This window comes from Phaseolus vulgaris, chromosome 6 (assembly GCF_000499845.2).
Source record: "Phaseolus vulgaris cultivar G19833 chromosome 6, P. vulgaris v2.0, whole genome shotgun sequence".
NCBI classification, from domain to species: domain Eukaryota; kingdom Viridiplantae; phylum Streptophyta; class Magnoliopsida; order Fabales; family Fabaceae; genus Phaseolus; species Phaseolus vulgaris.
Window position 1 is genome coordinate 16,930,112 of NC_023754.2, and position 60,948 is coordinate 16,991,059.

A 60,948-nucleotide genomic window follows, 5' to 3' on the forward strand; every position below is an offset into this window, starting at 1 on the left:
AATCTTGGAAAATACTGTTGGGAAGAAAGTGCTATGAGACAGCATTGGTCAATGATTCTAGTGAAGTGTATATGATTTCTATTGTTTTTGTCACAGATGGGTACTCCAAATGGAAGAGCAATGCACAAGGCCGATGAGGAAATTCCTTTTGACTCCGAAATAAATTTTCACCTGTCAGAATCTAGTCTGGTGGAGGTACGTGGATCAGATTCTGGAGAATCTCGGACTGTTCATCATGAAACGTTGGCGGGTATTGTTTACAGGAGCATAAAAGTTGTGATTTTCTCTAACAAACTCAACTTGCTTATGCCTTTTGGGCCTCTTGCAATTCTTGTGCAGAAGTTGACTGCTCATCTTGTGAGTTGGAGTTCACACAATTCTTAATTTCCCTTCACTTTTGATTGAATATCTGTATTAATTTGTGAAGGTGAACTACAGGGTTGGGTCTTTGCTATGAGTTTGTTGGGTATCATGCCTCTGGCGGAGCGGTTAGGTTATGCTACCGAGTAATATTACATGTACTCTTAAAGGTTTTTTGCGTAAGGTTTTCACATTTTATGGTATCTGATGTTACCCTTTTCTTGGTCTTATATAGGCAGCTGGCATTTTACAGTGGAGATACTGGTAAAGTAATAATAGCAGTCTACTGAATCTGTCTTCTTTTAAATCAATCTACAACAGACACTGAAATAAGTTAAAGGACAACTATTGAATGTAATATAATGTGTATATGTGTGTCTTTGTCTAACCAGTTAATTATTCAAACAAGTATCTCTTAAAATTTAACTATCTTTTTTATGTGCTTTATTTCATTGGAAAGATGATCCAGTTACTAACTTCAGCCTTACATGGTTTTAATATCTAATTGCCAAATCAGTTACCTATCTAAGTGTTTCACTCTTCTGCTTTGGTTATCATTCATGTGCTTGTGGTGGTTTATATCTAATACTATTATATTGTATGTTGCAGTTGGGGGTCTTTTAAACGCTACATTTGGAAATGCAACAGAATTTATCATCTCAGTATATGCACTGAAAAGTGGAATGACAAGGGTTGTCCAGCTATCTTTGCTGGGATCAATTTTGTCCAATATGTTATTGGTGCTTGGATGTGCATTCTTATGCGGTGGGATTGTGAATCATAAGAAGGAGCAAGTGTTTAACAAGGTAGACATGTTAGTTTCTGTCTTTTTTTCTTATATCCCTTAGTTTCATTATGTATCACATGTGGCTGATTCAATTTAGCATGTAGGCAACTGCTTCTGTGAATTCAGGATTATTGCTGATGGCGGTCATGGGCATACTTTTTCCAGCTGTTCTACACTACACGCACACTGAGGTTCGTGTTGGGAAGTCAGAGTTGTCCCTTTCAAGATTCAGCAGCTGTGTCATGCTTGTGGCCTATGCTGCATACATATTTTTTCAGTTAAAAAGTCAAAGAAGTCTCTATGTCTCAGTGAACGAGGTTGGCAGTCTTACTAAGTTTCCCTTTTGTTTCTCACTTGTTCTTTTGTTCGTGGATATGTGGAATGCCAAGTGATATCATTGATTTGCTTGCTCTTTAGTGTATGTAATTGTAATCATAACTTTGTCATGAATAGGAACTGTGACGCATGGACTTTAAGATTGCTCATATTTGTATACCTGTAAGTTAATAGTAAAAGGATTCATTGCCCTTACCTGAAAATTATAGCCTGAAATGTGGACAAGAGCAAGTGATATTTAAGTAAGTGGAGAAGTTTGTTTTTCCCTTTGAAGTAAACAGAGTTATTATTTGTTGATTGTATAAGTTACAACCTCTATATGTTCTTTTTAACTCTTGCAACTCAAAATGATTTTTCTAGTATGATTTGATGTTCATTATTAGGATAAAGCAAGGCTTGTTTGTTGCTGTTTGACATTCAATATTTATCTTATTTCCTGTAAAGGACTATCATAACATTTTAGCTCACCAAGCTGTGGTAACATGGTGTGAATTCAGGAAGAGGGTCAGAGTGGAAACAACTCAAATGATGACGAATCACCAGATATTTCTAAATGGGAATCAATAATATGGCTTTCCCTTTTGACTGCTTGGATATCAATCTTGTCCGAATATTTGGTTGGCGCTATAGAGGTGGATAATATTCATATTTTCACTTTTAATTTATTGAAGCTTATGGGAGCATGAAAATACTTGGTGAAGTAGCAGACAGCTGTGGTTTTATCAGTTATTAAATTTTTTCTCCACAACCATTTATCTAGTCACTGAAACATATCACATAGTCCGAGTCTTAAGATGTTGAAAGAATCTAGGCCTTCCAAATTGTATCTGTCTCTGGTTGTCTCCTAACATGTTATTCCTTCATCTCTGCCTTTGTGCTTATCTATGTGATATCATTAAATTTTTTGTTTTGCTTGTCCTTTTGGATATTAGCAAGAAATGTGATTTTCTAATATATCATTATTTTTTAATTATAAAAAAAAATGAGATAGTGGTCATTCTTCCTTCATCTACCCTCTTAGAACTCCTCATCTGAATACATGGAATGTATTTCTAAATGAAATTTCAGTATGTTCTTATTTGGACATTTTTAGAGGGAATAAATTTTGTATTTGATAAACTGTTTTCCAGGGAGCATCTACTGCATGGGAAATTCCAGTAGCATTTATCAGTGTCATATTGCTTCCGTTAGTGGGGAATGCAGCTGAGCATGCCAGTGCTATAATGTTTGCCATGAAAGATAAACTTGTGAGTTCCATTACTTGTACTCACAGACATGGGTGTGCACACATATTCATTGGTTTTATTCCTTGCAGGACATTTCCTTAGGGGTTGCAATAGGCTCATCCACACAGATATCTATGTTTGTGGTAAGTTTTATATTGTATGGATGGTCTTAACCATGTGCATAAATATAGCTAATTTTTGCTCCCCAGTGGTCAAAAGTGAATATAAGCACTTCTAGCAGAGAAAAATAAGATTTTTTTTATTTAACTATAAATTAAAAATTAGTTTATGCACAGGTTAAAAGAAAAAATTTAAAGAAACTGTAAGAGAATTTCTACAAATTAGCTTAAGCATAAACTAGTTTTAACTTGTGAAGAAACTAGTTTGATTTTTCTTCTTATTTTTTCTTTCTTGAGAGTACCTATAGAGAACTTCGTCTACACGTCTACACAGACTCATAGTTATTGACCTTCTACTTTTAACCCAAATATGCCTTACAAGTTGTTAATAGTACCATGAGGTTATTCAGATGTTAATATTGATCAATTTTGTTCTGAGAGTGGTTAACTTGTCAAGTAGATGTTTATCACTGGGATGAATATAATTTTTAGAGATTAAGTTGCTACATAGATTTACTTTTGTTTGGGTAAATAAAGAATGCCTTTTTCATGCAAGTGTATGTGGCTGTCTCTACTTTCTTTATATATCTATAACCAAGCATGCATTGGGCAGAGAATTTTAGTGATGCATATATTGCTGATGCAGAAAGATTGCCATGATGTCTAAATAATAGAAAGCAAAACTTAGGAGTAACATGTAAAATAGAAGTAGGATTGAAACTAAGTAATGAAACAAAACAACTGAATGTATTCAGCTTCTTCCTTTATCTAGTGGCTCATGGCTTGATGTAGCATTAAGGGGGGGTTTTGCATTCATAAGTGCCTCCTCATAACGTAAGTCTAGCCTGTGAAATTTCATTTCCTTCACATTTTCTTTTTCATTATGCAGATACCATTTTGTGTTGTTATTGGCTGGATAATGGGGCATCCTATGGACTTAAACTTTCAGCTTTTTGAAACTGCAGCACTATTTCTTACTGTTATAGTTGTAGCCTTCATGTTACAGGTTTGTATTCAAAGATTACATAAGAATGAAAATTAAAAGTATGGTAAAATTGTCTTGATCTTTAGTGAGGTAAAAAGAAAAGATTGTGACATGTTTACTATGCATTTGCAGGAAGGAACTGCTAATTACTTCAAAGGACTAATGCTTATTCTTTGCTATCTTATTGTGGCAGCCAGTTTTTATGTACATGTAGATTCCTCTGAATAGGTTACATGTTGGCTTTGTTTGGTGTTACATTGTATATTTATTTTCTGAAATGAGGTTGTGAAGATTTTGTTGTTCCCCTGACTCAATTGTATGAAATTATCTTTCCACTTCTTATCCCCATCTTGTAATTGTGTTTCACAAATCTCATTGTCTTGCGTCCTGCTTGTTGCACAAGCTCCACTTATATTGAATATATAACTGCAGTCTCCGATTACTCAGAATATATGGATTAATGTAATTATTGTCAGTATTTGTATGAATGGGGAGTTTAAAAATTCTAAAGAACTTCAATGTTGCTTGAAATTTCATCATTATTAAATTTTAGTCAAAAAAATCTAAAGTTCCCTTGAAAATTTAAAACAATTTAAATATTTAACTCAATCTAGTACGAGACTTAAATTTTAAAATACATAGTTTTTAAATTTTATCTCAGTATTACATTTTTTATAGTGGGTCAAAATGACTAATTGACTTAATACAGAGTCAATTTGAGCCAAGAAAATTGTAGCTGAACTAAAATAGAGGTCGGATTGACAAAAAAATGGGTTTGTTTTTTACATCTTTATATTTTTTTGAAATATTGAAATTAACATTGACAGTTTTTGGTGATTTTGGAGTAAGGGATGTTTTGTAAGCAAAAGTTATTTTCCAATAAAAAATTTGGAAAACAAAAAATTATTCTGGAATATTTTTGATGCAACACATTTTTTTACTTTTAGAATTTTGGAATAGTAAATCCAGAATTCATAAAATGTGTTTGGTGGGAGAGGGTATTTCGAAAAGGTTCTGGCCTATTTTTTTTGTAACCATGTCAAGAATATAATATGCTATTCCCCAGTTTCATTCTGGATTTGTCATTTATGCAAAGCAAATATTATGGATTACTAATTCTGGAAGAAAAAAAAAAACCTTACCTTTTTTTCTCCAACAAATAGCACTTCCAAAACCACACTCACTAATCACCACAATGCCACCAAAAAGCACTAAAATCACTCAAATTACCCAGAATACTCATTGTGGCTTGTTATGGATAGTGACAACGAAAATGGTCGAGAAGAAGGAGACGTTGTTTTTGGGTTCTTAAAACCTCCCAGGAATAATTTTGTCAATTTACATTTATGATGGGATGCAGGAAGCAAAATGTAGGGGTGAAGAAAGAAATAGCCCGAAAAATTATTAGGTGACCCATTGGATCACACCACCAATTTTGATACTTTTACTAACAATTGTCTAACAAGAAGAGATATTAATGAAACTTGTTTGTTGTTGTCTAATAAGCCCCCTCAAGATAGTCATGGTTTGTGACTTCTATCTTATCGCAAATTCTTGACAACATGCACTTGTTAAGGCTTTGGTTAGAAAATTTTAACAATTTGGTCTTTAGAAGACACGTGAGATACAATTAACTTTCCTATTTGAACTTGATCATGAACAAAGTGATAGCAGTGAGTATAATAACACTAAATTTAAGCATAAATTACATTGATGTTGTAAAAAAGATGAGATGGCACTATATGGATACTTTCAATTTCATAAGCATGTAAATGTTTGTCAACCACAGCTCAAATGTTGCATCAGTTGCGACAGTGCGTTTTGTTTTTATGGAAGATCTCAACTATTTCTTCGACAACCATGGTTGAGATTGCCACCATACAATATGATATAGGTTGGTGTGGATGTTCTATCATCAAAATTTGCACTCGTCTACCTCGGTGTATGCCAACAAGTCGAAGGAGGAAGATCGTTAAAAGATAATACAACAGTTAATGGTGTGTTTAACAAAACAAAGCAGACACTTGGGATGTTGTAGATGAAGAATAGTTATAGATGTAGAGAGTGGTGATGTAAAAGTCTCTTCGAAATCCCACACATGTAGATTGAATGAACCTTTTTGCAATACGGCACCTCTTTTGAAAATTTGAGTAGTGTCACTAGGTCAATTATCTTTAGTTCTCTTTAGTAAGGCAAAGATATGGAAAATAATTAATAAAATGAAATGAAAGATGTAATTCAATAATTGATAATACAAACCAAAACCAATTTTGATAAAAACAAATATAGTAACTAAAACACATTCTCTTATTTTTTTAATTATTGTTCTGAATTTTTAGTGTTTGATTCAACACAATCAAATACTTGTTTCAAAAACATTTTCTTCGCAAATCATCCTCTCTTCTAAGATTCACGAGCTAAAGAAAAAAAAATCCTAAACCCTGTATAAAATAGTAGAAAATTATGACAAAAGAGAAGATTCTAAATTCCAATCAAGATATTTCAGCCTTTAGTCGTGGGAAAAGGATGAACTCAGTGAATGAAGGTAAACTATATGATAAAAAACTGATAAGCAAGGAAAATAAGAAAATTCATACATCAATTCACTCTAAGATACACTACCAACACATGAGAATCCATCTGGAACAAACAGTACAGATACATGTGTGCTTGTTTCAAAAAAGTGAAGCTGTAAGCTCATTAACTTCCGATACAACTTGATCATAATCAGATTTTAGTTTCTCTTGTTCCCCTTGCTCTAATTCACCCTTTGTAGGTTTCGTCTGTACCAAAACACAGCAAGTAGGCCTCTTAGTTGCACCTGCACCAGCAAGGTCCTGGAAAACGATATAAACAACAAAAGTTAAATGAAACTGGGCAGTAATTGGAATTTCATCAACACAGAAGAAAACTAATCAACAATACCAGAAAAATATACATATTTCTCCTACAATTACACCCTCGCTTTAGGAGAAAAAAATGTGTAGATTGCAGAAGAAAAACTCAAAGTAAGTACTATATAAGTATAACTATGTGATTTAAACCTTTACTAGAAGGCTCAGATCAGTAAACAGGCAGGGGGCAACTAACAAGATCTTTATAATTCATAAACTGAGCTAAAGCAGATTCTTCTTATCATGCAGTTAAATATTTACTTGTTCAATTCATATTCTTCCAAAAAAAAAAGTTGAGTTGAGTCTATTTCACTATGGATAAAATAGGATTAGTGTCATAATATATACATGAAGAAACATGCAATTGAATTTCCTGCAAAAAAAAACAAGGTAAAGAAGAGTGATGATGACATACTTCTTTAGATGGGACATATACGTATGGAATGTCAGACTCTTCACAGAGAACGGGAACATGGGTGATGACATCGATGGGTGAAATGTTGCCAGCGATAACACAAAATCTGAAATGATGAAAAAAGGAGAAAATTAGGGAAAGGAATTTTGCAAGAGATGAGTTGGGTAAGAGAGAAGGAGAAAACAGACCCTTTTTGGCCTCTGCGAATGCTTTTAACGACCTCCTTGACTCCTCTCTTTAAGCATTTGTGTTCAGCGGCTGAAAGAAAAGAATATGAAGTGATAGTTAAAGCGATGAAGCATGGAAAAAGAGGATTTAGAATGCTAATGGCGGAAGAAAAAGTGACCTCTGCGAACAAGTTTTAGGGTACGCTTGCAAAGCTTCTTCCCAGCAAGGGGCTTAGCGATGGGAGCGAGAGCCTGCATCTTCTTCTTCTCCTTCTCCTTCTGCGCCGATTTCTCTACCTCGCTGTCGCTTCCCCCCATCTCTGTCTCTGTCTCTCTCTCTGCGCTCTCAATTGGAAAATGATGAAGAACCCTTAAACCCTGTAGCTAGGGTTTATTTACTCAGTTCAGGTTTGGGTCAGGCCAGTCTCCTAGTTGGGTTTACCTAGGCCCAGTCTTCAAGTCTCATAGGCTATTTCTTCCTTCACCCCTGTATTTTTCTTCCTGCACCCCAGATTCTTCGAAATACCCAAATTACCCTTGACAGTTTTGGGTGATTTAAAATAGGGTGTTCCTTAAGCAAAATTTGTTTCTAAAATAGAAAATCTGAAAAAAAAAACCATTAGAATTCATAAAAAGTGTTCCAGAAACATTCTGAAAAGAGTAATTTGAAAATCATTTTTAAAAGGATTAAAATAGTCTTTTCTGAAAAAGATGAGGTGCAGAGAGAAAACTGTTGGGGTGCAGAAAAAAACACCCAGTCTCATGTTAGGTAGTTTCATTCTTCCTACCCTGTTGTTTCAGGCAATTACTTTCTGCACCATTAACTGTACCCAATTTCAGTAGAAAAAAATGAAAAATATCCTTAAATAAAAATACTTTCCAAATTCTTTTTTTTAGAATATGTTTTTGGATTATTTTTTTTCTAGAATGATTTTTATTTTCAGAACATAATAATCTTTTTTTATCTACTTTGTCAGAATGTATTATTTATAAATTTGAATTTTTATTTTCGAAATGAAGGCATTTTTCAGAAAATTTGAAACTATATAGGGTGTAGGTTCAAAAAGACTGGGTGTAGGAAGAATTTGTTGTGGTTTCATCTGCAACCATAGGGTTTGTGAAATTACCATCTTAACCTTAATAAAATAAATAACTAACATAGGGTTGCAGGAAGAATTTGCCTATTACGCGTTATGAATAAGGTTTTTAATCTGAACTTGTTAATATAATATATAACATACTTATAATTTTAGTTTATCAAGAGTGGAGATCTTCCTGATAGCATTTGACCATTATGTTTTGAATATAAAGTTTTTTCACATTTTTTAAGGAGTGTTCTTGGAAGCATAAGATATAAAAAAGAAGAGCAAAAGATAAGTAGGGATGAATAATTTGTTTATTGGTGTAGTTAGAGGTTGGCACATAAAAACTACATAATGGTAGAAATGGAAACATAGGAAGCACGCAAGGAGCCAGAGTAGAGTGTCCCATTATGTTCATGAACCTCACTCACTCCCTCACTTCCAAACTCTCGACCAAGAGACCTTATCTGTAAAACTACACCGTTCACTCCTATTCTCACTCCTCCGGGTAAAATAGTTGGCCTTGAAGGTGGATTTCGACCTAAAACACCATTCACTGCAACCCAGAATTGACCCCTTGAGTTCCTTCTGATGTTATCTGGTCTTCCTGTGAGTTGCATGAATATTTCAGAAGAGTTTGCTCTTGGCCCTTTCACCCAAAATCTTTGGATTCTATTTCCCAAGTATTCACTCACAAGGACAAATGATCCATCTCTGCTCACTGCCACCCCAGATGCCAAAGCAAGACCCCTCATCAAAACTCTTGTTTCGTTCGTTTTTGGGTCCAGTGAGAATAAGCTCCCAGATTTATCTCTACTGTTTTCTAGTGCCTGACCATCCCTGCAAAAAATATGTCTCACATTTGTTACTTGAGTTATGATATGTAACATTTTTCTTATTGATTTACTATCCAAGTGATGAAAAAATGTGCAGTGTAAGGGAATTGAGATTACTTGAAATGGAAGTTAGTGCTAGCTTGAGTGAAATAAACGATTCCAGTGTCGACATCTATGTCAATTCCATCCAGAAACTCAAGAGTAGAGTTGTCACTATGCTCTTGTGGTTGAAGAGCTTTAAAAGATTGAATCGGTGCCCCTCCATTGGGTCCTATCTTTACAAGCCCAAAATAAGCATCTGCTACATATAGTTCGTTTGTTTGATGGTTGAAACGTAATCCTAAAGGTCTTCCACATTCTGATTGGAGTTCTGAGAAATCAGCAAGCCCATTACACAATGTTTTGTTCCTGAATTCGACCACCAAACCAACATCAAATAATGCATCTAAGAAAATATATATATAAGGATAATCTTCACGTAATGTGAGAATGTTTTTAATTGTGTGGTCATTGAGTTGAGTTAATGTCTGAGGTTCACCTGTTTGGTGAAGTGTAGCCATATTCCTCGAATCCCTTTGGACCAACATATTTGAGAATTCTTCCATCGGAAACACCTACATATGGCCCTCCACCGTTTCGATCAAATTCTAGAGAGTCAGGGCCTGTAGTTGGTGACGGTAGTGGCAACCTTGTCAGTAGTATAGCCACTGATGGTGAACACAAAAGGAATGTCATAAAAATTGCAGAGAAAGTGATGAGCATTGTGATCTTAGACAACATGTTGTTAATGATGTTTTATCAATGTAAGACACAAAACTTGAGGATTCAGTGGCTGTATTTATAGGCTTATGTGTATGTGTGCAATGTAGTGTATGCAATAAGAGCAAGGTGAAGAGCCCAACTTTGTAACAACCCTGGTCAAAACACAGAATTTAGGAAGATCAGTCTGTGAGAAACTTTAGTGGTTTTCTGTGGGAATGGATTTAGTATTGGGAAAAGGAACATGTCTTATGTGTAGTTTTTGCATGAAAAATGTGAATTTGAAGCATGGGTGGGAAATAAAGATGATTGTTAGTTTTGTAGTTTTATTGCATTTCTATGAAGCCTCTAAACTTTCTTCTCTACGAGCTTTTTCTCGTGTTGTGACTCATGAAAAGTGCCTTTCTTGTTAAACTAATTATATCTCAGTGTTCTTAAAGTTTACCAAAATGGTGAGTTTGAGATGGGCAAATGAAAAAAAATAAAAAATAGAAATTTGTCATTTATGAGCGAAAGTTGTCACGTAGACGATATTAATTAAATCCATTAATTCATTATTTTTTTAATTAAAATTATCAACTAGGTTCAGTGTAGATAAGTTGTGAAGAAATTGGATACTAAATTGACAATTTCAGAGGATTTTATCTAAATTAAACTTGTCAATTTCTCAGTTGATTTTTTTTAAAAAAAATAATTAATATTTTTTAAAATTAAAAAATGTATATAATAATAATTTAAAAATTGTTTAAAATTATATGAAGTAGATAAGAATATTGTGAAAATTTGTATTTTATAGATAAATAATATTAAAAAAATTAAAACTAAATTTTATTTTGAAAAAAAACACAATTATCTTAATTTAAGTTGGATTAAAAATAGGTTGTGTAATAAATGTAAAATATTTAGTACTTTTTAAATAATTTTAAAATTAAAAATATTTTTGTTGTTTTAAAAAAAAATTGAAATTATGTTCATGAAGTAGTTTATAAATAATACCATTATAAATAAAAATGGTAATGTTTAAACAATATTTATAAAATAATAAATAAATACAATTTATACATAATTGTTAGACTAGCAGAAAATTACTTACCAATTAAAATGTTTCATAATATTAAATGTTAGACTCTTGATATCATTACGGGATAAAATAACATTAACACTTTGTGATGATGCTCATGTTCAAGAGCTCATTGGATGTAAATTACAAATATTGTTATAGATACTATACTCTTCTAGTGCATTTAACATTTATTGGTAAAAAAATAAATTATTATCTAATTAGAAAATATTTAACGAAACTTGAAAAAAATGTAAAATATTTTTAAACACAGCTCAATTTGTGTTTTTCCTCTTTCACAATATAAGTACAAGAATGGAGGGACAAAATTTTATAAAAGACAATTTTTAACTATATTATTAGTCCAAAATCTCTACCACTTTCCAGATAACTAATCTCTTTAAGAAAACTTAATTAATCACGTGGAATTTTTCTTTATAATTATTTTTTACATTTACAATACTCATATAAAACTTCATGTTTCATAATTAATATGATTGTCATACAACTTCTTTAGTCATAAATCTTCAATAATTTTCAGAACATCGTCATGAGAAATCAGAATAGATATTGAATATCGCCTTTGTCATCTTCTGTGTAATAAAAAATTTCAAACAGTAATATTTATTATTTCTCATAACCAGGCTCGTGATTCTTCCACAATTTAGTTGTCCAGGTTTTAATCTTTCTGCTCAAATGACTAAATAAATTTTTCAAATTAAAAATTAAAATTAAACTAATTTTAAAAAATATTTTTTTATATTATATTATTATTTATGGATGTAAATATATAGGATAATTGTAACAATTACTAATTATAATAGATTCATTTAACATTAGATAATAATTATTTAAATTTACTTAATTAAAATATTAATTAATAAATTCAATATTTATATGATTCCTTTTAAAAAATATGTATACATATATATTAAAATAAAAAAGCAAAATTACAAAAATTTGGTGGGCTAATTGTGAGTCCGCCCTAAACACGGTGAACTAGCCCAACCCGTTCTATTTTGATAACTATTTTCTGCACCCAACAAATTTATATCTGCACCAAACCATTGATCTGAAATAACTAAAATACGCCCGGTAGTTTTATAAAATTTCTTTTCCAAAATATTTCGAGATTTTATTTTTCAGAATATATTTTTTACATTTCGGAATTGTTTTTTTGGAATGAGATTTTAGTTTTCCTAAAAAAAATTTAATCTAGAATTCTTTTTCTATAATATATTTTTTGATTTTAGATTTTCGATTTTATAATGAGGAGTAATTTTGGAATTCCAAAAATTGATTGGGTGTAGGTCTAAAATCATTAGGTGTAGGAAGCAAAAGTCTCCTATTTTTAGAAGGTTAATAAGAGATTAAACTAAAATGGGTTTATCACTTATGGGGAGAAAATAATGTCTTTTGTGATTTGAATGCAAGTACCCAGACAATTTATTTTTGTTTTATAAAATCAGAAATATGTTAGATCTTAAGAAACGTGTAAGTATCCAAGAAAATCAAGTGATTTGTAAAAAACACTTTACACTCAAAATTATGAGATATAGATGAGAGAATCAATGCATAAAATCAAAAATATTTTTTTAGTTTTTTACTTCATTCTTGCATTTTGCGAATTTTTTTTCCTAGATTTTGTGTTATTATTGACTGGATAACTGGGCACACTAATTCAAATTGAGATTATGAATTTAATCATTGCAAACTTTATTATACATGAAAATACAACATACATTAATATTAAACAAAAATAACTTTAAAAATAAAAAATACTTAATTACTATATTCAATAAATTAAATATTATTTTAAATACTCAATAAATTATTAATATCTAAATTAATTATTTATTAATAATATAAACTAATTATAATAATTTTTTTTATATTTTTTTAAATAATATTTAATTTAATTAATATATTATTTATTTTTTAAAATTAATTTTTTATTTAAAGTAAAATTAGTGATACGCCAAAAATTAAAAAATATATTAAAGAATTTTAGTAAGTTATCTTATATATAAACTAAGTTTAACTTTTTTAAAAAATTCATTCGCGTTTTCATTATATTTTTTAAAAATATTTATGAAGAAATTAACCCAAATACATCCTGAATTCCAATCCTACTGCGTAAGTATCAACCAAATAGTGCATAGAAAATTATATTCAAATTTTGAAAAAATAGTCAAAAGTTGAATTTTTTTTTCTTCGTTGATTTTAACACTCTTTTTTTCTACTTTGAATTTAGTCTATGTCTTTGAAATTTTGGCATGAATTAATCGAAGTTACTTTTGACATTCCTTTTCTTTTTTTCATTTTCTAAAGAAGATTCTCATTTTTTTGTCTTTTTTTTTCATTGTCTCAAAAAGCTTGTCACTTGCTAATTATTTTAATAAAAATGTGTTACACTTTCAAAGGCACTCAGAATTTTTTCTTGACTTGAAAAACTAAGATCCAAACCCATTTTGTCTTTATTTTTTTCAAACACAAGTGTGAAAGTTTGGTAATCATAATTCCCAAAAAATGAGTAATGAACACTTCCATTTTGGGCAATAGAATATTGTACAAATTTTTCAGTTTGGTAATCATAATGACTTCACAAGATTTTAATAAAATCTCTTGAAATGGAACCCTATATGCAATGGAACCCTAATAATATACTTGGATTAAAGTCTGAAAATTACTTTTATGAATTCTTATGCATAGTAATAAAGAAAATAATGCACCAAATAAAGAGAAAAAAAATGTTAATTCTCCATAAGTATAACTTAAATCTTTCATCAAGGTAAATTAATTGTGTTGTTTGGGTATGTCTGGAACAAAATTAAACATGGTTTCACAATCTACAAGCTAGAACTACTTTAAATAATTTACATTTTCATATTGAAAACCTAAATTCAATACTATAAACACCAAACCAACACACTTTATCTTATTCAACTTTTCATTCCTATCCAAATCCAAGAACCCTAGGTGAACATGAACAGCATTAAAAGCTTGAAGTCAATATTGAGCTACACCATTAGAATTTGTGATTTAAAGTTCCCAAACATGACATCATTAAAGTCACAACATTGACCCATTGAGTCAAAAACAATGTTATGTCCAACCTAATATTTTTTTTTTCTTTTCTCTCTTGAAGGTCATTTAACCTAAAAAAAAGGTTTAATCTTTTTCATCATACAAATAATATTTTATATATATATATATATATATGTTAAATAATAATGACATTAAAGAGAGTGTAAGGTCATGTTCTCATGTGGTGTGAAGAAGCATGGTTTTTAGGACAATTATAGAAGGAGCAAAGGACTTAATGAAAAGATTGGGGTGAATAATGATAACAGAAAACAATTTAGTTAGTACTATTGGGCCCTAGTTATTTTTGTCATCTTCCAAAAAGACTATGCATTATTTAACCCAAACCCACACTCCATAGATTCCACAAAGACATTGGGCCCAACAATTATTTCAGTGTCAAAGGTCAAGTTTAGCACACTTCATAATTATTAAAGAAATTCTCTTAAGTCAACCAGGTTTGGCCTCTTACTTATATTGTATTGTCAGTCAAAAAATTGTTCTCATACCTTTTTGTTGTTTGACCTAAGAGTAAAGCTTGTTTCTTAAAATATTGTTTTGGTTAGGTTGTTGTTGACATTGTTGTGTGAAATGTAAGTTTCATTTTTTTTATTTAACAATTTTTTGTAAAATTCATCAAGAGTTGTTGGAAATAATATTTTTTAGACTCAACCACCTACAACACGATTTTTGAATTTAATAATGTCCTAATGTCTAGTAAAATTTTAAATGTAACATTACATATATTGAATGATCTCAGTCTAAAAAAAATTAACATCTTGATTGATAATATGATTATAATTATTCTATGATATCATATTTAAATTATTAATCATATGATAGGATAATTAAAACACTCAAATTTTTAGATATTAAAAGATTATAATTACGGTAAATTTATGTTAAGTATCGTCCATCCATTCTTGTAACATAGATTGACTTGCTCTTCATCATCTTCTAGGATTTTGTGTCTCTCATTCAAAATGTCTTCGACCACAACTAACATACATTAAAAATGTCTTTTCCTACATTAATTTTGCCTTTATCTAAAATAATCTTGTGTAAGATAATTTTTTTTTCCAATAGTCTTATTGAAGTGTTCCTCTGTTGGCTAAGAATGTATCTCTTAAACTTGTCAATATTTTTCTCCACCTTGTCTCGAGCTATCAACTCCTCGTGATGCATCAAAGTCAATAAGTTAGGTTTACATTAAATTGCTTAACTCAATTTTTTTTTCTTATATCTTTCTTTTTCTTTTTTATTGCAAGCATCAAGTCTTCCATGAAGACACCTATATAACATTCTTTGTTTGGAGTTTTCTTTTTTTTGTTTCCCATAGAGGAGTTTGCCTCCAAATATTCTTTTAATGAATTAATGAACTCCTAAAGTCAATCAACCCTTGTTTTCAATTTCTCCAATGCATTTGACTGCTCTCATGCACACCACACTAGTGCTTGAGATTGCAACTCCATGAAGGAACTTAGCATGTAATTACCTCTTTCATAAAAGAATTCAACAAAATGTTCAACCTAGATCCAATGTAGAAGTCACAACCAATAAAGGACTCATATGAATTCATACTAGTCTAAAAAAAATTGGTTGGCGCATCATTATAAACTATTGGACGACAACCTCTTCGTTTAATGTCTTCAAAATGATTTATCCTTCTTTTTGTGTTTCTTAGTTAAGTTAACGAGCAACAATCAAAGATTCAGTTTACCACATCGAGATTCTTTTTAGCCTTTTTTTTATTGGTAATAGTCAATTATCCAGTCCACAAATACTTGAAAAGTTCTTACCAGAGGAGTTTATGACATGCATAATATCTAAATGAAAAAGAAACAGTAAGCAAATTTAGTATCAAACAAATAAAGTAATAATAAGGAAAAGACACATACCTTCAAAATCCTCACTACAATAGGGAGAAAGATGGATTTCGAGGATTTTGCGGGTGGGAAGCTTTTGAGGAACCTTATCAAGTGTGTATAATATCCAATTGTCATTCAAGGTCAACCAAGATCTCAACTATGAAATAATAGAATGAAATTTTGGTTGATTTTCATCATGAAAATATTGATGACCACTAATATGTACTTCTTTAAAATTCTTGTATGAAGTAGTATAAGGGACCAAAAATGATGTCATAGGTTACCCTACTAAGAAAAGTCATCCTATTACATCCATGATCGAGTACTATAAAAATAAAGAATTACTTTAAGAGAAAGATTTAGACAAAATGTTTTGCAAGTTACCTAAAATGCCTGAAGATAAACCCAATTATTTAGATGAAGTTGGGTGGATGTCAGGTTCAGAACTCTTAACACACTTTAAAATCTAAATAATTGGTAGCTAATTAGATACCACTTTAAAAATTATTTATCAATAATAAAAACTATTTTAGATATCAATTTTTTTTATCTATACACTATTAGAAAATCATTAAATATAAATTAATTTTAGAGACAACAAATTATTAGTTTCTATAGTGAATAAATTAAATACTATTCTAGAGACTACAAAATTATTGGTGTCTAAATTAGTTTATATTATTGATAAATAGTTTATAAATTGGTATCAAATTAGCTACCTAAATTTTAACTACCAATTATTTATATTCTAAAATTGGTATCTAAAACCTTGATATATAATTAGATACCAATTTAGAAATTATTTATCAATAATATAAACTAATTTAGATACCAATAGTTTTTTTAGTCTCTAAAATACTATATAATTTTGTCAATATAACAACTAATTATTTTTTTACTCTAAAATTGATTTTTATTTAATGATTTTCTTGTAGTGATAAAATAATATATAATTTACTCAATACAACAACTAATTATTGATAATATTTAAAATTAGTTTTTATTTAATAATTTTATAATAATTTATTATACCAAAACCCAAAAAATTTGGATTCTCATCACACAATGTTCATGTCTATTTTCTATTTAAAGATTTTACAATAAACTAACAACAAACACCACACAATGTTCATGTCAACAGTTTTTTATAGTCCGCAAACATAATTTAATATTTTAATAATAATGATAATATTATGTTCTGATCATAACCATGCTATATTTTAAATGATTATTTAATTGACTAAAATGTATATAAATTATATTATACTTATTTATACCTTTCTGATTAATATGGCTACCAATTAATAAAAAATAATTTCGCTATGTTTTATTGATCAATAATTTTTTTTTCATTAATATTGATAATAATTAATAAAATAAAATTTGTCATTAATTATTGTAATGCTAAAATATGAATTTGTATTATTTTTTATTATTGATTCTTAAATCAAATTATGTGCATTAAAAAATTAATTGAATTCATGATATTTATTCATATTTAATCACTAGTAATAATAATTATGAGTAATATTTTAATATGATTAAAATTATAGTCAATTGTTAAATTAATCTAGCTTCATCCAAGACTTTAAGGATATATAGTATTTATAAAAATAATATATACTTAATTTTTCTAATTAATAATATATCATAAAATTATTTATTTAATAATATAATAAATAACTAGTGGTAATAAAAATAAAATTTTCATCAATGATTATAATAATTCATGTTTTTTTCTCACGAACAATTAGTATTCCAAAGTTTTATATTAGACTAATATATCTAAACAGAAGGTAAATAAAATAATTTTGTATATGACTAATTATTTATAAATTAGGTAAGTGATTATTATAATTTGACATTTTTTTTAGAAAAATTACAGCACATTTTTTTAATATAATATATTTTAATTTTTAAAATAGTTTAATTCATAGTTTTTGTACTGATTAATATTATTAATTATTATTATTATTAATTTAAGAAGTAATATTATAATAAACTCTTAAAATGTGTATTCGTTTGACATCTTTCTTCTCTTGGATAATATTTGTAAAATAATATATATATATATATATATATATATAGTCATTCTTTTTGTTTTAATTAATAATATATCATAAATATTTTATTTAATAATATACTTAATAGTTTTCATTAACAAAAAGAATATGTCCATCAATAACTGTTGTAAATAAATTTATACTTTATAACAAATTAAGAAATATTTTAATTATTTTGCTAAAGATTTATATCACACGACCAATTATTTATAAATTAGATAAATAAAAAATAATACTTGAAGTCACAAACCTTTTTTTATTTATATTTTTTCTACATTCAAATAGTTTAATTTTTATAACTTTACTCGCTATTATTATTAATATTTGCTATTCCATCTTAAATTTCCGTAAGTAATTAATTTAATACTATAAATAATCAAAACTAGTAAGAAATTGAAATATATTTTTTGAAAGTTGTCTATTTAAAGGTTTGGATACCATGGAGGTAAATGAATATTTGTGTGTGAAAATCATGTCCTATTTTTTTATTTGTTTCCTTAACAGTATTTCTTAAAAATTTATAACTGAACAAATTTCAAATATATATAATTTTTTAGATTTTTTAATTACTATGCTATTATTTTTTTTTATAAAGTTTTCGTCATCACTATACTATGCTATTATTTAATTATAACTGAAATTTATATAATATACACTTAATAATATTTTTTCTTATTAATAAATAATAATAAAACATTCAACTTTTTAATGATATCTTTTGCACATTAATATTGTTAATAATTAATAAAAATACAATTTTTGTCATTAATTATTGTAATAATAATATATCAATTTTCACTATTTTTATTTATTTCTGAATTCATTAGCAAAAACAGATTGTATTAGTTAACTAATTTATTTATTTTATGATACTCCTTCATATTTACTCATTAATAATAATTGATCTACTTTCAACTTAAATTTGCATTGTACTGTGACACTAATGTTTCCAAAAACTGATAACAGTTTACATAATAATATAAAATTAGAGTTTTTATTTTTACTAAGTAAGTTTCGTATAAATTTTTATGATAGATTTTTTTAAAATTATTTTAATATTTATAAAAAATATTTAATTTACTTATATAAACTAATATATTTACGATTCAACATTATTGATTAAATAACGCATTATATGGAGCAATTTGACTTCTCATCTATTTTTTTTTTATAAAAGTAGGATTAAAAGTTCTATATTTAATAAATTCATATTTTAATTATTAATTTTAATAAATATTATATTTAATAACACTCAAATCAATATTGAATACAAATATTTATTTCTATATTTATAAGCATTTTAAATTAAAAAAAAATCAAAACAACATTAATTTTCTATTATAAATATTATTAGTCTGAATATTGATTCAATTATTAAATGTAATATATTTATATAATAAATATTATAAATTGTCTAGTTTTGTATTGAATAATATTAAATTTGATCCTTACAAAGTTAAAGCATTAATGGATAGGTTTTTGACTAAAACTGAAACATTAGTGGAAATGGTTTTGACTAAAATTGAAACACTAATAAAAAGGTTTTTGAATAATCATTTTTTGTCAAAAGTAATTAATAATATATCATTTTATATATAAGTTTTCTATTGGTGAGATTCTTAATGCATAACAGTCAAGATTTTAATTTTATTAAATCATCTGTTACACTCAATATTTGAGAATCACTTTTTATTATTATTATCTACTTTCTTTTCACTTGTCCTTGCCATTCAAAGGTAAATAAAATATTAAGAAGTTTGCAGCATCTTGAAATTTTTTTCTTGGAATTAACCATAGGGTCCATGTGTCAGAGCACCATGACCAACCTGTTTCATCACAAGCCACAATTTTTGTGACATTTTCTTGGCTCACATTACAAGGTTTTACTGAAAATTATAAAAAAAAAAAGACATAGTTCCAATAATTTCTTGGCGGTCCAAATTGTCATGTTATGAGCTTGCATAGTAGCCATAGCATAGAGACAGACTCATCCTGATCCTTAAGTCTGGGATGGTTATAAAAGGGACTGATCTTGTTCTATCTTGTGAACTCTCTTACACAAAAGGGCACCATCTGTCAAAAATTGCTTCAATTCATCAGAATCATGCTGCAAATAGAGTAACATGTTTGCTTCTGTGGCTTCTCATTGTGTCTCATCAGATATCAGCTTGGTAAGTCCTGAACTTGTAGAAAGTAGTAGCATTCATTAGTTGTTAGGATGATGAAACAAATAATGATATTCCATTCATTCACACTAAGGGAAACTTCAACACTAGATGTGACTCAACTGAAAAAAGATGTTGCTTTTACTCCAATGATTCTATGGACTCTGCAATGAGAAATCTAAAACTGTATGTGTTGTTCCTTGAGGTGAAAGATGCTGGACGTAAGTGGCCTAAATTAAGATAGAGAAGTTGAAATGAACTTCCATTACAGCATGGGACAAATTTGATGTGTGACCATGATCTGAAACTAATGGTGTGCTTTCATTTCAAAAGTCAGCAAAAACATGGTTTTCAACTTTTCACTACCACTTGGTCTTTTTGAAGAACACCCCACAACCTTCCCACTTGACTCCTCTGGTCCACAGATTCTGAATCTTTTTTACAATCTAGATCACAATGTAAGACTAAAAGTAAGAAAGAAAAAAGGGTTCATAAAAAATTCCTTGGTGAGTATGACTTCTGATTCCTCAATTATTATGTTTATATAAGGTTACCATACCAAAAACCTTATTTAATAATTGGCTCCTAATCACACATCATGAGGCATCTAAGAAGCTACGTAAGCCTTGGCATCTTTTCCTCATCTTTTCTCCAAGCCTATAACTACATTCAACCCAATCTGCATTGGACCAAGTGTAGAAAGACATTTTCCCAAGCTTCCTCTTTGCCTAGAAAGCAGGTAATGTAATTTGTTTTACACAAGCTAGTTAGGTAACACGTCCTCAAGAGTTTAAGTCTAATTTTGCGCTATTCATTACTCTGCCTAGACTGACACACTGGCAAAACACAAGCCATACAGGCACATGTTCATTAGCAGAATCAAGACTAATTTAAACTATTTCAGCAACTTATCATGTGCTCGATGCTCTTTAGGGCAACTAACTTTGGTAAATTTGGCTAATCACTTCACATAAAGGAAAAACTATGTAGTTTCCCAACATATATACTCACTTTGATTTCAACTAGCAGCAGCATTTTTGTCTTTATTTATGTTAGTTTAAGCCTTTACACGGGATTAACATGCAGGAATCTCCATAAGTTTGCATTGAATTGGATGCTTTGATAAATATGGATGGGAAAAACTCTCTACAAATCACTAGAAGTGGCACTGGTGATTATGATGACGATGGACATGCCAAAAGGACTGGTAAAGTTCTCTAGGACCAAAACTAATCCTTTTTTTATGTATACTTGAATTTGAATCTTAAATTTTAGTCCTTCAATGTTCTGCCAGGGAATTTGAAGAGTGCTGTAGCTCATATCATTACTGCTGTTATTGGTTCTGGTGTTCTTTCTCTTGCATGGAGCACTTCCCAATTAGGATGGATTGGAGGGCCAGTTGCCCTGCTTTGTTGTGCAATTGTCACCTATATTTCTTCATTCCTCCTGTCTGATTGCTACAGAACTCCTGATCCTGTAACTGGGAAAAGAAACTACTCTTACATGGATGCTGTTAGAATTTATCTTGGTAATAACACATTGAACTATTTCTCACATGCTTCTACAATGATTCTAGTTAAACATAGATACACTTCAAATGAACTAAAATAATGTATAATCGTGTTTATTGTTATTCAGGTATTAAAAGAACATGGATAGCTGGATTCCTTCAATTTTTGACTTTATATGGGACTGGTATTGCATATGTTCTAACCACAGCAACATGTCTGGGGTACTTTCCTGATAAAATGAGAAAACCACCTTTGTTTTTCTGATGTAGTTCATATAAGCTAATGAAGCATGTTTATTCATTCTACTCCACAGGGCAATTCTAGCATCAAATTGTTATCACAAGAAAGGGCGTCAAGCTCCTTGTAAATTTGACGGTAACATGTATATGGTGCTGTTTGGAGTTGTTCAAATTGTAATGTCATTCATACCGGATCTCCATAACATGGAATGGGTTTCAATTGTTGCTGCAATTATGTCCTTTACATACTCATTCATTGGACTGGGACTTGGCATAGCAACAGTCATAAGTAAGACTCATTCTTTATTATTTGAAGTCTTCTGACAAGAACAAAACTCATTCACACTTCTCTAGATGTTGCTGTTGTTCTCTTATCTAAATTGGAGTTTCATCTCATAATTTTGTACCCTTTGTTAAAATAAAACTTCAATTCTGATTGGAAAACAACACTAATAACATCTAAGAAATTGTATTCAGCTTTGATCTTTAATAAAACTAAAGCAACAACGTGAAGAAAGAAAATATTAGTCCTAAATCCATATCATGCTACTACTACATTGATTCTTAGGAATTTGGTTACACCTTGCAGAAAATAGAACAATTATGGGGAGCGTGACGGGAATGCCAACTCAAACAGTTGCTGACAAATTTTGGGGAGTCTTCCAAGCACTTGGTGACATTGCCTTTGCCTATCCATACTCCATTCTCCTTCTTGAGATCCAGGTACCTTTTTGTTTCATGCATATTCAAATTGGGTGGGTTGAGGGTTACATAAGACAAAAATAAGAAAAGAACTTATAGCTGAAACAAGGTTTTGAATTTTTTTGTTGACCAAAGGATACTCTGGAGTCTCCTCCACCAGAAAATCAGACCATGAAAAAGGCCTCAATGGTTGCAATATTCATTACAACATTCTTCTACCTGTGCTGTGGGTGCTTTGGATATGCAGCTTTTGGAAATCACACACCAGGGAATCTCTTAACAGGCCTTTTGAAAGGGTCTGGGTTTTTTGAGCCTTTCTGGCTCGTTGACCTTGCTAATGTTTGCATCATCATTCATTTGGTGGGAGGATATCAGGTAATTTTAGTATTCCTTATCAAAAACAAAATGTCTCAAAAACAATATCCCTTCTTTTTTTATTGCACATGACATGATCTTTCTGTGTTTGTATAATGTCAAAAAAACATTAGTATCATAAGAGAATCAAAATTCCAACAGTGTAAGAGAAGCACAGATAAATAAATAACATCAGAAGGGACAAGTTGGAAAATAGTTTCACTGTCATCTGACATAAACATGTGGTTATTCACAGAAAGCCATGCTATGCTTTTTAACTTTAACTGTGACTACACAAATCTTTGTCTGAATTTTATTTTATTTTAATCCGTCACTGAATTGAAAATTTTTCCTTTGTCTGTTTGTGTTTGACCTGTTCTGAGGAAGGGTGATAAAATCAAATTACTAATAAAAAGCAATTTTTATAAATTCAAGCTCCTTTTTAATAACGTAAGTTTCAAAAATAAAGAATGGTTCTGTTTAACTCAAATCATTCACAATCTTCCATCATTCCAAACGTGATCTAACATCTTTAAAATAAGAAAACACATAAAAGAAAGGTGAATCCACCATATATTTAAAGTGAAATAAACCTGCAAAATAGTTTCTTTTCTAACTTCACACGTTTTCACATTTTAAAAGACTGAAACTCTTCAATTGAAAAGCATGAAAAAGTTTTGGTATCAACATATATTCTCTCTTTGAGCTTTTTCATGTCATCTAACTCTTCATGTTTGTGCTTTGTCTATGTGTGTTTTCTTCTCAGGTTTACAGTCAACCTATATATAGTACTGCTGATAGATGGGCTTCAAGAAAATTCCCCAACAGTGGCTTTGTGAACAATTTCTACAAAGTGAAACTGCCTTTACTTCCTGGTTTTCGGCTAAACCTTTTTAGGTTCTGTTTTAGAACAACCTATGTGATTTCAACAGTTGGTGTTGCAATCGTGTTTCCTTACTTCAACGAAATTCTAGGAGTGTTAGGAGCCATAAACTTCTGGCCATTGGCCATATACTTCCCTGTAGAGATGTACTTTGTGCAGCACAAAGTTGCAGCTTGGAGTAGAAAATGGATTGTTCTCAGAACATTCAGCTTTGCATGTTTTCTTGTCAGTGTAATGGGCTTAGTTGGATCAGTTGTTGGCATTGTAAAAGAAAAATTAAGCTGAAAAATTTCATGTCACTCCCCTTAGTAAAATGCTTACTACATTTTATAGATTGGTGATGGTTTTCTAATGTTCATGTAAAAAGGTTTAAGGTTGATGCTAGTGTTCTTCAGAGATATAGACAGAGAGAGTAAGCAATTGTGGGGAATGTATGAAAGTGAATAAAGTGGTATTACTCATTAGAATAATACATGTTTTGTTGATGCAGAACTCCTTTTTCAGGACAGTTCTAACAAATTTGTAGTTTGATGTTAATGTACTTGTACTTCATCAAAAATATTATATTAATTTATGATTTAATGCTCATTAATCCCATGCTTCATATTCTAAAGATTTTTTTTGCATGTAACACATATCCACATATTATAGTGCAGTATAATATTAACACTGAATTTTTTCACTTTTAAATAAATAAAAAAGACCATTTTTTTTACAAATATTAAAATGAAGATTTATTATTTTGTAAAAATAAAAAAAAAAACATATTTAAATTGAAATATATTTATATTATCGTATTCATCTATAAAAATTTAATGCAACTTTATGCAGATACCTTTATATGGTTTTTTATGGACCATGCTTAATCTTTATCCTTATTAAATTACTCTTTCTAACTATTATTATTTCCGAGATGTCAGAAGTTAGGTAGCTATCATAATTTTTTTCTTCAAGTGCAGCCAATTTAGTTTGGAAAACTGTTTTAAAATTTAAAACAATAATATAGTATTATTTTATGATAAAATCATACAACTTGTACAATTATTTATAGAACAAACATATACTTAATTATTCCTTATAATTATTCAAATGTAGGTACCGAATAAAAAAATACTTAAAATTTATAATATACCTTCTAAATAAGACACAAATATATTTTTAAATAAGTTATGCACTTAACTTTTTTTGTGTAGGCTAATAATTAATATTTTAGGAGATAAATAAATTTATAATTTAAAATACTATAACAATATCGATAAAATGTGTTAGTTATATTTAGTTAAATAATTCAACCTGGTAGAAGTAACTTTCTTAATAACTTAAAACCTAACTTTTTTAAAAACAAATACCCTTATGCAAAAGGTTTGATCTATTCTATTTTATTTTATTTAAAAATTAAAACCTACCTAACTTAACATATGCTAAGTTATCAATCCCTATATATCGACCTAATTATTCTCATTATCCTACTCTTAAGAAAATAACTTTTTTTAAACAAATGACCACATTACAATACATCTCTTAAGTTGTTTTTTTAATGTTTATCACAAATTTTCTCATAGAAAAACACAAGGTAATGTTTTTCTAAATAGTTAAAAACAAACAATTAAAAACATTCAAAATACTATAATTCAAAAGAGTTACTTATTTGAAATTTGGTGGAATTTATGTATCACTTCCAAGTATAAATTATAAGTGATTTGTTTTTCCAATAATATATTAATTAAAAATGCATCATTCAATAGACATTTTTTTTTCAACTATTCATATCCAAGTCATTTATTCTTAAAAAATAGTAATGGCATGATATATGTAAACAACCATTACTTAATAAGCAATAATCATGTCCTATTTTATTCAACAATAAGAAATAGAAGTACAAAAATAAGTATGGATGACAAAAATTTAGGTATGCATGAACTCGTGTTTGGAATATAACTTTTAAGTATATATATTATTTTTTCCATTTGTATCTTAAATTACTAAAATATTCGTATTTTACACGTACTCTATTTTAAAATTTATGAAATTATAATTTTTTATTGTCATTTAATATAAATATAAATTGTTTTATCAACATTTTTTTTTTAAATTATAATATCTTTGACCTAATCTATTCCCATATATATATAGTTCTCAGAATTGTAGTCTTAAAATATGAGCCTTTTTATGCAAAAGGTCTCATTCCTTTTTGAAATATTCTGAACGGAAGTTTGATTTATTCCAATTTTTTATTATTATTGATGGTTGGAATTATTCCTTGCTCAACTAGCAAAAGCAATGGCTAAGAGTTGAGGGAAAATGAAAGATCCGACACGATAATTGACATTTGGACTCATTTTTAGGAAAAAAGAAACCGTAAGTAATGAGAATGGACAGTAACATAAAATTGTTCACATATAGTGGCAGGGGATAAAACATGATTCCATTCATATTAAGGTTCATAGGTGTACCAAACAAATGGATCTCACTTATATCATTTTTTTTTTATTTTTATAAGTGGGGTAATTTAAAAAAAAAAATACTATTCTAATACACCACATTACTCTATCTAAATCAAACTTAATCATTTTAAATATATATTTATTTTTTAATTCTTTAAGACATATTTATAAATATAGAGAAAATCACGATAGAGTTCTGAAATTTTAAATCGATAATATCTTATATATAATAATTGACATTAGTGATTAGTATGTGATTTGAGATTGAAACAACTATTTTAAAATGTATTAGATTTAGAGTATTTATAAAAGTTGAGTAAGTTATATTTTAAAAACATTAAATTAAAGATTGATATGTACTCGTAATTCTATGTTTTAATTTTTAATTTAAAATAAAAAAAAACCATGTGTTTAAAACACCATAATATCAAACTTCATGTATATTTTTTTTAAAATTGACAAGACTATAGTACCAAAGTATTAAATCATTCGTCAATATCATTCCCTTTTAACCAGTCACTCACTTGAAGAGAAAAATAAAAGGGTGATTACAGATATATAATTTCTAATGAAATAAAAAAATAATATTTATAATTTATTTATAGATTTTTCATTTTTATTTATTTAAAATGCATCTCTTGTAAATTGTACTATTATGACTTTAATTTTTTTTGTTAGTCAGAATTTAAGGTAACTTTTCAAATCGTGACTAAAGTTAGAATGACTTTCATATTTTTATATTATAAATCGTGTTACACAACTTATCTATCTGCTTTTATTATTTTTTAAAACCAATCTGATTCCATACATTTTATAAATCACTCCCTTTCTGCAGATTTTCTGTATAAAGGCCATACGATACCTCGAAGACAAAAAAAAAAAAATACATAAAAATGTGATCATAGTTAAAGAACACCCATAACCCAAGATAATATTTTTTAGACGTGGTAGGATATATTTTGGAGGAATAATTCTAAATTCTTTCATTATTTTCTATTTTTAATGTTGAGGATGAAACGTGTTTTATATTATAAAATATTAAATATATTTAGTTTTTGTTTATTTACTTTTATAAATTTTTTATTAGAATGGGAAAATAACTATTTAAGTGAGAATGAGAAGAATATGTCTAACTAATGTAATAATGTATAAATATTTAAAGTTTAAAGTTATGCGACTTTTATCACAATTTATATGACGTAGGAATTTAGTTTTATTTGTTTAAACCATATTTTAATTAGAGAAAATTTTAAGTGAGACATGTAAAATCACGATGAAATACAAAATTCTCCCTCAAATATTTAACTCAATATATTCAGAATTCAAATTTAAAATGATTAAATTAAAACAATATCATTCCACCAGTATCCATTCGGTGGTACTTTTAATGTTGATTATTCACGATAATTTATTTTTTTCAATTTTAACTGAATATATCATTTTATTCTTACATATTAATTATTTACAATCATTAAAAAAAGATAAATCAAGCAACTAGAATCGGTTAGTGTGGTCAGAATAAACAGCTTAAAATAAGTTATCCTGCGTTTATTTTAATTTATTAATTAGTGACAAAAGATAAAAACAAGTTTATCTTATTTTGTTCGAGAAAAAGTTATCACAAAATATTAATTATTGCACTTCACATCATACTATTAAAATCTCGTTGTTTACTAATAATAATACTAAAGCATATTCTAACATGTTCTGTTAGTAACTATACCTTTCACGGCTATTATCGATGAGATATTGTGATAATATTATTAAATAAATAATAATATTAAATTATACGTAATTATTATATGTAATTAATTTAATAATGATAGAATCTCATTATTAGTGGATCCTTACCTAATTAATTTGTAATTGTAATTTAGAGAAGGAAAGTCTCCATATACTATCAACCAGATAATAAAGAGATCTTTATTTTATCTTACTATTGATATTGACTTATCCACTTCTGTCCAACATTTACTCTATCAACCTTTTTCTCCTACTCGTCACAAAGCACATAAACTTTTCCAGTCTATACTTCTTCATGTTGGAATTCAACATCAGAGATTTGATCCGATGGTGCTTCTGACGTATCTTGGTGGTCTTGTCACGAAAACTGAAGAAAATGAAAGAACCCGTCTTTCAAAAAAGAGCCTACAAGGAAGCCAAGAACAACGAGAAAAATGCAGTGAAGTCTTGTATAATAGTAGAACCACCACTCATGTGAAATCAGAATGTTGACTAGGGTTTAGGTCAAAGAATCCTTGTAGTTTCCATAATTCAAAGGCCAATAAGTGTTAGATATGTGAAAAGAGTGAGACTACAAAATCAATGCAATAACACATCGAAGAATCTAGATGTAAGTGCATAGGCAAATCTTGTTTTTACCTCAAGAGGAGATAATGCATTGATATGTTCTTTAAAGAACAATAAAAAGTTGTGGGTGATCAACTTTATGGAGCTTTATTTCATACTATTTCACAATAAAAAAATTTTCAAGAATTATATTATCGAAATTGATAAAATTGACTTTAATAATAAACAATTATCCATAAAAATGTAAAATAAATATTAAGTTAAATAAGTCTTAAAATTGAAAAATATTAAACATTGTAACTTACTCTCAACAAGTCAATTGGCCTATTGAATATTTTAAACTAAATATGCAAAAGAATTAGCATAGGTTGCGAGAAGCTTAAAACTATTTTATTTTATTATTAAGCACGAGGACCAGTTTTATTATATTATTTTCATTCTCAAAACAATATGAATTTATGAATTATTTTTTATGTTAATTTAAAATCTCAAATTTTATCTTTTTTAAATTTATTTTCGCTCTCGGATTTTAGTCATACACACACACACTCTAGAAATAATAATTTTAAAATGATTTTAACAATCACTCTTTTGTTTCATAAGGTTAAGCTACTTATTTATTTAGTCATTTATACATTTTCATATTTTAAATTCATTTAAGTTAAAAAAAGGTATCAAATACAATACACACTTGGTTGTACTTTTTTCTATTTTCACTAGAATTCGTGAGGCCACCATTCCAAAAATTTATAAGAAAAAATCAATAATTTATTAAAACATATTTTTGGTGAAGTGAAGGTTTTCCACTTAAAGCAATTGAATTGGTATTATATTTGAGAAATTGAAAAATGGAATCGAAGAACATTGACCAAGAAAGTGAAGTGTAGGACTATTGTCCCTTTGAATGGAATGAAGAACCTAAACTTTGGTTAGAAAGTAGAACAAAGAAAGAAACAATAATTGAAGGCCAAAAAAATGGTATCACGCAAGCATTGGTAAAGAAATAACCAATTCGTATAATCATAAAATGCTTCCTCACGTGCTTTACTTATATTCGATAACCCCCCAACTCTTCTAACCCCATTTACACCTCACATTTTTTTATTTATTTAGTATATATATATATAAATAATGTGTGTATTTTTTTTTTAATTTATTTATATTTATTATTTTCCTATTTTTAAAAAAATAAACATTGTTTCATTCAATTATTTAGATTTTTTATTCTTTTTTAATAAAGATATAGAAAAAAAGACTCTCTTCTAACATGACTTTTCCATTTATGTGTGTAAGATGAAGATTGTCCCATTTATATATTTTATAAATTGACTTAATATTTAATCAACGTGATATTTTTAATACAAAAGGAGTCAATATTTAAATTTAACATCTAATGACATCTTGAACTAAAAATTAATTATGAGTCAACTCATATAAGAAACCTAATCCCACTTTCAACTTAAAAACTTTTAAGGTTTTTTTTTATATATATATATTATTTATCTTGTGTATATTTACTTAATATAACATTTGAAACTCTATATTTAAAAATTATAAGGTAAACTCTATTACTCTCTTATTCTTTTGTATTTTTTTAAAAATATTTGAATAATTTATTTGTTAATTGGTTATTCTTTTTTCTATTATGCCGTTGTTAATTACTTTACACCTATTTTATAAATATAATTTTTCTCAATTTATTTTTTCATTGAACTCATTTTATTCTTTTCGATATTTATTTTAATCTTGGAATTCTTTATAGTTTTTAACGTTTGAGTCATGATAAAAAAAATCCGCTTAAAAATATATATACATATTAAAAGTATTTTCTAAAACTTCGTTTCATTATAAAATTCAAAAAATCAGTTCTAAAAATAGGTGTATGTTTTGTAAAGTGACTTTTGATAATATTAGAAGAAGCCACAATATTTTTATTGACAAACAAACTCGTCACATTTATATACTTTAAAATAAAGTAGTTGAAGTAGTAATTTATTAATGAAAACACATTATACAATATATTTTAGCACATAATATTATTTATATGATTGATTTTGCACAATATATCAGTATCATATTGGAGAAAAACTACCAATATTCATATTGATTAGTTGAATTCAATGTAAAAAATGAAATTATGATGATATTTTATTATTTTTAAAGGAGAAGAGAAATGAAAGTGAAAATACATATAAAGGGTTTTAGGATAATAAAGATTAGGTGCAGATATTGGATTTGAAGAATAATGAACATGAAAATGTAGAAATAGAGCTCAAATAACAATGAAGATGAAAGATGAAAAAATAATATTTAAAGAATAATGAAGATAGATATTAAAGTATTTAAATTTTCATACTAGTATATTTAGTAATTTGGAATATGCAAATATTAAAAGCCTATAAACACGATGAAGGGAACAAGAGGCCAATACAGCAATGGGCCAATAATCAGCCCATGAGTCAGTGATTAAAGGAAAAAGGCTATTTCTCCTTGTACCAGATCAATTGTAATCTGCACCCATCATTTTTTAAAAACTCGAAATTGCCCTTGTTATTTTTTTTTTCAGATTTCCATATCCAAAATGAAAAAAATAATAATAGTTAAATAGTAATTATTTCACACTCAACTTTTTCTCTCACTTTTATTTTATGAATAAAAATAAAAATAAATAAAATTTTAAAATAAAATAATAATATTATTGGGTTGTCAAATGGAAGTGTAAAAAATATTAAGGTTAAAATATCTTAGTGAAAAAAGTGAAAAATTAAATTGTTTGAATAGAAACAAATTAATAAAAAATGAAGAAAAATAAATTTCTTCTCTTTTTCACATCTCATTTTCACTTTTTATTCCAAACATAGATTTAAAAGACTAATTGGATTAACACAGTAAGAATTGTTCTATAGATTCATTTTTGAATCACATTCAATAAATAAAAGTACTCCTTTATTTCATGTTACATGAGAAAAACTTGTTTAAATCTCTTAAAAACTCCTTCACATTTTTACTTGTGAATAATCAATATAATGCAATGATAAGATAATTTCTTTTTTAGATAATAAAAGAAAATACAGTTTAGACTAATAATATTCGTAAATTAAGCTATAAATTTGAAAAAGACTTGTTATAAACTTTTTATCAAGGAAAAAATACTATAATTTTTCAATACTGTAAAATAGTTTGTTATATCTTTCACCTATCAATTTGTTTTAAAGTAGTTCTTATATATATTTTTCTTTTAGTTCCTACTGGTTTGGTTTAGTCTTTATGAGGCATTTTTTTTTCTATCTTTGTATTATATGAATAATTTTTTTATGGTTCTTACCTCTTTTATAAAGTACTTAATCTAAAATAAGTAATTATTATAGGAGTTAAAATAAAATTAGATATTTTATAAAGACGTAAAAAAATAAAATGGTTTTACAATATTTATTAAAAAATACAATTATGAAAAGGAAATTTTTTTTACAAGATAATCCTTTGAGAAATGGGAATAGGTAAGAACACTTTTTCTAACATATTTTTTTTTATAAAAGTCTTTATTGAGACATTATGACATTATTATTCAACTTTCATCACTGACATTTCGAAAAAAAAATATTATATATTCTATCTTTAATAACATTTTATAGATTATTAAAATTTCCATACAAACCCAATTTAATGAAAAACAAGATATTTCAAACTTCGTAATGTTTCATAAACTCCCACGAAAAGAGTTTACGAAAGAACGTTAAGAAAGATTTATTTTTTTGGTTTCTTAGAAAGAACTTTGTGTTATCTCTTAACAAAATTTCTGTTTCCGAGTCATGTGTAGGAAGTAGCCACCTTCTCCTTCCTTCTTCTGCTGCACTGAGTATCGAGTGAGTGTACAAAACTACCAACTTGGTGAGTTCTCTCTGGATAAGACTTTCATTATCTTTCACCCTTTTGCTCACTCTTCGCGTTTCCTTAAAAAGCTTGTATTTTTCACCACCCTTTATCTTTTTATGTATATTCTAAATCGTGGGGCTTATACTCTGCAAGATATATTCCGGAACACTGTCTCTATTGTTCCTCTTTATTTTAAATTTCACAACTTTCTTGGTGGTTATTTCTAATTTTTATTTTGGGTGCATGTAGTTATTTTTATTTTACTAGTTCTCTGGTGCAAAATTGAAAACTATGCTGGATTAATTCTAATGGACCAAACAAAATTTGAATTCAAGCATTTTCTTGTTTAAATTGAAAACTTTTTGGTGTTTATACCGAGCTAGGCAAATTGGAAGTTCTTGAAATTTGTGTTACAGCTGTTAACAGGGATTTCATGGTAGATAATCTGTCTGAAGATTTGGTCTTTTAAGTGTGTGACGAACAATGTTGTGTGATCCATGTAGTTGACCTCACTTACTGGGATAAGACTTTTTGTTACTTTTATACATTTCTGGTAACATTATGGTTCTGGTTAATAGAGATCCAAATTGTAAATTTATTGGTGGTTATATTGGGGCTACTTGGAATTTTTGTTATATATTCACTTCTGGTAACATTATGGTGCAGCAGGATAATAGAGCTTACAGACAACAATACTATCGTCCCTTACAAATTTCTTATACAATCCATGATTGTCTTGCACCCTTTTGTTTTCCCTCCTTCTTGCACCACCATCACATGCTCAAAACCTTTTTCTCATGACAACAATCACTTTGTGCCATCTTCAATGGCTCTCCGGGTAGTCCCAAACAATGCCAGGACAAGGACATTCTTATGTAGTGCTAGTATTCAGCCGAAGGATTTGAATGGCATGGACTTCAATATAGACGTCATTAAGAAAGATTTGGAGTTTCAAGGTGATGGCGAAGGTGGGTTTTTAGGTCAAGGTATGTATCCAAGAAGTGATGAAAATGATATTGTTGAAGAAGAAGCACAAGAAGGTGAAGATGATGATGCTGGATTTTCGGATGGAGGACCATATACAGGTAGGCCAGAGAAGGATTATGATAGAGATCCAGAACTCGGTAACATTCTGGGGAGTTTTCTAGAGAATCCCCAAGAGGCACAATCCCAAGTAAGCATCACTGTATTAATGGTTTTATAACTTCAGCCTTGCATTGTAGGCTCTATCTTCTTGTGGTGGTGGTGGGGAGGAGGGGCATTTTGTTTCAAAATGTGATGTTTGTTACATTTCATGTCGTTGAAAAGTTAAAGAATAGCATCTGTGAGCTACTCTGAATTTTAATACCGGGGGATATTATTTGTGTTTAAATCAAATGAGCTTGATATATTTGCAGTTGGAAGATAGATTAAGAAAGAAGAGGAACAAAGTACTGCACACAAAGACTGGATCTGGTAAACCAATGAAGGTGTCATTTAACAAGTAAGCTCAACCATGCAAATATGTGTGATTGTACCATGCAGTGTTCTGTTATTCGCGCAATTTTGCTGGTGTAGTTGCGTTTTTCTTATTGTGATGTTTAGATTTCTCTTCAGTTTGGTGTGCTAGAATTTACTGGTGTAATAACCTTATATTAATTTACTGGTGTAATAAACTCTCTTTAATTTACTGGCGTATTATCTTTTTGAAGTAGGAGAAATGTACAGTTGAGGAATGCTAGTTGTTATTGTTGTTAGTAAATTGGTACAGTGATTGAGATTTGTCAATTGATACTTTCACTTTCATATTCTCTTTCCAACTAGCATGTAGGACATTGAAGCAGTCTCTCTGTTGATCAAAGTGATATGATATGCTTTACATGGATACATTGTTATTTAATGTCAAATTTAACGTATTTAAGGTGGAAATGATTTTTTTAGGACTCAAGCTTACCTTTTTAGGACTTTTAGGAAGGAATAGGAGTAAGTATTCAAATTAGTTTCAGAGTAAGTATTCAAATTAGTTTCAGATTATGCTCTTGCTCGGGGCATGGTTTGAAGTGAAACTTGAATTCTAAGATGGTTATGCTCAAAATTTTGGTTCCGATTGCATCATGTTTGAATTTCTTGAATAAGTTGATATTGCTTTTGAAATCTGGTTATTTTGTATTACTTTTAACTTTAGTGGATACAATGGTGATGCTTCCTGATTAAATATGCAAATACTTTAAGTCTAACAACTTTAGAAAAAACTGTCCGATTTGTTTTATTTTTAAGACTAGTGGTTTGAGTAGAGGGCAACCTTGATGCAAAGTTAAAGTTGCTTCTCGATGACTAGTTGAATATGGGTTTGATTTGGAACCAGCCTCTTTGCATATGCTAGGGTAAGGTTGCGTTACAATAGCCCTCCACCTTACCTTTGTATAGACAGAAGCCTTATAACACTTGGGTATGGTAGTTTCTTTTTGTTTTTTTAATTAGTGGTTTGAGTAATTTGTATTAAATTATTATAGACGTGGACTGATTAGTTTAATATTTGAGTTAGTTGTCATTGAATCCAGCTCAGACTCAAGTTAAATCTTTGATAGAAACCCTGAAAATGCTGGGTTGTTCTAAGTCGAATTAAGGTCAGATACAAAGGCTGAGTAGATTGACTTGTGTCAATTTGATGTTTATAAGGAAAAAGAGGATTACTTTTGACGATGATGTTACTGGGATTTTCTAATTCCTATTTTGGATATATGAATTATTAATTGTAGCCTAATGTCACTATATATTGCTCTCTTGTGTGCTACTGGTAATTGTAGCATTTAGGCATTTACTTGTTAGCTGTATGTTTATTTTATGATTAGCATATAAGTGGGCACTTTAATGAATTGAAAGCTGAAATTGGTGCTATTTGAAGAGGTAAAGGGACTGGAGTGCAGTTTCTACTGAACTTAAACAGTAAACTACTAAGGTTCTGTGATGAGCCCATAATACATGTTTACCAATGAAGAGGGGAAAAACAGAAATGAAGGCAGAAAGGAGGATGCAAATGGGTCGGTCAAGGAAGCAAGGCCTGTTGATGTTATGAGAGAAGAAAGAAAGAAGTTGGTCCAGGGGATGGTGAGAGAAGGGTGGGAAAAATAACAACTTGGATAGGTGGCAGAGAGGGAGTGGAGGAAAGTGGCTTCGCGATTATGCAAAGAGAGGTGGGGGAATACCAGGAGGAGGATAGGGGGAAGAGAAATTGGGGTGGTGAAAAGGAGGGTGAGACTGAATGCAGGGTAGGCTCGTGCTCGGTCTGGGTTTTCTTTGCTATCTTTACATTTCCATCTTATAATGAGCGCTCCATCTATAGTCATTTATTTCCCATTTTCCTACATATCTCACTGTTGAATTCCTCTGTTATGTCTAGTCCTTCTTTGTTGGGTAGGGGATTATTAATTTAGATACTATAATTAGTTCTATAAATTTTTGGTTCTTATCGTCCTAATTGAATGAACTTCTCCACGAGTCCTTATAAAGGAGAAGTAAATAATAGGGTAAATGAATTGAAGTTCTCCCATAAGTTAAAATTAGCTTATGTACTAAATTTTTTAGAAGGTTTCTCTTTTAACTTCTCCAAAAGCTGAAATGCACTACTTGATTTTAGCTTATAGGAGAAAACTCAATTTACTTGACCTTTTTTCCTTCTATAAGTGGTTATAGAGAATTTTATCCAAAAATAGGGACTTAACTGTAAGTTTTGTTTTGAGGTGTTCCTAAACTAAAGAATTGTGCACCAAACTCTTTAAAGAAGTATCTACTGGTTAGTCTGTTAATTAAATTATGATGAATTTGTATGGTTTAGTAATGGAATGAAGATCTAACACTTTAGTTGGTGTAATAATCGAATAAAAATGGGTTCTTAGTTCTATGTTGGAATTTTGTTGACTATGTATTGTTAATTTTAAATAGACAATAATAAGAGTTCTAGACAAGTTTCTGATCCGAAGCCATTGGCTAACCTAGTTGTTTTAGTCTAATATTTTATGTCATTCTATAAGGAAGACTTCTTAGTTTGTGATGTGTTTGTTTTCGGTTCTGAGAATCTGGCTTTGTTGCACATGACTTTGTGGGTACATGGAGGCTTGGAATGTGGACTTCAACTTGATGGAAAAATGTTGGGTTTATGGGAACTGTTAGTAATACTTATGATGTATACTCATCAGTTAGTTAGTTACAAAGTGAGTAGTAGGTTTTTGGTTGAAGAAATAAGACATGTGTCTCTAAATAAGGAGGAGATGAAGAGAGATTGTGTCTTCTCATTTCTGAGATTCTTGGGGCCTTATTAGGAGGTGTAGGCCCTCGAAGTTTTGTAAGTTAAGCACTATAGGGGAAAAAGCCTTTATTCATGCATGTACTATACGTATCCATAACTATTTTGTGGTTTTGGTTGGATTTCTTTGAAATACATCCGTTTGTTCTCGAAGTCATCTTAAGATGGAATTCATGCTATCTAAACTGTCATTTGATTCCCAACTAGATTTAAGTGTGTCTTACACTCATAACCAGCATGCCTTCAATTCAGAGTAGTTGTTTTAATGTAGATATTCCCTTCAAAAAGATTGTTAATATCCCTTTATTTGAAAAAACCTGTTTAAATCGAAGTAGCTACCAGGGAGCTAGCTTTCATGTGGCCATCATATGCCCCTGGATTGGGTGGGGTGTGATTTTCTTAGACACATCGAGTCAAACTAAGGATATAGAAGAAATTCCACCTATCATGTTCATATAACACCAAGTTTGCTTGTTATGTGTATTTGAAGGTGTCTTTCAAATGGCAAGTTCCCTAATTATATATGTATATAGAAGGGGTGAGAGAGTGGCAAGGGGAGTTTACCTATAAGAGGGTTATGACAAATAAACAGACAGTCAGTGGGAGTAAAGAGATTAAAGAGATGAGCAAAAGGTTATTTATTTCTGCTTGAGACAGTGCATACAAGACACAAAAATTATATATTCTGTATTTTTCTTCTTTATCTTAAAAGTATTTTATTTATCTTACAGTTAATGATGGTATTTCCAGATTTGAATTTTCAAACTCATACATATGGTTTGAATTCTACAATGTTCCATTGGCCAAAGACATCTCCTTAATTTGTGATGTAAGGAACTTTGCTCTATGATTAATTTGTTGTGCATTCTCCATGATACACATTTGCTTTAGTGAAAATTGTGTTGAATTTGGTTCATTGCAGACAATTCGATCATGGCATATTATTGGCCGTCTTGGTGGATGCAATGCATTGAATATGCAAGTAAGTTTTTCTCTTCTGCCGTTGATACAAAATTTTCCTTCTCCTTTTCCCTTATAGATTAACTAGCATTTTACGTTCAGCTTTCACAGTCTCCATTGGATGCACGACCGAGTTATGATTATATTCAAGGAGCAAATGTTGAACCAACTACATTTTACAACATTGGGAATCTTGAGGTGCAAGACAACTTGGCTCGAATATGGTGAAGTGTCAATTGCATGCTCCTTGTACATATTACTGTAATTGTGAACTTCAAATACTAATAATTTCTTCTTGTGTTATAACAGGGTGGATATTGGAACTGTTGAACCATTGCTTCTGGATGTTTTGATAAATGCTTTGACACAGATAAGCTCCGAGTATGATCTCCACTTTCTTTATTCAATTAATTAATCACTTTGGTTCAGTTATGTACTCAAAATTATCCTATCTGAGGATTAACCAAAGCCATTTATTTAGGAATGAACAGTTTTAATTCGTTCTTGTTAATCTTTCTCTCTGAAGTGAGAGATTATGTGTTAAGTTTTGGGATCAGTTTAGTGATTATTTTTGTAGAGATTTACAAAAAAACAGAAGTTAATTGACGTTTGTTTAGAATCAGAAAAAATCACCTTTTTAAGGCAAATTATTGATTTTATTAGAAACTGTTCTAAATAGTTTCTGATTGTGACAAGATTTCTAATTCTTTATAACTTCTGATTATATTGAGGAGCTATAACAAACAAGGAAAAATAAGTGAATCTCAGTGAAAAAACTTAAACAAATAGCCCTAGATAAAAGTTTTAGCCATCTTTTTTGCATTGCACCTTGGATACTTTGTTTCAATCCCATTTTTATTTTATTTTCTTCTCTTGTTTTTTGTTTTTGATAGTTTTGTTGGGATCAAGCAAGTAATGTTTGGTGGAGCAGAATTTGAGAGTTGGAATGAGAATTTGAAATCAGAGGAGGCAGGTTATGGTGTTCACAAGATCTAGCCAATTTTTAAGGCATATGAGGATTTTGAATTGTGGTTAAAGAAGAGAAAGTTATCAAATGTATTTCTTTTGGGTATCATTAAGTATAAGACTGGACAATAATAGTTGTAAACATTTCTCCTGGTTATGTACTTTTTTTTGTTTAGACTAAAATCCTGTGGAATTTGTGGATAAAGTTTTGAACAAGGGTAAAGCTGGTATGTATAATGGAACTTAATGAAGCATACTTTTATTTATAAAAATGCAGGTTATGAGAGTATGCTGATTTCAATTATGAAACTAAATAAGCAGACCAAAGTTATGAAACTGTGAACCAGATGATGCTAATGACTAGTAATTTTATAGATTATTGTCTTAGCAACACAAAGGCTATGCAGAATTTTAAGATTTGTACATGTTTCACTTTGAAACCCGAGAGGGACAAATGAAATTGTCAGTGTGTGAATTTCAGTTTTATATTTCAATTATCGAATTTACCTGTTTAAAGTACAAATTCACAAAACTAAAAAGGTGTGAAAGCAAGATAATTATGTGCTTATTTCCTGTGCATCAGCTGCTTTTGATCCCCGGTTCTTCTAATGAGCCAATACTTCACTTTATTACTTTGCCAGCTTTTTGGATGGGAATTTGTCAGGAAAGAAATCACACACACATAGGAACAAGGAAGTGATTACAAAAAGATAATGCTTACCATCCTTTTAAAATTGTCTAACAAACTTCTGTAATTTGAATTATAATTACTAATACTCCTATGAGAAAGTGAAACTTTGTCTCAATGTGTTTACTACTCTTATGAGGTGATGCTTGGCCAAATTAATTGCTGATTTGTTGTTTATCAGCAGCTTAATTCCTCCTGGTTCTTTTAATTTGAGTTCCTCTATCAAAGTACCAAGCCAAACATCTTGGAAAGCCTCATTGAAGCTGCAATATACTCAAATTCACATGAGGATAGAGTAACCACTTCCCCTTTCTTTGAACACCAAGAACTTGGTGTACTACGGTATAGGGACATATACCATGTAGTTCTTTTCCAATCAGTTTTAACGTCACACCAATCTGAGTATGAGCTCTGATTTCTCATTATCTTTAGGAAAACATATTGTTGAATATCTCGACTAGAGATAAAGTCAATTTATAGAATATAAGTGAGTAAAAACCTCACCTTACAAGTCGGTTTTGTAACGACTTGTAAGGTTGAATTACACTTAAAATTTATTTCTTAAGACCTATAATCCAAGGTTTCTTACACAAATACTTGAGTGATCCAACAGTAGGCTAACCAACTCCTCTTTTTTTCCCTTCTCCATAATAGGATCAGTTTCTGCAGGTGTGATAACAGGATTGCACTTGAGCATGTTGAATTTCTAAAGTCAGTTGCATATTACTGTGGTGCATGACTGTTTCAAGTTCAGTAGTCTTGAACTGGATTCCTAGGAAATAAAGACAAAGGCCTCCATATCACTCATTTCAAATTCACTCACCATTCAATTTTTCCTTTCATTGGGACTTGTTATAAACAAATCATCAAACATAAAAAAATCAAATTTGTGGTTGTCACTGCTTCCAGCACCCTCAGATACTCCATTCTCAGAAATGCACTTTACAAAGCCAATTTGGCTAAGAAAGCTATCCAGAGCTTGCTTGAAGCCAAACAAGGTCTTCCTCACACCTTCTTCTACTGTCCCTTAATCTCATAAACATGTGACTATCCTACATATACTTCTTTATCAAGTGGTCCATTTAAAAAAAGTTGACTTTACATCTAACTAATGCGTTGGCCAGTCTCTTAAATTTGTAACTGCTACCACTAATCTTGTTTCCATTTTGTACCTATACATGTGTCTTTTACTTGTTCTTTATTCTTTTCTCTATTCCATTGTATCTCAGATTAATATACAGTTTCTATTTAAATTTGAGAATACAAGAGATGCTTGTTTAAAATCTAAAAAAATGTAGATATCACTAAGATTATTATTTGATAGTGCATATAATCCTAAAATATTTATTAAATATAAAATGTAATCAAAATTGTTATTTATTGTTTTATTAAATATAAAAACTAATAAAAGAAGTTAGATGAAGGTTTTTAAATGAAATTAAACAAACAGGTTAGAATGGAATCCAGGTTAAGAAAGTGTATTTTAACAGTACGAATTTTATATAATAAGATAAAAATATAATAATAATAATAATAATAATAATAATAATAATAGTAATAATAATAATAATAAAATAATGTATTCAATATAAATAATGTTAGGATATAATGTAAATTATATTTAACGTGCTCTCTTTGGTAAATTATATTTAACGTGTTCTCGGCAGGGATTCACTTTGGTGAATTCTTCCTTGGCCGAGAGGTTTTTTAACGTGTTCTTGGCAGGGATTCACTTTGGTGAGTTTTTCCTTGGCCGAGAGGTTTTTTAACGTGCTCTCGGCAGGGATTCACTTTGGTGAATTCTTTCTTGGCCGAAAGGTTTTTTAACATGCTCTCGGCAGAGATTCACTTTGGTGAATTCTTCCTTGGTCGAGAGATGTATGATTTTGCGGTAGCGGTTTACTTACAGGTATAGCTGATAAGTTTGATTCCATTAAATGTGGTGCCTCGTTAAAACCTTCTTCAATAAAAAACCATTGGGAAAAAAGATTAAAGGTAGGAAAAAGTACACCTATGATACATATTAGCTAAAGTACATTTTCAAATGTCTGGCGTTCCATGTTCTGGGAACCTCTCGGCCATTCAGCTGTTCTAAGCGATACGCACCGTTCTGGAGGTTTTCTTTGATTTTGAAGGGACCCTCCCAATTTGCGTTGAACTTTCCTTCTGTCGGGATCTTGCGAGCTTCTCCTTTCATCCTCCAGACCAGATCTCCCTCTTGGAACACTGTGGGTTTAGTCTTTGAATTGTATCTTCTTGCGACTATCCGTTTACAAGCTTCCTCTCTTATCTTGGCCTTGTCACGCGACTCCTGGAGTAAGTCTAACTCTGTTCTTAAACATTCTTCGTTTACCTTCAGGTCATGGAGTCCTCTTTAGATTCTCGGCTCTTCGACTTCTACTGGTAGCATGGCGTCTGTACCGTAAGTGAGGTTGTATGGGGTTTCCCCAGTTACTGAATGGGGGGTACACTGATAGGCCTAGAGAACTTCCACGAGCTCTTCTACCCACTTACCTTTTGCACTGCCGAGTCTTTTCTTTAATTCATTCACGATGACTTTGTTGGCGGATTCAGCTTGGCCGTTAGTTTGCGGGTGTTCCACAGAGCTTGTCTTGTGTCGAATGCCTAAGCTTTCATAGAATTCAACCAACTTTCGATCTGTGAACTGTCTTCCGTTATCCGTGATGATGGTATGCGGGATTCCAAACCTGCAAACGATGTCTTTCCATACAAAACTCTGGACTTGTTGAGTCGTGATGCTTGCGAGGGGTTCTGCTTCTATCCACTTTGTAAAATAATCGACTGCTACCAACAAGAACTTCCTTTGTCCAGTTGTTGGCGGGAAATGGCCTACTATGTCCATTCCCCACAAAGCAAACGACCAGGGAGACTTAATGCTTTGGAGATTGTGGGGGTGAAGGTGGATTAGTGGGTCGTGCTCTTGGAAACTTACGCATTTTTTCACAAAATTAGCGCAATCAGTTATTAGTGTCGGCCAGTAGTATCCGACCCTTAGGACTCTAGTTGCCATCGTGCTCTGGAATGTAAGTTGCACGCTCCTTGATGCAATTCTTGCAAAACGTATTATGCTTCTACTTTCAAAACACACTTGAGTAGTGGGGTAGAGAACCCCCTTTTATATAAATCTTCCCCTATCATGACAAAACGGGAAGCTTTTTTGTGGAGAGACAAGTCATGGCTTTCTTTCCCTTCTTCCCGGTCTTTGACTACTTTTTTCATCTTGGGCACCCAATCTTCTTCTCCTTACTCCGTTACCATACATTCTCCGATGGAGACTGACGGAGTTGATAAAATTTACTAGATGACGGTGGCATGCCGGCCTTTCGTCTTAGCGGTAGCTAGTTTTGACAGAGTGTCGGCCCTGAGGTTGTCCTGTAGTTTCACATGGCTTACGACGACACTTTGAAACTGGCTAATGATGTTAACCACATTGTGACAGTACTTCAGGATTAGGGGATCTTTAATTTGGTAGTTTCCATTGATATGTCCGACCATAAGCTGTGAATTTGTCTTACATTCCACCTTTCGGGCTCCCACGTCTTTAGCCAACAACAATCTAGCGATGAGTGCTTCATATTCTGCTTGGTTGTTGGATGTTTGGAATCCGAAACGTAACGACTGCTCAATTTGTATGTTCTCTGGTCCTTCTAGAATGATTCTGGCTCCCCCTCCTCTCTTACTCGAAGAGCCGTCAACATGCAGTGTCCATGTAGTTTCGGGCTCTCGGCACTTTTGCAACTCCGATGTGAAGTCTGCCAAACATTGGGACTTGATAAGCCCGTGTGGTTCATACTTGATGCTGAATTCGGACAACTCGAATGACCAGCCAATCATCCTTCTGACCAACTCGGGTTTCTGCAATATCATATTGATTGGGAAATCGGTTCGTACTATGATCTCGTGGCTTTGGAAATATTGTCGGAGCCTTCTGGAAGCGTGAACGAGAGCTATGACTACCTTTTCGATCACTTGATATCTGGTTTCGGCATCCTGTAGCACTCGACTCACGAAGTAGATTGGTTTCTGCTCTGTTCTGCCTTGTACAATAGCGGCACTTACGACTTCCGGTGAGGTGGCAAGGTAGACCAGCAAAGGCATCCCATGGGCGGGTTTGCTCAGGATGGGTGGTTGTGCTAATGTCTGCTTTACTGTTTGGAAAGCCTCTTCGCAACTTTCATTCCATTTGAACCTCTTTGACTTCTTCATGAGCCTCAAAATCGGTCTGATTTTATCCGCTAATCTAGGCATGAACCTGGACAATGATGTCAACCTCCCTACCAGCCGCTGGACCTCCTTCAGGTTATCCAGACTTCTCATAGTTTCCAAGGCTCGACACTTATCAGGATTCGCCTCAATTCCTCGGCTTGTCAGCATAAAGCCTAGGAACTTGCCTCATTCGACCCCGAACACGCATTTCTTCAGGTTAAGACGCATGTCGTACTTCCTTATCTATCGGAAGACCTCAGCTAGGTCATTCACATGTAGCTCAACGCTATCGGATTTTACGATTATGTCATAAACATATACCTCCATGGTTTTCCCAATCTGTTCACGGAACATTCGGTCCATCAACCTCTGATAGGTTGCTCCGGCATTCTTCAGGCCGAAAGGCATGACTTCGTAACAGAAGTTGGCTTTGTCGGTAATGAAAGCTGTTTTTTCTCGGTCTGCAGGATGCATGCGTATTTGATTGTATCCAAAGCATGCGTCAAGAAAGCTCAACACTTTATGGTCAGTTGCTCCATCTACCAGTCGGTCAATGCTTGGTAGTGGGTATGCATCCTTAGGACAAACTTTATTAAGATGAGTATAATCGATGCACATCCGTCATTTTCTGTTATTCTTCTGCACCAATACTATGTTTGCAAGCCACGTAGTGTAATGTACCTCTCGGATAAAACCAACGTCTAGAACATTTCGAGTTTCCTCCTCAGCTATCCGTTCTTTCTCTCCCACCAACTTTCTCTTCTTCTGGGCTATTAGTCTGGCCTCCTTACAGATCGATAACTTGTGTGAAATTATTTGAGGGTCTGTACCCGACATGTCGGCTGCCGACCATGCGAACAAGTCTGTGTTTTTAAATAGAACAGTTGTGATGATGTTCTTTTCCTCTGCTCCCAAGGTTGATCCCAATCGCGTATTTTGTCCTTCTCGACCCACTTGACATAGCACCACCTCTTCCTTTAGCTCCACCTGAGGTTCGTCGTTTGGTCTGGGATCTAAGTCATCACCTAGGGATATATGGTGAACCTCGGTCCTCCGGGTTGGTGTTAGTGGTGGAAGGATCTTTAAACTTGTCGCGTAACATTCTCTTGCGGTTTTTTGGTCGGCGTGAAGGGTGACTACCTCTCGGCCCCGGCTCAGGTTGTCGGTTGGGAACTTCATGGCGAGGTGAGGGGTCAAGACTATGGCCCCTAATTTATTAAGGGAGGATCGTCCGATCAAGATGTTGTAAGACGTTTCAACATCGACTAACAAGTATCTAATCTTGATTATTCGGCAGTCTCGGTTTCCTTCTCTGAACTTGGTGTCTAAGTCAATGTATCCTCTGGTGTTGACTCTCTGTCCCGCAAAACCAATAATTTGCTCATCGTATTGGACAATGTCATCCTCTGATATGCCCATTTTGTTGAAGGTTTTCCAATACAGTATGTCCACGGAACTCCCTTGGCCTATCAGAGTTTTCATGATGACAAAGTTGGCTACCTCAATGGTGACCACCATGAGATCGTCGTGTCTTGGGTTTATGTTTCTGAAGTCTGAGTTTATGAAAAGCATAGGGGGCAGGTCTCTCCTATTGCTCCTGCTAATGGAGTAGACAGAGCTGACTACTTGAAGGTGCCTTTTCCGGGAGGATGATGTCGTACCTCCCCCTGCGAAACCTCCAGATATCGTGTTTATCACCCCTCATACAGGCATGGTTCGTTGGCGGTTTCTTCCTTCTCAGCCTTCTCGGTCTCGTCGCTCGCTCTTTGAGGTGTTCTTACTTACCTCTCGCTTCTTTCCGGCATCTGCTTCGATTTTCCCGTCTTCTCGGTTTGTTTGGACGAAATGTCGCAAATGTCCTGCTTGTATGAGTTCTTCAATCTTGTCTTTTAGGGCCCAACAGTCTTCCGTCATATGCCCAAAATTGTGGTGATACTAACAATGCTTGGTCTGATCCGCACTCTATGGAGTAGAGGTTCTACTTGATGCTCTAAGAAGATCGGCATTGAGGGCTTCTTCCATGACTCTCGACCTTTCGGTCGTTAGGGGGGTGTAATGGGTGAAAGCAGCCCTTTGGGAATGTCTCTAGGCTTCCCGAACTGTGTTGGTATGCTTCTGTCACCCCTCCTTTCGGGTTCATCAGGTGTCCGAGCCTTGTTTCAAAATTCTTTCAATTCCTCCAGCTACATGTATTTGGTGGCTCTTTGGCGTAACTCATCCAATGTCGTGACCGACTGCATGCACAAGCTATCTGAAAACGGTCCCGACTTTAGTGCAGTCACCATATGGTGCATCGCCACTTTGGGACTTCGGTTTCGTATGTTCAAAGCTGTCTTGCCGAATCTGTCCATGAAGGCTCTCAAGGACTCAACTTTTCCTGACGAATATTCACTAGGGCGATCAAAGTGAGGTGGTGTGGTCGGCTGGTAGTGAATTGAGCTATAAATCTCATTGCGAGCGTGTCAAAACAGTCTATGGACTGAGCCGGTAGTCGGGTAAACCAACTCAAGGTTGCTCTTTTAAGGGAGGTGAGAAATATTTGACACCATAGCGCGTCTTCTGCTGTGTGCAGGCTAACTTGCGTCAATTACGCGTTCACATGTTCATCCGAGTCCGTGGTTCCATCGTATTTATCCAACGTTGGATTGTTCCAAGATCCCGACAAAGGAACTTCCTAAATGACTTCGAAAAAAGGGGTTCTTCGAGGAGCAGTGCCTAAAGCATTAGCTGAGGTCGGCCTGGTATTTTCTTGATATGAACTCCCGACCTCATGTGCATCCGTATCTGTGTTTTTTTCCGGGGGATGTCACCCACTACTTTCCGGATGTCCGATTTCTGAGCGAGCCTTTGTTTCATTCGGGCAATCTCCTTTCTCAATGCTTCCATCTCCTCCTCCCCCTTTCTCTTTATTCCCCTTATCTCTTCCTCGCTTTTCTTTTTCAACGTCTCCATCTCCTTTTGTATTTTCAAGATGAATGTCATAAGATCTGGGTGACTGGTTTCTTCCTGTGCATTCCTGTCATTGCCCGTCATGTTCCTCGTAGTTACCATGCAGATATTTCGTGGGGTTTTCTTTCGGCCCCACGGTGGGCGCCAAACTGTTCCTACAAATCTAGAATTCTGCAGAACACTTCTTCCAGTTGTAATTAGATATCAGGAGAGTAGGGAGTGAATAGTTACATCGAGTGTTGTGCCTCTCCCTCTATTTATACTACTGTGGATGGGCTCTGACTATTATGAGCCTACTTTTGAGTACAGTTGGAGGGCCAATTGCACCTTAATCATGTTTTGCGCTTAACTTGGTTTATTTTTGTCTAATCATGTGTTTGGTTGTTAACCTTGTCGGCTAATCGGCTTTTCGGCCATCCGGTAGTACACAAACGACTTACCGTACAAAACATAAATATAAATTAAAGTTTGACTAATTCAACATGTAGAACTAATGATTACAAGAATAAGTAAAAGAATTCATATAAAGTTGATAATGGTGATAGTGTAGTAAGGTTTAAATATTATTGTGTGAAATGTTTGAATGATAAAATATTGCATGTTACAATAAATAAGGAGCATCTTTTGTGTCATGAATTTCTTCGAATACAACATGCATGTGACATGATAAATCATTAGGTATGCCAAATGGAGTAGTTTTCTAATTCAACCATGGATGTTATAGCACAATATTTTACTTAAGCGTATGCGTATGAAATATGTATAGTTATGTAAAGACTTTATTGTATTTTTGTTCAACTAAATTCACACGGTCAACAATTGTGATAAGGTTAATGAATTTAAAGACAATTAATGGGTGAATGGATAAAAGACACATATATTTTGGTTGTTGATGGACATGTTGCAGAAGGAAATACACTATCCAATTGAAATTATTAGGCAAATATGTTTTACATAATCGGTAAAAAGTATGAAAGGCACATGCATAGCGTAATATTTATATTTTATAAAGAAAAAAGTTTGAAGAGTTAAAAAAATGTCTCAAGTGTCGATCTTCACGTTACAGGGTAAATGGTAATGATTAAGACAATAATAAGAAGGTGACAAAGGACATTTTGCCTATGAAAGTTGTTTGATATCTTTCAATGATTTAAGTTTGGTGTTTGCTTGTGAATCTAGGTGTTGCTAAAAATCTTTCATGGTATGCAAATAGGAGGAAATGTGATAAGGGTAGCCATACAAACTGACTCACCCCGTTTTGACACACTTCACATTCGATATGCTAAAAATGGATTAGGATCGTTGGCTTACATGAAACTTTTGTAGGCTAATACGTTTGACTCGTCTTGCATAGATGTGGCCTTGTGGAGTGACCCACACATATTTTTAAAAAATTGGAAAAAACAATCATCATTAGCAATCTTTTAATCCTTTTAAGTATCTCATAAAAAAAATTAGATGTTATATGTGTGAATATTAAATGTTTGGATATCGTAGATTTGTAAAAAGGTTTCACCCATACCATAGATTGAAAAAAAAACTTATAATACACACAAAAATGATGACATTTGCCTTACTTCATTAATTAGTTTTGAAATTTGTGAAAATGTCAAACACAATAGTGTTATTTTTTAAACAACAAAGAAGAAGAAGACAATTGTGATTGATATATGGAAGAAAATAATTTGGCCTTATTAAGGAAATAATTATTGTATGCGATATTGTACGGTATTGTACGATATTGTATCCAATTATATGCAATTAATTTAATAATGATAGAATCTCATGATTAATATCCTACCTAATTAAATTGTAATTTGGGGAGAAAAACTCCCTATATATTTCTTATACATGATGTAACATACACACAAGAAAATAATAAACATCTCTTCTTCTTATCATTTTCTTATAGGTCTTCAAAAGGAATTCATAATCTTGATAAGCTCATGAAATGAGTATCCTAGAAACAAACACTTTCGAAAACAAAGATTAAACCGAGAAGAAAAAAAGGGGAAAAAGTAAATAAAGTGCTTGGCTCAGTTTCCAGCTGAATGGATTGCTTAAAAATGATCGTTCTTAGGCACTAATGTCCGAGAATATAATTGCTGTCAGTCTTGTAACTAACTCACAAGGATGCTATCATCCATATTCCATATCTGATCAGTAGCTAACTTCATTCTTCATCTTTGATGACTGATATGGGATTCTGATTACACTAATTTGGCCTTATTAAGGAAATAGTAATTATCAAATTATATACAATTATTGTATGCGATATTGTACGTACGATATTGTACCCAACTATATGCAATTAATTTAATAATGATAGAATCTCATGATTAATATCCTACCTATATATTTCTTATACTTAACATACACACAAGAGAATAATAAACATCTCTTCTCCTTACCACTTTTTTATCATTTTCTTATAGGTCTTCAAAAGGAATTCATAATCTTGATAAGCTCATGAAATGAGTATCGTAGATGTTTAACATGTGTATTTAGAGAAGGGTCATATGTTTATACAATTACAGTGGTTTCTATTTTATTTGTAATATGTTAACTCCAAGCACCTACACAACCTCACTACCTAAGGTACACAACTAATTATCTGTCAGCATATGCATAAACTACATGAATAAAATAAATTGTATATCATACCTTCGTCCCCTTCAACAAACCCTAGCCCTAGATTTTAAAGTTTCTTGGGAGTTTTCCATGGACTCTCGTCCTTCAACAATTTATCATCAAAGTCACAACTCAATAAGAAAAAAAAAATTAAATTAATTACTGAATGGGTAACACTTACAGGGTGTGAGCGTCTATGTCGTTCACGCGAACATAACTGATTCTTGCAAATTTTCAATGGGTCTTTCATTCTGTACCAATAGACAAAAAAAAAAGAAGATAACTACCAACAAAATATGGTAGAATCTCCACCGAACGGGAAGAAGAACATTTATAAAAATTTGAATGGCTAACTAACCCGAGGAGGCGTGAAGTAAAAGCGCAGGTTTTGGATCACCGTTCCTCTAATATGAAATGACAACACATGAGAAGAAGTCTTTCACACACTCCAATTTGAAAATCTGTAAATGACGACGCTTTAATGCCATGAGTAAAAAAAGTATTTTTATCTTTTCATTTAAAGCAATTGGCCTTTTTTTTTCTTCACGATGGTATTGGACCACTATCCCAAAGCCTCTCACATTTTTAATACAGCAATGCACATTTTTCTATGCTAATTTGACATAATAAACCTTGTCTAAAATAAAATTTCTTGTAACATGCAGCAAATCATTCTAATGTGACAACACAAGCTTAAAAAAACAAATATAATTTAGTTCTTCACTCCATTTGTCTTATAAATTACCATTTCAGAATTTGGATTAGGGCAACATGCAACCAACCATCATTTCCATGGCTTATCAAGATTATGAATTCCTTTTGAAGACCAAATTAAAAACCTACTTCTTACTCCAAAACTTGATTTTTCAAAACTAATATTAAAATATTAAGTTTTCAATATATATAAAGAGAGAAAATTGAAAATATTATAAAAACAATAAATATAATTTGACCTTATTAAGAAAATAATAATTATCGTATTGTATGTAATTATTGTATACAATATTGTACACAATTATATACCATTAGATTGTAATTTGAGGAGAAAAACTTCCTGTACAAGTGATAGTGATGTAACATTAAACATGTCATCTAAAATCATATCATCAATCACCTAACAAGTATCTTATATGTAAATTTTAGAATAATTATTATTTAAAATAAATAAAGTATTATTCCCAATTTGATATTGTTGTATTCCCTGAGATGTCTCCCTGAACATAGAAAACCATTTCTAGATGTAGTCATTCACCTAACTCTTATTCAATTATTATTCACCATATTTTGTATCTTATAAGAACCAAAGAACATTCACGAAATAATATTTGGAATGCAAATTTTACATTTTAAAGTATTTTTAAAATAATAAAAGAAACTCTATTTTGTTCAATTATTATCATGTCCAGACCTTCTTCTTCCCTTCTTTTATTCCTAATAATAACCATTAATATTTCTTTTGAGCACAAAATAAAAAAAAAAGTAATTACTGGCAACGTTAATGTTCTCATCAATGTAAAGAACATTATCCTCGCTATTTTTTTTTTTTCTGTGCAGTCATCGCCCATAAATCTAAGCCATATTGTCTCTGTTACTCAAACATCTGCTCGTAATAATATTTATAATATCAACCTCCATTAAACATCAAATAAGCGCTTTAATTCGTAACTACAAAAGGAACACACTGAAGAACAATTAAACAGAAATAGAAACGGAATACGAACCAGAGTGTTCCAATATTTGGTTTGGATCATTTGAGATACCCAACTCGCGAAATGCCATTGCAGTTTCGAAATGAAAACGCACAACAATTTTAAAAATGGGGGATGTAGGCATCAGAAATGGGAAAAATTAAAAGCGATTTTAACAAAATAAGGCAAAATGAAAAAAATACTAAATAGGCCCTGAGCAGAAAGATGTAGCTTCAATTGAGAGATGAATATCAGAATATTGAACTTCGATTGAGAGATGAATATCGAAATATTTGGAGATGAAGACAAAAATGCCACTGTAGGAACGAAACTGTAAATATAAGCAATGTATAAAAACTGCGGAAAATGGGTAAAATTATGAAAATGTGTAAAATAATCTATACTCTCCTCTTTCTCCCTCTTCCGTCTCTAACAATTTTTTAAATTTTAATTTTAAAATATTGAAAAATTTTAAAAAAAATAATTTTTTGAACTTTTCAAAATTTTCAAAATTTGAATGGTTTGAAAGTTTTACGGTTTGAAAATTTGAAAAAAATTGAAAATTTAAAAAGTTTTGAAAATCTAAAATTTTGAAAAAAATAAAAAATGACAATGTAAATAATAATGAAATAAAATCAAATATTGATACAATGATAAAATAATAATAATAATAATAATAACAATAATAATAACTAGCGGGGATGTGTATCCACATTTTTTATTTTTATCATATATAAAACATGTGACACCATTAAACAATAAACCAAAAATTCATCCTCAATTTTTAAAGCGAGGCGTGGGAAGATGGCTAAAACACAACCTTATTGGAAAGGTTCGCCTCCTCATGAGACAATCCTAAACTCTCAAAATTTGTTAAATATATAGTATTATGATCAAATTGCAATGATAAAGTTGATTTGTAAATCCCCTAAATAAACACAATAAGTCTCTATGCTCTCCGCTTTCTCTCTCTTCTATCTCTCCAATTTTTTTCAATTCCTGGATCACCTTGAAGTACATAATAAAAATAGTCTAAAAAAAAAAAATTTGAAAATTTACAATTTTTCGAAATTTGAAGTTTTTTTGAAAAGGCTTTAGGGTTTGAAATTTTGAAAAATTTAATTTTTTTGAAAAAATAGGAAATGACACCATACCCATAATAATGAAATAAAATCAAATATTGATATAAGGATAAAATAGGAAAAATACCAATCTTTACCTATACTCTTTCGTGGATGTAGAAGCGGATGCAACTTTTTTACGATGATGCAACACACACTGAATCCTGATTACACACCGCTCCTAACAATGTTTCTTCGCATTGGAACCTTGCACTTGGGGTAAGCATGACATTGGTAGGAACACGCACGGGAAATAATATCCTTGGATTTAGTGTCTTCCTCTTTCTACCTTCTTCTAACTGAGTTTCTCTTTGTTTGAAGATTCTGAATAAGTAAATCAGATTGAAAGTAACTTTTCCATAAAACTTGGGGAAAAGAAAATATATTTTAGTCACTGTTATGTATGATTTTATTTAAATCCATAAAATTGTTTCCAAAAAACGTCTGATGATAAAAGACTTTCATCACTTACCCTTTGCCTCCTCTCGTTGAATCCTTCTTATACTTCTTAAATCAATTTGAAAACTATTCTTACATACATTTTTCATAAAATATTTCAAATAAAAATTTTGTTCCCAATTTTTTTAACTAATATATTTAAAAAATTTGAAAATTTAAAATTTTTAAAAGTTTTGAAATTTTGAAAATGTAAAAAATCTTGAAAATTTGAAAATGTAAAATATTTTAACTTTTTTGGAGATTTAAAATTTTTTGGAAATTTAATTTTTTTTTTCAAAATTTGAAGTGTTTCACATGGTAAACCACTGCGTCTCAGTCTCAGACCCCGACTGATTCTACCATAGAGGCCAACGATAGACAATAACTCCCCGAACATAGCTCACAACTTTCATCGTACTGTGCTCTCCAAAGAGCAACTCTTCTCAAAATCTCAAAATGTGCTGAGTTGGAATCCCATTCTAACTAAGGATTCTTGTGGTTTCGGAGGATCCAGCTACAGGAGAACCGGGAACGGAGAACTTCAGGCTTTAAGGTTTGAAAATTTTTAAAATTTAAAATATTTTAAAAAAATAGAAAATGACACAATGTCCATAATAATGAAATAAAATCAAATATTTATATAAAAATAAAATAGAATTTTTTTTTGAGAAAGTTAAAGTGAAAAAACCCCTTTATATATAATTACATGACATTTCAATTGTAAAAGGTTTACATATACATATACATTTCAATTATATGTACCATTCCAATATGCCTGCTTTATTCTTCTTCTCAAGAACGAAATATAATAATCGATTAAAAATAATTTAAATTTCAAAATATTTATTTGCAAAAGACTTAAAGATAAAGGATCAAGGCAAAAAAAAATCATATAATTTATTTACAAAAGGATTAAATTTAAAATTATTTGAGATAAATAAATTTTTAAAATGTTATTTCCTCGTGTTTTTGTTATATAAGAAACCTTTTACGATTTATGCTCAATAATTATGGTAACCAAAACAAAATCAAGTTAAGTTTTTATAGTATTAAATAGTTAGTTTTACCGTCTTTCCTTTTCATAAATTCTGATATGAAGTCTACTTTATTGTAAAATACATTTTTTTAGATATCCGATAAGAATTTGTGATTTTTTATAATTAAAATAATTTTATAAGTTAATTATTAAAATTTTTAAAAATTACTAAAATGTGTGCTAATCAAATTTCAACTAATACTAACATAATTTTAGTTAAAATTTAATTATAACTATACTAATATGATATAACTTTGTGTTAATTTGATATAATTTCTTTAGTTATTTTAGGTGAAAAAGCATTTTAGTCTATATATACAATCAATTATTTATTTATATAGTACTCGAAACCAATCTAAATAGAAGCACACAAAGAGTAGAAGATAACCCATTAATCGCAATGCAAAACCAATAATGTTATTCTAAATGTCAATGTTTGAATAACATATACATCTAAATATAATCTTAAAGAAACCCTAATCAAATATAAAAATTTCAAGGATTAGCTATATTTTTAGCAATCTAAATATACAAATACTTTATTTTAATCCTAAAAGACTGTCTTCTTTTGCTTCCTTTTATTTATTATTTATTTTTTTAAAAAATAAAATCAACAAGGTAACAAAACAACATAAAACTAAAACTGGTTGTCTTTGGATGAAAATATTTATAGGATATATGATAGGTTAGTTATCATATTTATTTTATCATATCCTATCTCAAAGGTTCTTATAGGTTTATCTCTTAAGTAGATTTAGCAAAAAAGTATTTTTATTTAATAATATAATTTTAATATATTAGTAAGAAATAAGATTTGATATAAATTAAAAACTTAGTAAAAAATATTAAGTATATATAATATGTTTCAATATCTAAACAAGCAAAATATCTTTGATATTTTAAGAAACAAAGAGTCTGTTATTCTGTTACATATTTCTTTTATAAAGGAATGAAAGATACTAATCAGAGTATGTGTGAATGAAGTTTAAGATTTTGCGCTCTCTCCAAATTCAACCTATTTTTCTATCATATTTCCTTCTTCATTGATGAAAAGCATATTTACAACTTTTCTTGCCTCAAATATTGCCATTGTTACACATACTTACATGCATCGTCAGATCTTGATATCAAGTTCAGTGAATTACAGGTATTTCTCTTATAATGTTTTTCTTGCTATTTCATCCATATGGAATAATAATGAAGTTCTCAATAACTTTTTTAGTTTTTGGGTCGTTGTTTTATTCACTCTTTGTTTGTAATAATTCAATTTCATGCAATTCTGGTTTTAATTTGCCCTTTGCATTATCTGTGTTTTTTATTCTTTTAATTAAAAAAAAATATATTTTATTTTATTCTTTTAATTAATACAGTGTAACTTTTTTTTATTTAAAAAGCTCACTCAAAATAATTTAGTCTGCATAATTATTATAGAAAATTTAATTTTGTAAGTATTGGTGTAGAAAATACTATTGTCTATGAAATTTTATAATATGTAAATTTTATTGAATCATGATTTTTATTTTTTTATAAATTTATTTTATTAAAACAAAGTTTGAAAGAAGTAGATCGGTCAACAAACAAAAACAAACTCTCCTAAAAAGAAGACAAAATAAAACATGGATTTTCTTAATTTTTAGTATATCTTTAAAATATATTCAAATTTAATATCTTTAAAATATATTCAATATTGTTTTTTGTACACCAAACAAATTTGTTCCTATTTTATCCTGATGGTAGTTACTTTAATTCTTTATTTAATAATATGATTTTAATATATTAGTGAGAAATAAGATTTGATATAAATTAAAAAACTTTGTAAAAAATATTAAGTATATATAATATTTTTCAATATCTAAAAAAAATAAATATCATATTATAAGCTACAAACTTCTGTTACAAATTCCTTTTATAAAGGAATGAGTTTATGTGTGAATGATTTTATCTCTTCTTAAAATTGAAAGAAGTTTAAAGATTTTACTCTTTATAAATTCTTTTTTTCAGTTATTTCTTGAAAAAGTTCACAACTTTCTAGGTGGCAGAACAAGAGTAAAAAATTTTAACTTTTTTTTCAAATCTACATCTTTGTTGAGTCTACAAGGTTAGCCCTTTGTATTTTTGCTATATTTATAAATTTTTTAATGTTTATAATACATATGTTTTTATATATGTCACTTAAAATTTTATATCAACATATTCATATCACATGCATAGAGATTTCAACTTCAAACTTGATGCTTCACATTTTATCTTTGGTGTTACCATTTTTGACATTTCTATGGTGTTAACATGCAGTAAACTCCTCCACAAGCTTCTATTGAATATTTGAGTTTGAAGCTTGGACAAAGATGGATGTGAAAAACTCTTTGCCGATTGCTACAAGTGAACTTGTTGCTTATGATGAAGACGGCCATCTTAAAAGGAGTGGTAAGAGTTCATAGCACCATCACCACCCCGTTTTCATTTGCATGAACTTGAATCATGAATCATGGATTTTGATCCTGCCATCAATTTTGACAGGAACCTTATGGAGTGCTGTGGCTCACATCATAACTGCTGTTATTGGATCTGGTGTTCTATCTCTTGCATGGAGCACTGCCCAGTTGGGATGGATTGGAGGGCCAGTTGCATTGCTTTGTTTTGCAATCATCACCTATGTTTCTTCATCCCTCCTTTCTGATTGTTATAGAAACCCTGATCCTGTCACTGGGAAAAGAAACCACTCATACATGGATGCTGTTAGAATCAATCTTGGTAGTGAACTCTCTTTTATTATCTTATGAAATCACTGTTTTTAGGCTATTTATCATTTTCACTATAACTTACCATCATTGCATTTTTGTATTGCTTCAGGTAAAAGAAGGACATGGTTTGCTGGTTTCCTTCAAATTTTGACCTTGTATGGGACTAGTTGTGCTTATGTACTTACTACAGCAAACTGTTTAAGGTACTTCTCTTATTAAATGAGGAAATCACTCCTTATACTACAGAGAATGTGCTAATTTTTAGTTTTTGATAAGTCATTTAAACACTTTTCCTAAGCATTTCATCATCTATCTTGTAATATCCAAGTGGCTGTCATAATGAAACTTGTTTATTCTACTATGCAGGGCAATTCTGAAAGCAAATTGTTATCACAAGGAAGGGCATCAAGCTCCTTGTACTTACGGGGGTGACATTTATATGGTGATGTTTGGAGCTGTTCAAGTTGTAATGTCATTCATACCAGACCTCCATAACATGTTATGGGTCTCGGTTTTGGCTGCAATCATGTCCTTTACATACTCTTTCATTGGACTAGGACTTGGTATGGCAAAAGTTATAGGTAATTTCTCTTCCATGCATTTATTCTTGGTTTAACATTTAGCTTATTTTTCAATTTCAAGCTTTCTGATGATTAAAGCAGCAAGATGAAGAAAGAAAGTAATATTATTCCAAAACTCTTGTCAAGTTGCAACATTGTTCAAAGTCTATATCGTTTGTATCATATGTTTTAGTATCACATATCTGTGCTAAACGGTTGCCACGAATTACATGTCCTATTTTTGGTATATTTGTTTTTTTGTATAATTTCTTCAGAAAAATTGTGGTTGCAAAACATGGAAAAACTATTATGATATTAAACAAAGATCATAAGGAGAAAATTTTGTACTTGCAGGAAATGGAAGATTTATGGGGAGCATAACAGGAATACCTGCTACTAACACTGCTAACAAGATGTGGTTAGTCTTCCAAGCACTTGGTGACATTGCTTTTGCTTATCCATATGCCTATCTCCTTCTTGAGATACAGGTAACTTAATATTTTCATCTTCACATTCGATTATAATGCAGAAAATAAACAAATTTTGTATCTAAAACATTGATTTTTTTGAACAAAGGACACCCTGAAGTCTAGTCCACCAGAAAATCAAACCATGAAAAAGGCTTCCATGGTTGCAATCATCGTGACAACATTCTTCTACCTATCTTGTGGATGCTTTGGATATGGAGCTTTTGGAAATGATACACCAGGGAACATCTTGACAGGGTTTGGGTTTTATGAGCCTTATTGGCTTGTTGCCTTCGCTAATGCTTGCATTATTCTTCATTTGGTGGGAGGATATCAGGTACTACTACTGTAACATACCATTCTTGATTTTCCTTTACACTAACTCCATGCTTTATCACTTATGGCAAGAGGTTTTTGGATATTTGGTTAATGTAAATGAAACATCATTGTCCATCCAATGACTACAATTGTAAGAGGCAGTAAAATGGCAACATGAATAGTAAATCAGTATAAGCTGTGTGACAACAACTCTTCTTTGGCAGAGAAGTGCTACAAGTTGTCAACACTAGTCTTGTTTTCTTTACAACTGATAAAGATCTAAGCAAGAAAACCAAGCAAATATATTATAATAAAGTAACTTAGCTATATGGAGCATACAATGCTCAAAGCCATTTCATGGAACACCAGTTGGCACTTGCACATACAACTCTTCGATTCACAATCTCTCATTTCATCACTTTATATAAGAATATCTAAGAATGTTTCTTTTCTTAGAATTTATTTATTTATTTTCCTTATGGGTTATCTATCATGTCTTTTCACAGCAAATTATTTCAGGACAGAGGAAAAACTTGTAAAGAAAATGTTTTAGTGACATCAATATTTTTCAAACATAAACTTGTCTACTACTTGAAAATACTCTATTAAGTGAAATTGTTCAACTAGTAGGAAACATGCTGAAGTTACCTTTGAATGTATTCTTTTACTGCCTTTACATGTTACCTAACCATAGAAATTTTATGATCTTTCAGATGTACAGTCAACCAATATATAATGCTGCTGATAGATGGTGCTCAAGAAAATTCCAAGATAGTCATTTTGCAAACAAGACTTATATAGTAAAATTGCCATTAATCCCTGGTTATGAGCTGAACCTTTTCAGGTTGTGTTTTAGAACAGTTTATGTGATTTCAACCACTGGGATTGCTATTTTGTTTCCTTACTTCAACCAAGTTCTGGGAGTTTTGGGAGCCATAAACTTCTGGCCATTGGCTATATATTTTCCAGTGGAAATCTACTTGCAACAGAGGCAAATTGGAGCTTGGACCAAACAATGGATTCTTCTTAGAATGTTCAGCTTTGTTTGCTTTCTTGTGACAGTTATGGGTCTAGTGGGATCAATTCAAGGAATCATTAGTCAGAAACTTTAGAAAGGACTCAATTTGCTTTAGTTTTTATTGATTGATTGTAAATATTTCATGTGATTCAATTAATGAATATTTTATTTCTTCATTAGAATAAGTATTTCCAAACTTATCAACTATGCTTATTAAAAAAAAGTGTAAATGTGTATAAATCAAATTGACCAATTTCAATAACATTGTATTCCAACAAGAACTGTCATGACCAATTATATTTTGATCTTGACTGTCCATAATAATAAGAAGTTATATAATTTAAATTAATACGAAAATATTATTATCTATACTTATATATAATTTTTTTTTCATTTTTTGTTGTAAACAAATTTGATATTATTTTTATTCTTATATTAATATTTCATTTTGATTATTTTTCCATTTTGTAATTACTTAAATTTAAAATTAAAAGAAAGAGTTAATATTAAATTTGAAAGAAAGAAAGAAAGAAAGAAATGGCACGCATGGCGATCCTGAAATGGAGAGAGAAAGATAGGGTTAAGGAGGGACTGCGGAGGTGTAAGAGGGAAGAACCTCGGAGCAGAGCGACAAAGTATAAGGAAGCTTCTCCGGCAAAGAAATCATGGGTTGAAAACTCCTCTACGTTTTTCTTTTCAAACTTTCCAGACAATCATCGGGAGTATGATATGTTTAGGGTATTCCAAAAATGGGCTAGAGTGAAAGAAGTCTTCATCTCAAGGCGTTTAAATAGGTGGGGAAGAAGGTTTGAATTTGTGCAACTTTTTCCTGTCTCAAATGAGGGTAGATTGGAGAAGCATGAAAGGCTAAATGCTTTTAGAACTGAAAATTCTCGAGGGGTCAGTCCACGGGGTAAGCAGAAAGAGAAGGAGGTCTGGCGTGAAAATACTAGGAGAACATATTGAAGGGGCAATATCTCGAAACCTAAACAGTCAAACACTCCGTCATGGCTAGTCCTTAGTGCAGTTGGGAGGATATCTTCCGAAGTCTCCCTCGTTACCTTGAGGGAAGAGTTTGTTAAAGGGGGTATGAGCAGGGTTAAACTGGGATTTATGGGAGATAATCTTGTGCTCCTAACACCTAATGAAGGAGAACGGTTGGAAGAAACCATTAAGCTTAACAATGAATGGTTTGGTTCTCTGTTTGAATCTATTGAACCATGGACCGAATCATATACAGCAGGCCATAAAATTGTTTGTGTTAGGTGCTATGGATTACCGCTAACTCTGTGGAACAAATACTGTTTTTCGAAAGTGGTTGGAGAAGTAGCGTCATTGGTAGAAGTTGATGAATCAACCCTGTCGTGGGAAAATCTGGAGTACGCCTGTCTGCAGGTTAGATTGCTTAAATCTTGCAAAGCGGAAATGAGGAAGGGTTTTAGGATAAATGGGCATGTCTATAATATTACCATCGTCGAAGAGGTTCTCAACCAAGAGAGAAGAGAATGCCTGATGAACATATATTTATTCACACACAATAGCCTTAATCATAGATTATTGGACTATAATAATAAATAAATCCATTGTTTTAATTAATATTCATATAATTGGGTTTATTTGGGCCTTAACTATTATCTTTGGTAATTTTGTGTTTTTAGGGTAAATTATCTGAAGCATGTGAATGAGCCAAACATGCAAAAGTCCAAGTTGCTTCTTTGAATCAAAACAAAAAACAAATTTTGAGGAGAAGAAAGAGAAAATAAAAGCTACAAGATTCCAGAAACAGAATTGGAAGCAAATCTTCTGCAAAATAAAAAACAAGATCATCACCAAAGTTTTGTCATGTCGTATGAAGAAAGTCCTAGCTATGGTCATAGATGAGTGCTAGTCAGCCTTCCTAAGCGACAGAGGACTTATGGACAGTGTTGTTATGGCAAACGAAATTCTAGAGGAGATTAGGAGGAAGACAAAGAGTCGGGTATGTTTCAAGGTGGATTTTGAGAAGACGTATGATTCAGTAAGGTGGAGTTTTTTGCTTGATATGCTGCGGAGGTTGGGTTTTCATGATAAATGGATATTATGGGTTAAAGGGTGCCTGGTATCGTCATATGTATCTGTACTGGTCAAGGAAAGCCCCACTGAGGAATTCAAACCCTCTAGGGGGTTGAGACAGGGTGACCCCTTGGCCCCTTTTCTGTTTTTAGTGGTTGCTGAAGGTCTTGCAGGGATGGTGAGACAAGCTCTGAGGACGGATGTACTTAGGGGTGTAAAGGTGGGAATGAATAGTTTTGAGTGTTGTCTCTTACAGTTTGCAGATGACACGCTTTTCATGTGTG

At 31.0% G+C, this 60,948-nt stretch overlaps 7 protein-coding genes across 11 annotated transcripts in view; 4 read left to right on the top strand and 3 right to left on the bottom strand.

Annotated features, from left to right (window-relative positions):
• The window catches only part of LOC137831399 (vacuolar cation/proton exchanger 5-like), a 4,967-nt gene extending 812 nt beyond the window's left edge, over nt 1-4,155 (top strand). For all 3 annotated transcript variants that reach the window (XM_068639066.1, XM_068639064.1, XM_068639065.1), the window contains 10 exons: nt 97-357; nt 439-506; nt 596-624; nt 970-1,166; nt 1,252-1,464; nt 1,981-2,115; nt 2,614-2,730; nt 2,799-2,852; nt 3,718-3,834; nt 3,946-4,155. In XM_068639066.1, coding sequence (XP_068495167.1) covers nt 97-357; nt 439-506; nt 596-624; nt 970-1,166; nt 1,252-1,464; nt 1,981-2,115; nt 2,614-2,730; nt 2,799-2,852; nt 3,718-3,834; nt 3,946-4,041 — 1,287 coding nt within the window. In that variant the 3' untranslated portion in view covers nt 4,042-4,155. The remainder of the gene's footprint in view (nt 1-96; nt 358-438; nt 507-595; nt 625-969; nt 1,167-1,251; nt 1,465-1,980; nt 2,116-2,613; nt 2,731-2,798; nt 2,853-3,717; nt 3,835-3,945) is intronic.
• A 2,198-nt stretch (nt 4,156-6,353) lies between these two features.
• Nucleotides 6,354-7,790, bottom strand: LOC137831398 (H/ACA ribonucleoprotein complex subunit 2-like protein). The gene is made up of 4 exons (XM_068639063.1): nt 7,469-7,790; nt 7,311-7,380; nt 7,123-7,228; nt 6,354-6,650 (listed from the first exon to the last, which is right to left on the bottom strand). Exons 1-4 carry the CDS (start codon nt 7,605-7,607, stop codon nt 6,489-6,491), a joined length of 477 nt encoding a protein of 158 aa, XP_068495164.1. The 5' UTR covers nt 7,608-7,790; the 3' UTR covers nt 6,354-6,488.
• Nucleotides 7,791-8,667: 877 nt separating this feature from the next.
• Nucleotides 8,668-10,086, bottom strand: LOC137831400 (protein STRICTOSIDINE SYNTHASE-LIKE 12-like). The gene is made up of 3 exons (XM_068639067.1): nt 9,746-10,086; nt 9,325-9,615; nt 8,668-9,211 (listed from the first exon to the last, which is right to left on the bottom strand). The coding sequence occupies exons 1-3, from the start codon at nt 9,985-9,987 to the stop codon at nt 8,719-8,721; spliced, it is 1,026 nt and encodes a 341-aa protein (XP_068495168.1). The 5' UTR covers nt 9,988-10,086; the 3' UTR covers nt 8,668-8,718.
• A 9,868-nt stretch (nt 10,087-19,954) lies between these two features.
• LOC137831402 (probable amino acid permease 7) lies at nt 19,955-24,487 on the top strand. 2 transcript variants are annotated; one of them, XM_068639068.1, is made up of 8 exons: nt 19,955-20,212; nt 21,293-21,413; nt 21,501-21,734; nt 21,845-21,938; nt 22,031-22,245; nt 22,546-22,679; nt 22,794-23,033; nt 23,779-24,487. In XM_068639068.1, exons 2-8 carry the CDS (start codon nt 21,335-21,337, stop codon nt 24,178-24,180), a joined length of 1,398 nt encoding a protein of 465 aa, XP_068495169.1. In that variant the 5' UTR covers nt 19,955-20,212; nt 21,293-21,334; the 3' UTR covers nt 24,181-24,487. The 2 variants fall into 2 exon arrangements, with proteins under 2 accessions (XP_068495169.1, XP_068495170.1); XM_068639069.1 differs by having other exon boundaries at nt 20,088-20,945.
• Nucleotides 24,488-32,327: 7,840 nt separating this feature from the next.
• On the top strand, nt 32,328-39,019 carry LOC137831403 (uncharacterized). Of its 2 annotated transcripts, none has more exons than XM_068639072.1 (8): nt 32,328-32,537; nt 33,192-33,696; nt 33,920-34,005; nt 37,555-37,633; nt 37,727-37,786; nt 37,867-37,988; nt 38,074-38,145; nt 38,658-39,019. In XM_068639072.1, the coding sequence occupies exons 2-8, from the start codon at nt 33,250-33,252 to the stop codon at nt 38,758-38,760; spliced, it is 969 nt and encodes a 322-aa protein (XP_068495173.1). In that variant the 5' UTR covers nt 32,328-32,537; nt 33,192-33,249; the 3' UTR covers nt 38,761-39,019. The 2 variants fall into 2 exon arrangements, with proteins under 2 accessions (XP_068495173.1, XP_068495171.1); XM_068639070.1 differs by having other exon boundaries at nt 32,359-32,537; nt 33,189-33,696.
• A 4,869-nt stretch (nt 39,020-43,888) lies between these two features.
• Nucleotides 43,889-45,559, bottom strand: LOC137833472 (uncharacterized). Its single transcript, XM_068641819.1, has 3 exons — nt 45,427-45,559; nt 44,327-45,312; nt 43,889-44,221 (listed from the first exon to the last, which is right to left on the bottom strand). The coding sequence occupies exons 1-3, from the start codon at nt 45,557-45,559 to the stop codon at nt 43,889-43,891; spliced, it is 1,452 nt and encodes a 483-aa protein (XP_068497920.1).
• Nucleotides 45,560-55,853: 10,294 nt separating this feature from the next.
• On the top strand, nt 55,854-58,706 carry LOC137833076 (probable amino acid permease 7). The gene is made up of 7 exons (XM_068641456.1): nt 55,854-55,932; nt 56,026-56,259; nt 56,359-56,452; nt 56,616-56,830; nt 57,164-57,297; nt 57,386-57,613; nt 58,308-58,706. Exons 1-7 carry the CDS (start codon nt 55,854-55,856, stop codon nt 58,704-58,706), a joined length of 1,383 nt encoding a protein of 460 aa, XP_068497557.1.
• The last annotated feature ends 2,242 nt before the right edge of the window (nt 58,707-60,948 follow it).

Bases quoted from the DNA above. Each gene is read 5' to 3' on its own strand.
- LOC137831398 (XM_068639063.1), bottom strand. From the start codon at position 7,607: ATGGGGGGAAGCGACAGCGAGGTAGAGAAATCGGCGCAGAAGGAGAAG. The intron at 7,229-7,310 runs GTCTGTTTTCTC...TCATCATTTCAG, and splicing joins ATTCGCAGAGGCCAAAAAGG to ATTTTGTGTTATCGCTGGCA. The intron at 6,651-7,122 runs GTATGTCATCAT...ATCGTTTTCCAG, and splicing joins TATATGTCCCATCTAAAGAA to GACCTTGCTGGTGCAGGTGC.
- LOC137831400 (XM_068639067.1), bottom strand. From the start codon at position 9,987: ATGTTGTCTAAGATCACAATGCTCATCACTTTCTCTGCAATTTTTATG. The intron at 9,616-9,745 runs GTGAACCTCAGA...GGTCGAATTCAG, and splicing joins GGCTACACTTCACCAAACAG to GAACAAAACATTGTGTAATG. The intron at 9,212-9,324 runs GTAATCTCAATT...TATTTTTTGCAG, and splicing joins AGCACTAACTTCCATTTCAA to GGATGGTCAGGCACTAGAAA.
- LOC137831402 (XM_068639068.1), top strand. From the start codon at position 21,335: ATGGATGGGAAAAACTCTCTACAAATCACTAGAAGTGGCACTGGTGAT. The intron at 21,939-22,030 runs GTACTTTCCTGA...TCTACTCCACAG, and splicing joins ACCACAGCAACATGTCTGGG to GGCAATTCTAGCATCAAATT. The intron at 23,034-23,778 runs GTAATTTTAGTA...TTTTCTTCTCAG, and splicing joins ATTTGGTGGGAGGATATCAG to GTTTACAGTCAACCTATATA.
- LOC137831403 (XM_068639072.1), top strand. From the start codon at position 33,250: ATGATTGTCTTGCACCCTTTTGTTTTCCCTCCTTCTTGCACCACCATC. The intron at 34,006-37,554 runs GTAAGCTCAACC...TGGTATTTCCAG, and splicing joins ATGAAGGTGTCATTTAACAA to ATTTGAATTTTCAAACTCAT. The intron at 37,989-38,073 runs GTGAAGTGTCAA...GTGTTATAACAG, and splicing joins GACAACTTGGCTCGAATATG to GGTGGATATTGGAACTGTTG.
- LOC137833472 (XM_068641819.1), bottom strand. From the start codon at position 45,559: ATGACGGAAGACTGTTGGGCCCTAAAAGACAAGATTGAAGAACTCATA. The intron at 45,313-45,426 runs GTAAGAACACCT...GAGGTTTCGCAG, and splicing joins CGGAAAGAAGCGAGAGGTAA to GGGGAGGTACGACATCATCC. The intron at 44,222-44,326 runs GTACATTACACT...GTTTGTCCTAAG, and splicing joins ACGTTGGTTTTATCCGAGAG to GATGCATACCCACTACCAAG.
- LOC137833076 (XM_068641456.1), top strand. From the start codon at position 55,854: ATGGATGTGAAAAACTCTTTGCCGATTGCTACAAGTGAACTTGTTGCT. The intron at 56,260-56,358 runs GTAGTGAACTCT...GTATTGCTTCAG, and splicing joins TGCTGTTAGAATCAATCTTG to GTAAAAGAAGGACATGGTTT. The intron at 56,453-56,615 runs GTACTTCTCTTA...TCTACTATGCAG, and splicing joins ACTACAGCAAACTGTTTAAG to GGCAATTCTGAAAGCAAATT.